Source organism: Mauremys mutica, chromosome 1 (assembly GCF_020497125.1).
Source record: "Mauremys mutica isolate MM-2020 ecotype Southern chromosome 1, ASM2049712v1, whole genome shotgun sequence".
In the NCBI taxonomy this organism is placed as follows: Eukaryota; Metazoa; Chordata; order Testudines; family Geoemydidae; genus Mauremys; species Mauremys mutica.
Window position 1 is genome coordinate 181671487 of NC_059072.1, and position 72089 is coordinate 181743575.

Consider the following 72089-nt stretch of genomic DNA (forward strand, 5'->3'; position numbering starts at 1 on the left):
TATGGGACAAAAGAGAATTTGCCTTTTATGCAATGTCACTGCATTGTGAACTTGGATTTAATTAATTATCCAGTTATTTGAGATCTTTTTTGACTCCTTTCTAAATAATAGCTCCATTGCTTCTATTAGTTTTGTGAGTTATTCTTCATCAGATATGTTAAGTTGTATCCCTTCTATATTTAACCTAAAGGTACTTAGATTTCAAAGTGTTTCAAAGCAGAGTAGATCAAAGCACACTAGGGAACTTTTAGTACACAAAGCAGGGTTCAAATGGACAGTTAGTTTGTGGCACACTAGTATGCTGTAGATTTACACCTCAGCTTATTGTGCACTAACTGCTCATCTAGACAAGTCCCTCGGTTATGAGGGAACATCAGACAAGGTGTTTTGCTAGAAGAAGGGAGAGTTTCTCAATGTATCGTGATCAGTACAACTGGAGTCAGAGGGGCCGTGTTCCCTGGAGGGATTGTTATTGATGGGACACCAGGGAACATGGAGAGTTAGGTTGGAAGAGAGAAGCACACAAGATTTAATTAAGTTCCACTTGTTCAACTTAACCTGCATTCTGCGTTACTCTTTGCTAATGAAACACTGACCCCTGGAAATAGGTGCTAAGCAGGGCTGGCCTGTGCCCATGGCATAGTACATAGCTCTTTGACTGAACTCAATTTCTCCCTCAGGCCAAGAAAAGCAGAAGGAGGAGGAATATTTCAGATGATCAGGCTATAGGTGTAGAGGAACCAGCACATGAAGCTTTATGTCTGCTGGAAGGGAGAAAACATTCATGGTCAGTTGAGCAGAAGGAAGAGAGCACAGCCAAGTGGAGAGAGTGTCATCATTTGGTAAAGGAAAGGGAAGTTAGGGCTATACTTGAGAGGAGGAGAAGGACTAGATCCCCCATCCCTCATCTTATGACCATCAAAATGGGTATATTTCAGCCTGAGAGCTGTATTTGTTAAACCTCATTGAATTTAGACTAGGAAATAACCCACATTTATATGGAACTGAAATTTCATTGCAATGCCTTAGGTATTTCCCGGTTTGGTGTAATCTGCCATTTAATTTATGCTTAATTTGCCTTCTTGAGATGTCCAGTGAATATTCTGGATAATACTGGATTCAATTCCAGCCTCTGTGGGATTTCACCATGAAGATTCTCCCTTCCATTCAGCATTAAAGCATTAAAAAAAGACTTGTGTGAATGTTTAACTTTAAGCACCCAAATAATCACAATGACTTCACTACTTCCTTGGTTTCCTATCTGTAAATCAAAGATTTCAATATCCACTATAAAATAGGCACTATGAGGATAGTGCTTCTCTAATCTCTGAGTTTCCTGAGTTGGGCTTCGATTTTCTTGCTTCAGGCCTTCTTAGTTGAGTGATGCAGTGCATTTTTATTTGCTTTCAGTATATATCTTTTCCTAGAGAGTAAACATGAGACATGGGCTGATGGAATGTTTTCCTCTTTCCTTTTCCATTTTGGAAGTGCTACTGCTGTTAAATGTTGAAGAGCTGGTTACATCTGTCTACCTGAATTATCAGGTGCTAACTGTTTGCAGTGTTGTAGCTGTGTTGACCTCAGGATATTGAGAGACAAGGTGGGTGAGGCAATCTCTTTTATTGGACCACTTTCTGTTGGTGAAAGAGACAAACTTTCGAGCTACACAGAGGTCTTTTTCCTCAAGAGCTTGCCTCTTTTACCAATAGAAGTTGTTCTAATAAAAGAGATTACTTCACCCATCTCATCTCTCAGATGTTAACTGGTAAGAAAAGAAATGTAATAGTTGACCTAATGGTTGGAAACTAATAGTTATGACTTCTTTGTCCCTCATGATTAAATTCAGCTTCCTGTCTGCTGTGGCTTTGTTTTCATAGGCTTTACTTTCAGAGAGAATTTTTCTCTTCTAACTGGTCCGTCACCACTGACATTCTCAAGTGTAATCTCTGCCTTCTATGATGGATTGTGTGACAGGTTATGTAGCTAGTTTGGCTTGTACCTGATGGATCAGTGCGGGGCACGAGGAAGAAATCTGCCAGATTTTTGTCCTGGCACAAATAGCTCTATAAATAGAATATCAGATGAAAATAATTGTATCAAATTCTTTTAGTTTTTTAGGACTTGTGTAGGAAATGACTTTATCTCTGTTTTTGCTTCTTATGAAAATCAAACATCATGCCAGTCTCCCTTCAGACAAACTGCTTCGGGACATGTTAGCAATAATTAATCAAATATAAGTTCTGCATGAACCCTTTGTGATTTCTCAAGATGATCACAAAAATTTCTTGGAACCATATGTCATCAAAACTGAACTGCTTTGTGACATTTTCCTTCCAGGAGAATTTCAAAATTTCTTTGATTTTTGTTTCGATTGAGAATGAAATTTTGAAATCCTTCATGAAATGGAACTTTCATCCTCAGCACATCTCTAGTAAATAATACTTTTTCTGAGTTCTTTCCTTAATCCTCATTCATGCCTTCACACATGGCTCAGTGTTACTTTCCATCTTCACAACTGGGTAGAAGACATGTCTTTTATAATACTTTCACATGCATCATTGACAGGCACATGAGGAAACCATGTTTGTTTTTCTCCTTATCAATCTCTGACAAACTTTCTTTGAAGAGGAGGAGAATGTTAAAGGGTAAGTAGGCTTCTGTAGTGTTAAATTATATCCCTATTTTTCTCAGGATGACAACCCACACTGAGATTGCCCTGGCTCTTCATGAAAATTTCCTATATATTTCTAGTTAATTCAATACAAAGTGCCTGAAGAAACTCTGCCATGCCAGAAAAATCACCACCCCACTTTTTAGCTGCTAGTGTTTTATACTGCAGAAAGCCTTTCAGGTTAAATTTTAGTTTTGGACTACTAACTACATCAATAGCATTTAAGTTTTTCTTTCCATCAAAAACATTTTATTTTTCTTTGTAATTATTGCTCTGCTTCTAAATGCATGATTCAGAGTCTTAATTGCTATGCAGGAGAAAGGCAGCCTCTGTGGCTGCTGGCCAAGGGAAGCTCTGAAGTCCTCCTTGACTGTGAATCCATAAAGCCTATTGTGAATGGGTACTTCCCTCTAAGTAGTGGCTATGCAGTATGGGGACTATGTGCCTTTCCCACGAAGTTGTCCTTCCCAGATATAAAGTCATACTTCTCAGTGCACCCCCTAGTGTTCTATTTTGGCTCTTGAAGTGTCTGCTTTTCTGTCCGACTACTAACCAAACAGTCAGAAAATATTCCCATTCTCCCAAGCTGACTGCTTCATTCTAGAACTTGGTCAGGGGAAATAAAATGTGACCCATAAAGTGACAAATATAATATCCCTCATCCTGAACAGAAAAAGGGGAGGAAAAAAAACAGGAGACAATAGGTACCCTCTCTGCCCAGCACTATCCAGTGTGACTGGGGCAGAAGGCCCTCCTACCAAAATGATGGGATAAAAAGACAATCTCTCCCCAAAGTAGGTAGTTTGTTTTTTACATGACCTATACATTGGTTGGGATTTGTCTTTATTTTCACTCTTGGGAGCCATGTGGGGGTGTTAAATAAAATAAAATATATGGAGATATACCTATCTCATAGAGCTGGAGGGAGCCCTGAAAGGTCATTGAGTCCAGCCTGCTACCTTCCCTAGCAGGACCAAGTACTGATTTTGCCTTAGATCCCTAAGTGGCCCCCTCAAAGATTGAACTCATAACTCTGGGTTTAAGAGGAAATGCTCAAATCACTGAGCTATCCCTCCCCCCTGAGCTAAAGTATTAGGGGTCAGAGCTAGGATATTAGAGATTCCCGCACCCTTCATGGGGGTGGGAGGTTGAAGGAACACAAGGAGGAGAAGAAACTGTGAAGTTCAGGTTTTTCAACTCTCTTTTTATTGTGAGTTCTCTTCCCCCTGAGCGACTCCCCAACATGCCTGGTTTAGTTGTTTGACCTTATACAGCAGACCCAGCATTTCTCTCAAATCAGTTATCTCAATTTTTGAGCAATTACCCTCAGCGTCCTGCAGCTTATGTGACTGGGAAGAGATGGATACCTTTGGCATACTGAGGCTTTGTGAATTGAACTCTCTTTTCATACCAAATTGTGCTTTATTGAGACACTACTAAGCAACCTGCTAGCTCTCCAAATAAAACTGTCCTCTTAATAAACTCAAATTGAGAACTTATAGAAAAAACAAAATTAGAACTGGCACAAAGATTGAGAAATCCAAACCAAAGTGCTTTCTTCTCTTTATGTGAGGGGAAATTAACTTTTGGGGGGAAATTCCTTATTAACAATTAGAACACAGGGCATATGGTAAAACTCATTGCTAATGATTGTGCAAACTCAAAAAGGTCAAAGAACGTACAGAAATCTCATTAGTGAAAACACACATAAATATGGTTCCTTTTATGACTTGATGACAGCTATAAGGAATCGTAGACCTAAAGAGATAGGAAGCTGAATTATTTTTTTTCTTTTTTAAGAAAAAAAAAGAGATATCAGCCCCATAGGTTAGAAAGTGGCTGTTTATGATTTTGTGATAATCATAGGACTGGAAGGGACTTCAAGAGGTCATCAAATTCAGTCCTCTGCACTCATGGCAGGACTAAATATTATCTAGACTATCCCTGACAGATGTTTGTCTAACCTGCTCTTAAAAAATCTCCAATGATTGAGATTCCACAATAGTCACATTATTATAGCATTGGGGGTGGATAATAGACGATAACTATTATTCTTCCCATTATGTTAATGGGACAAATAATGGTAATGCACTATATTATGTGCCAAATTTGGATAATATACCCAAAAGACTATGCAGTGTTTTGGAGCACTGAGAAAAGAGACCAATTTGAGCTGGCTCATTGCACTGAAACCCATTTGTTCCTGCTGCTTTCTGCAGGTGAAATTTGTTTGCATTTTGTGCTTGCTCTGAGTTGAGTATCTACATGCACACTTGTGGAATTCTGAACTTTTTCTGTTTATCTGATGTTCTCATGTTCATTTGGTCACATATGTTCAAAATTTATGATTTTAGTATCAACAGTAGTTCGCATACAGATTTAAAGCATGATTTTTCACGGATCAGAGGGATAGCTCAGTGGTTTGAGCATTGGCCTGCTAAACCCCTGGTGGTGAGTTCAATCCTTGAGGGGGCAATTTGGGGATTGGCCCTGCTTTGAGCAGTGGGTTGGACTAGATAACCTCCTCAGGTCCTTTCCAACCCTGCTATTCAAGGCTAGCTGAAGTTGATGACATGTGTGGGAGCTCAGTCCCTCAGAAAATAGGTCCTAATGCCCCTCAAATCTTCATTGATTTAATTGTACTTGAATGAAAATAAGGTGTTAACATTATCTTGAGAGAAGATACAAATACCTGCTCCACCCAAAGCTGTGCTCCAGCCCTAGAACCCAGCCAGAACCCTGGCCCCAGGCCCATCCCCAGTTGGTAATAGCTGGGAGTTCACAGCCATGAACAATTTGAGGACCACTGAAATAAGGTATGTATATATTCCTACATTATGCTGTAGTGTAGATTTGGGCTAGTTGAAATGTATTGACTGAAAGAATTAAAAAAAAATCTCCCTTTGATTAAAGCCAGGGAATTTTGTGAAACGTAAAAAATGTCATGTTTTCTGTGAAAAATGTGGCTTCTATATTAGAATTTTTCATTGAAAAATGTGATCAAAATTGCAAATAACTGCTAAATCATTTTCATACTTTTATAAAATGGGGAAAAATATTTAAAAACCCCTAAAACACTTTAAAAAGAAAAGAAAAGACAAATGGTCCCTTTTGAACAGTTTTAAATTAGAACAACTTGTAAATCTAACTTTTTTTTCATGAAAATAGGGTTTCACTTTTCAACGAGCTTTAGTCTACACAGCTTGTGTTGGAACAATATTACTGTCATACTGTCTGGAGTGGCTCATGAGCGTAAGTGCCAACCTCAGGGCAGACTATCTAGGAGCAGTGCACAGACCACCAAATTGTTTGCGTGTTCTATAATCAGAGTTCACCAACCAAATAACTCTGAACTCCAAAGGGGTTTAATAGTCTTACCATGGAGTCACAGAGTCTCCTTGGACATTCCAGTCTATACTGCCTCCCAGGCAAGCTGGACTTTGTGATGGATAGTCACTTTACCTCAAAGATCACAAAATATTGAAGTTATTGATAGCAGCCTTCACCTACCTGAAAGGGGGTTCCAAAGAGGATGGAGCTATGCTGTTATCAGTCATGGCAGATGACAGAACAAGGATCAATGGTCTCAAGTTGCAATGGGGGAGGTCTAGGTTGGATATTAGGAAAAACTATTTCACTAGGAGGGTGGTGAAGCACTGGAATGGGTTACGTAGGCAGGTGGTGGAATCTCCATCCTTAGAGATTTAGTTGGGGTTGGTTCTGCTTTGAGCAGGAAGTTGGACTAGATGGCTCCCTGAGGTCTCTTCCAACCCTAATCTTCTATGATTCTATGTTACTCCCAATCCCAAAAGACCAGTCACTTACCCAGGTCAATTTGCCCCTTAGATCTCTCACCAAAGAGAACATTTGTAGCCAATACTGTAACTAACCAAAGGCTTATTTACCAGGAAAAAGAAATGAGTTATTTACAAGTTTAAAGCAGGTAACATGCACAAATGAATTGATCTTAAATTGCAAATGATAATAGAAACTTCTATAATAAGCAAACTTTATATGTCTTTTAAGGGTAACCCATGATAAACAGTTGGGGGCTTCTTGCTGATACCTAGAAATCTTTGCCCCCTCAGAGTTCAAGAAACATAGATCCTTCTCCTTAACAGGCATTTTTATTCCCTTCCTCCTTGCATTCAAGCTGTGATGGGAAAAGGGCTTGGGTGCATATTCTCTTCAGGGCTTGGGGGGAAGCAATCAATTTGTTTCACAATGGTCCCATTTGGATTCAATAGTCTTTCCTAATGGGCAGGAAATAACACCTTCTGTAGGAGCCCAGCATTTTGCATTAGGTGAAGTTCCCTCCTCCCCCCATTTGTTGAGTTACATAGCTTCAGAACAAAAATTTTACAGTTATAAAGCAAACCCTTAAGTATTATATTATAGCATGGGATATAAAGGTTATAAGTGAGATTAATACATGCAACAACTTACAAGCATTTAATGAAGTCTAAACACTATAAACATTGATATAAGCCTGATATCTATCTTAACAATACACAGGTGAGCGAGACTGGTTTCCAGCTATTCATTTGTCTGTGTTCAGTGAGGCTTAGGGGCCTTGGCATGAGCTGTCACCTGGTCTGCCACCGTCAAAATTACTATTTCAAAACTGTATGATTTGTTCAATTCATGACTAAATGAGTCCATGTGAGTTGCTTTAGGCACTTATCTTCTCAGCGGCCATCTTTCTGAAGCAGTGTGTGTTTGAATATCTGCAGCCCATGATGTAGTGACATGAAATGTTTCTTTAGCATGCCAAGATAATGCCAGAGCTAAATAATTGCATCTATATTGTATGTACACAACTTTTCAGAAAGAGCTTTTTATATTCATGTGAATTTAGAATAATGAGCCTGATGGATTTTGTTGCTTTCAGAATAGATTGTAGCAAAATCAAAATTCTCCAGTTGTGTCCACTTTTCTTAAGAAACTCAGTTCAGTGTAGGCACCCTACTCTCGTTCTTTGAAAAACTCAGCTGGAAAAGCAGTCTTATTATGTTTTCACCTCCCTAGACAAGTTTTACAAGACCAGATAAAAATAATCTGAATCATTTCAGTTTATGACATAAGTGGGTGCAACTACTATTGAATTTGGCCCAATGCAAGTGCCGTACAGATTATAAGGACATCAGAAATGAAGACTGCCTGACTGGTACACAAGGAATACAGAGTACTGTTCTATACCAGGCTGTTTACTGTGCAGTGATCGGGCAGCCTATTATACTGTTTTTATAGATATAGGGATGCCATTTCAGGACATTCATCACATGGCATTGAACAAACATTGAACAAACAGCCAGAAAAGCAGAGTCATATCTGACATAGGAATCTCAAGACAACAGAAACCTTTCCAACCAAGGAAAATACATTTTCAAAACAATATCGATTTTTCTGTCATTCTTCCACAACAGCTCCTTGAATGCCCAACTATGGTGCTATGCTTGGGCCTTAAAATTCTACTTGTCCCGCAGGAAAGGAGTGTGCCTCCTTTTTAAAAAATAATTCCGTATTCATTGGAAATGATGCATCGATGCCAATGATGCTGAGTGCCATACACAGAAAGACAGTTATCCAGTCCTCTGCATGGCATTGTAAGCTTCTGTAATTGTACAATAGGGGAAGCCTATAGAGAGAGATTGCTCCTCCTCATATCACACTAAACCATTTAATCAGACTCAACTGTAATGACCAAAAGTCCTTCGGGGGGAGGGGGGGAGGGTGTGGTTTGGTTTTTGTGGGTAGTGATCATGTCCCTTATCCAGATTTCAGTAACAAGACTAACCAAAATGGCTGCCAGAAGGAGATTGCAAAGTCAATTATCAATGCAATTGGATTTTGAAGAAAGGAAAACTTTATTTATGTAGAGAGCTCTCCCTCCCTAATGATGATGAAACTCATGCACTACCCTGAGAATTAGCCTATTAAGAGGTCTGTTTCTACTCCTACAGAATTCAATGCAAGTTTTATACCCGCAACCTCAATTGACTTAAGCAGGAACAGAGAAAGTCTCTTTGTCTGCACTATCTATGCATAGTCCATCTGAAAATTCATATTTGATACCACTCTCACTCATAAAGTACATTCCAAAGTAATTGTAAATATTTGTCAACTGACATTCTGTAAAGTAGCATCTCTTAAATGATGAGAGTAGAACAGACCTTTTTACTGTTTAGCAATTAATGTGAGACCTGTGATTTGCAGCCTTAGCAAAATCTTCCTCTGACCTGCCCTCTTTCAACCCCTCTGTCCCACACACTCTCAGAACGTTTTGCTTAAGTGCTCCCAAATCTGAAGAGTCTCTTGGTTTTTTTCTCTATGTATTCCCACATATTCCATTATCCCAATGGGAGTTACACAGCTGTATAGAAAAGAGAATATAAAACAAAGTAATATGGACACAGATTAATTTGGTTATTTTAAAGAGGGGACATGTTTTAACTTTCAAATATGTTTATGAAATGTGTATGGGGAACTTCCTGGTGTTCCTGGCACGTTCATCCATGTAGCTGCAATTTTTCTGCTTACTGTTCTACATGAAGTTTCTCTTAGGGTATGTCTACTACAGTTAGACACCCACAGCTGACATGTGCCAGCTGACTTGGGCTCAGGCTAAGGGTCAGTGTATATGTTTGGGCTTGAGCTGCAGTTTGAGCTCTGGGACCCTCCCCCATTGCAGGGTCATATAGCCTGGACTCCAGCCCATGCTCAAACGTCTACACAGAATCAAACAATCGCTGAGCCCCAGTCCCTTAGCCTGAGTCAGCGGGCATGGGCCAGATGCAGATATTTAATTGCAGTCTAGATATACCAATAGTTGTAGAAAAAGGTGTTCGTATTTTTTTTAATGTCAGTTTCGCTAAAGTGTATATGAAGAAAACTCCTGATGTTCACCAAAGGTGTAAACAAATAGGATTGTTCTAATAACTTTGTACAGGTATTTGCAGGACATCGTATAATTTACAACTTATGTTTGATCACAGTCCTTATAATTAGAAACATTCTATCTGTTTAACATTGCTAGTGTTTTGGAGCAAAAGATTTTCTGTATCAATTAATCTAGTAATATCCCTCAGCAAGCTAGAAATGTTGAAGAAGATGGAAATTGGCTGATGAATGTATTGGTCACTTCAGAGGCATGTTCAAATCTATCTTTTTGCTGTCCTAATGAATATGGAAGCCTGCCCAGTGTGTGATTGGATTTTAATGACTACAAGGTCAGGGACTTTGCAAGGTATGAATCTGCTTGCAAGGTCACTAGTAGCAAACAGTGCATGGATCTGAAAATAAACAAGGAGCTGTCAGGAATATTAGCTTTTTGTAGAGAAACTCATGGGATGAAAAGGTTAACAGGTGATTGCATTGTAACTTGTTTTGAAACTCAAAATGAGCTCTAAAGTTACACGTATTATCCTCATTATACATTGCATCAGAAAGAGTGGTAATTTAAAATGCAGGCAATGTTTGATTATAATAGTACCCTAGCTTATCAAAGCTTGCATTTACCACCATATAAATGGGTCCACTGAATCAACATATGCTCCAAACAGGCCCTTCTTTGCAGAAACAGGTGAAATTACCTAGCCTAAACTGCTTGTATCTGCCTTCAACAGATAACCCAACCTAGTAATTACTCACAAAAATTCAGGTCATGTGCTCGGCAGTGCTAACCTAAATTAATTTGCTGTTCAATAGAGATTGTTCAGTTTGTAGGAGAAATAATAGGAAATGAGTTTGCAAATATTAAACTTTATAAATGGCTGTCAGAAGGTATTTGATTTACTATAGAACAGTACACAAACTGCTTATACATGAGGAAAACAAAAGAAGGAGAATTTGCAAAGAAGAGAAGATGAGGGAGATAGTAAGAACTGAGAAATGTCTGTTAATGGTAACATATCCTTACCCAGACTTTTGTTAGGCTTTGGGCCCAGGGCAGGTTCCAACAATGTTATCAAACTTGGAGTTGCAGGGAGGCTGATGAGCTCTTGGGACCTTGCCCGATCAGGGACAAGCTGAAATGCCAGTGGAGCATTTACTGCAGAGCTGTGTGTTGTAAGAGTGGCTACTTGTTGACTGAGAGCTCTGCAAGGAAAACATGAGCTCCTTGATGATTTAGGATGTGACTCTACTAGGGCTGAAGAGCCAGGGGAAATATCACAGGTTCTTCCGGTCTTTTGATTAAATCCTGGCCCTATTGAAGTCAGTGGGAGTTTTGCTGTTTTGTCCACTGAGGCCAGAATTTAACCTCTTCTGTTTAACAGGAAACCTACATCTATTCTTCCCCTTGCTCCAGAAAGGCATTTGTTTCTGGACACATTCCTCACTGCTGCCCCAGGAAGGCACAAATATTAAGGAGAAAGTCACATTCTTCATCTTGGCCTTGCCACAGTGGAACCAATTGAATAATTGCTTGAGGGGCTTCAGCTTTACATGAATTATCCATGGTTGGGCTATATGAAAGGGAGAGAGAGACCTGTTCTAGTCATAGACAGATAGGGCAAGATATAGGAAAGTAGACAGTACTGGACTTGATATAATTCCCAATAGCAGTAAATGGACAAAATTAGCTAACCTCAACCCAATGTCTGTTTAATCATCAGTTGGATATTGCACTTAAAGCAATATCAGTTTCTTTGATATGTATGAAATATATGTTGTATACTCTTGTGGCAGGGCCGGGGTAAAACCCCTTTAATCCCCTGCCAAAATGCTGGCTACAGCCTGCACTCTGGCCGGTAGGCCAGGGGTAGAGATGCAGGCACTCAGCAGGGAGCCCAGCTGCAAGCCCTAAGGAGGGCTGGCTCAGACGAACCTGCTGGGCTAAGTAGTGACAGCTGGGCTGAGGCAGGAGAAGGCTGTAAAAGCCTTGGGCAAACCTCAGTGGGGAGGCTAGCCTGGGAGGAGACAGTTGGGCAGTATCTCTGTCTCCTTGCCAAGAAGGAAGCCTCAAGGGCCATGAGACCCTGGGGAGGGTCAGTGGGGCACGAACTGTTGCGGGATCTGGGCACTGCACAAGCACTGTAAATAAAGACACTGGGGTGATTCAACAAAAGATGGAGTGAACACTCTTTATTAAACCAGCCTAAACACAGGGTGCAGCCACAAAAGTGGGAGAGCCTGCGCTTACCCTGTGACAACTCTCCAAAACTAACATGCTCACTTAATCTTTGACTACTGGATGATATAAAATAATCCTTCCACTATTATCGGAAAGGATTAGAGGTGAAATCTTGGTCCCGCTAAAGTTAATGGCAAAAATACACTGACTTCAAGTAAGACAGGATTTCACCCTGGGTCTGTATAGATGCATTATTTTATACATTATATTCCTACTTGAGACATTTTGGTTGCTGCTGTTGCATTGATTCCTCTCTTCTTGTTCTGTCAAATGGTGGGTGTATTGCCATTAGATAGCTCAAATACTGAGTTCCTGCTCTATACTAATTAGTCGTTAGAAAAAGAGATGGGATCAAATGTACTTTTATTTGCAAGAATCTTTTTTTTTTTCCTGGTGATCAGTGCTTGAAAGCTAAAGAATTGTAGCTTAAATTTTGTCTTCATTAGGAACACTAAAACATATTGTCTCTGGTGGTTCTTCCTTTTCAGCTTCTTATTTACAGTATTTTGAAGAGAAGTTGTGAGTTGGACATAATGGCCTGCTGAAGCCATAAAAGGCAATAAAGTCTGCTAATAGCACAAATGTTAGCTTGGGTAATGCTACTTCTAATGCTGTCATCATTGTGGCTGACTGCTTAGGCTTAGCATTTTGTATTGACAAATATTTAATATCAAATATCTGCATAATCTGTAACACCTGAGTGATCTGAACTGAATAAATGACCTACAATTTTGTTACCAGATGCTACAGAGCACCTGAAGGCATGGCTATATGACAGTGTCAAAAGGCTTTTCTATGGAATAATTCTGATGGGATAATCTGTGTTTGGTAAAGTCATTGTTCTAAGTGGTTGGTTTCAAACAATGCCACATGTCAGTGTCAGTCTACATATGAGCTCTTCTGACTTTCCATTTTGCTGTTACTGTGGGTTTGTGAGGTTCCTGAGTATAAGCAAATTTGACAGCATCTACTGTCCTGACTCACAGGTTCTACTTTTGATCCTCCTATTCACCTACACAGACACAGGAAATCCAGTAAATCTGATCTCCATCTTCCTTTCTGTTTTCTTCTGTCCCCCCCTGCCTACTTCCCCAGTACTAAATTCCTTCACACCTTCCTCAATATACCCATCACTATGGCTTTCACTTGCACTTTTTCTAAATAGAAATGGGTCTAAACTGCAAATGTTTATTGAACTCACCACAGACTGCCTATGAACTCTGGTTGAGATAAAATAGCTCCCAGACCTGAACCACTCTTTATTCTTGTTTTGTAAAGCAAAAACCTGGTAGAGATTTGGGACCGTCAAAACATTGCATCCTTGGCCAATCTTCAATTTTAACTAGTCTGGTGTTAGATTTATACCAGTGTTAGTGGATAAACCATGATTCTTAGTATTTCCATAATTCTTTGGTTCATACGCAAAGGATGATTGGGTTTTATACACCAAGTGTTTTGTATCTATAATTGTTGCTTTTTTATCCAATTTGGCTACTATCTTCATGTCTGGCCATTTTGGATATAGAACTGGAATAGTCTTCCCATCAGGAGTTAATACTGGGCTATATCCAATAGCTGCTATTGGTATTGATCTGTAACTCAGAGAAGCAAGGAATATATCTGCCTGCTATAGAATTTTCTTGGATGACTGGACTTTTTAATCTATGATTCTAGGAACACTGAACTTAGGGTGAGTTTTAATGTGTGATGGAATATATATAATATTTTTACCCTGACCCTGCTGACCTGTGGAGAACATGTCAGATGTCCCAAAAGGGATCACTTGTGATTAATGAGGGATGCTTATTATTGAAAATGTCTTCCATGAGCGATGAGATAATGATCTGTTGAAAATGTTTTTAGCTCATTAGAAATTACTTGTTGACACAGATGTTTTCTATAATAAGGACTTGATAACAGATATATTTAGCTTATTGATATAAGTCAGCAGTGTGCCCTTGTTGCCAAGAAGGCTAACGGCATATTGGGCTGCATTAGTAGGAGCATTGCCAGCAGATCAAGGGAAGTGATTATTCCCCTCTATTCAGCACTGGTGAGGCCACATCTGAACTATTACATCCAGTTTTGCACCCCCGTCCCACTACAGAAAGGATGTGGACAAATTGCAGAGAGTCCAGCGGAGGGCAATGGAAATGATCAGGGGGCTGGGGGACATGACTTACGAGGAGAGGCTGAGGAAAGTGGGTTTGTTTAGTCTGCAGAAGAGAAGAGTGAGGGGGGATTTCATAGCAGCCTTCCACTACCTGAAGGGAGGTTCCAAAGAGGATGGAGCTCGGCTGTTCTCAGTAGTGGCAGATAATAGAACAAGGAGCGATGGTCTCAAGTTCCAGTGGGGGACATCTAGGTTGGATATTAGGAAACACTATTGCACTTGAAGGGTGGTGAAGCGCTGGTAATGGGTTATGTAGGCAGGTGGTGGAATCTCCATCCTTAGAGGTTTTTAAGGCCCGGCTTGACAAGCCCTGACTGGATGATTTAATTGGTGTTGCTCCTGCTTTGAGTTGGGCTAGATGACCTCCTGAAGTCTCTTCGAACCCTAATCTTCTATAAGATGCAAAGTCTCTAGGTAGGCTGTACATATTAAACCATTCTGTATTGTGCTGTGTATTAATCTTGACTAATAATCTTTGATTAATAAATTCCATGTTCTATTTGACCTCTTATTAAGAAGAGAACAACCAAACCCCAACACTAGTACATCCATTCTCATAGGTAAGTGAGTTTGAGAGGAATGTTAGTATCAGAAACAATGAGTAGTGGAATCATAACTCTACAAAACAATTTAAAGTTGTCTGGGTTTTTCTTTCTCTCTTTTAGAGAAATATAGTCCAAGTGACATGCAACCCAGGTTTTTATTCTGTTCTTTTACACCTTGATTGCTATCGTAAAAAGAAAATGGGTGTTCTAAATTTGTCCTACCGCTTCTTTACTGAAGTGGTCATCATTTATCACTGGCTCTTAAATGGTAGCTAACTTTACTGTGGAATATATATGTATTAATAAATATCTGTAGTGTCTAGAACAACAGCAATCCTAATTACAACATGTCTTCACTTCTAGATGGTATCTGCTTTTTTTCCCTCCAAATTGCACATAATTACCATTGGTATGTATCAGTGGGAAATGGATGTATCCTTGGAAATGAGGCAAGATCCTGACTTCAGTGGAACTCAGTCCTGATTCAATTGCAGGATTTGGCATTAGTTAGAACTGTAGGCAAGAGAGATGGTTTGGAAAACAACAACAACAAAACACTGGCTGCTTTCTATAACTTTTCTTTCTGTGTTAATAGAGACTTTACTCTGAAAACATATTGTTTCATTTTCTAGAAACATGACAAGTAATTGTTTTGAAAAGCATAATCAATAAGGAGAATAAAATAAAGATAGCAGATGCCAGAGACCATTTTACAATGGATAATTAGCAAGGGGGATAAGAAAATCCTGCTTACTTGATTAAATATTTTTAGGAATGGCAAGGAATTAAGTCTTGTTCCTCACAAATTCCACAGAGTGAAGATAGGAGACCACCAGGTTCCTCCATCAGTGATGGCCCATTAAATATCTATTCTCCTGTGAAGCATAGAGTATGACAGGAGACACTGGAGGAGCAGTCAGGTTGGGTTGGAACACTCATTCCTTCAGTGACTCAGGATGACTTTGGAACCTACTGGAAACCAGACAGATTCTTTAAACCTACTGAATTGTGAAAACACAAGGTGTGGTAGGATAATCGTTGAAACAATCCTGGGATAGAGCTGTGGGGATGCATGAGGCAGTAAATAAAGCAACTTGTGTTGCTAATAAACTATGTAACTAGAAAGGTTAACAAACAAAATGAAACATCTGTAAGATGAGCAGGAGATTGGAAGAACTGGATCATAAATGGTGGACCATAGTGGCTAAGGAACTTGGGCATAGGTTTATAGGTAGAGTGTGGTGGGAAAATGGCTTGGATAAACAATAATAATGTTGCCTCTTTGCATCACAGGTTAGCCAATATTCAGGGCCTTACATGTTGTTGGTTTTTTTTTTGTTTGTTTTTTTTCCTTTTCAGTTAGGAGAAATTCTTTGGTGCTATCCTGGTTATTTACAAAGGAAGTACATGAAGTCTTATTTTCTTCAACATAGTAGACACAACAACAGGCAGCTGCTTTACCCACAGTTTCCAAGTCTACCTCTCCAGTCAGTTCTGTGCCCCAAGGAGCAGTGTCTCTGTTCCCCCTCAGTCTCCAGTGTCTGCTGACATGCTCCCCACTTTACTCCTTGGAAAACACACAGAGCGTATTAAAAAAAATCCCTGCCTCCTGAAATGCAAAACCACTCTGCCCATACAGTTTACCATCTGATCAGGCCTTGCCTTGCAGCCTAAACGCTTGGGCTGTGGCTTTCAGTGTTTCCAGCTATCCCACCACACAAAGGGCTTAATTGCTCCTTTCATTTAGCCTGAAAGAAGTGTACTAAGCATACCCATCAGATTTCCCCAGGTCTGTGATGTCTACAGATCAAAGACCCATTTGATGACCGCATTTAACAACTTGCAGCACAACAATAATAAAGCAATGAACACCTATATGTGCCTTGTTCAGGTCTTGTCTTTCTGTTACTGTGTATTTATCTGTTTAGATTTTGAGCTCCTCAGGATAGGTACTGTGTTGTTCTATGTGTTTTGTATTGATCCTAGCACAAGGAATCAATTTTTAATGGTGTTTTTTGGCAACTTCTGGAATATCAATTTTAAATACTAATGAGAGAATAGTCAATCCTGGGAGCCAAATATCTTGAAAGAAAAGGCATGCTTTCAGTACTGGGGAAGAATGGTTTTCTAAGTATATAACCAGAAAAATCCCCACCCCACCCCCAAGACTTCCACTGGAAATAGACAACCGTCCTGGGGGACATTATGTTTGCCTTTCTACTCTGGTTTTCCAGCCAATGTTTCTGTCTTTAATAAGGCAAAGGGGAAAAATAGTACAGCTTTTTCAAAGGGGTGTGAGGGTACTGTGCTCACTTCCCATAACTCTTTCTTCCATCCACTGTATAAGAAATGAAGAGGTTTTAGCATCACCCTGGGTAACATTGATGTGTTTTTGAGGTAAGTATTAAGCCCCCTTCCATTTCTCTCTGAACAGGGAATAAAAATATTGCTTTTTGACTTTTTCTAAGTAGCAAGACAATGTAACATTATTTTTGAATTAAGAAACACAGATCTTTCAGATAAACAGTAATATTGTATAAAGAAATTGGTTGAGGTTTAGTGACCACGGTACAGGATGAGGACACAGGAGAACTGGGATCTAACTTGGGTCCTGCCAAACATTCCTACGTAGTGTTAGGTTAGTCACTTATACCAGAATCTTCAAAGGTGGCCACTTATTTTATGTTTCTCATTTTAAGGGTTTAGAACTTGCTATACCTGAGGCGTGCTATTTAGAAATGCTGACCACTCTCAAGTTCAGTTGAAAGCAATGTGAACTGCAGATGCTTATCTGGTCTGAAAATTCAGGCATCTGGCATCTCACCTTAGCACCCAAAATTAGTGGATGCTCTTGTAAATGTTGTCCTTAATCTCTCTCTACCTCAGTTCCCCATCTGGAAAATGAGGTTAACAATATTTCCTTACTTGTGAAGATAAATTAATTGTTTGCAAGGCAATCAGATAGTACAGTGAATACATTAGAAAACCCATAGGGAGAAAAAAATATTCTGTACTTAGTGCAAGGTTTGGGTGATGTGCACTGCAGTACATAAGGAATGGGGCCACACGCTGAATGAGGAAATTAAATGTATGAAACAGCTGCCTTGTTTCTTGAGCATCATCCATCTTTTCAATGAACAAGGCATGGGAACTGTAATAAATATAGGAGCATGTAAATAAATACATGCAAGGGGTTAGGAATAAATTGCATGGGCAACCTAAATTCTGGCATTTCTTAATTTCTCAGTGTTTGACTTTGCAAATTAATAGTTTTTTAAATGAAATACTGGGCAAATACATTTGTGAGCATAATTTCAAAATCCAATTATTGATTTGAATCAGACATATTCATATCTCTTTTTGTTAATTTTCTGTTAGCATATGAATGATCTGTTTCTGCATTAACATTTATAGACCAGCTATGACACACACAAAATCCATATTCACAGACAAGCAAGGGTATTCATTATTTACTACTTGTCACTCATTATTCACTATGTGTTCCTAATTATTGCCTTAGTCAAAAGTTTTATTTATCCAATCAGAGTACAGAAATAAAAACATGTGACATCAACATTTTCAAACTTTATATTTAAGGCACTTATATAGCCCTCATTATTATTATATGAGAACCTCACAATCTTTAACATATGTCTCCTCACAACACCTCTGTGAAAAAGGGAAGTGCTGTTATCTTCATTTTATAGATGGAGAAGCTGAGGCACAGACAAAGTAACTTGCCCAAAGTCACACAGAAAGTTGTGGTAGTTTAGGGAACTGAACCAGTGTCTCCTGAGTCTGAGGCGATGCCCCTAGACATTGGACCAGTCATGGTGCTTAAAGTAAATGATATCATTTGTAGAGGTGCTCAGCACCCATAATTATTAAAATCAATGGAAGCTGTAGGGACTCTGCACCTCATAAAATCAGGACATATATTTGAGAGTTGAACTGTAGGCACCCATATTTGAAGGCTAGGTAACCAGATGATTTGCATTCCATTTACAGTGATCTAGGGGCTACAATTTGTTCAGACAAAAGTTTTGATGAACACTAAGAATAATAAATATGTTTGCAAAAATGTTTAGTGGGTAGAGTAAATTCCCTAAATAGGTTTTTCTTAAGGACTATTTTGCTTGGTTCTAATATACCTGTTCTTTGAATATAGTGGGTGGTGTAACTGCTTCTGTCCAAATTCAAGTGAACTTTTCAGCACATAACTGAACTTGCAATTAGATTTATTAAGCCTGTATTAATCAGTGTGAAATTGAGTTTCGTGTTTTCGATCTCCCTGATGTTTGTCCTTTATCTTGTTTGTGTTAGGCTTCATTGCGTCTGTATTGTGTGGTTTGAAAATGATGTGGGTGTTAATGAATCCAAATGTTGTGAACCTGTTCCAGAAGAAAAAGTAAGATCTACTCCCAGGTGTGACAACTTTGGGAAAAAAATAAGAGTAGATTTTACCCTGTGCTATGAGAATGAGAAGGGGTAGAGAGGAAAGAGTTTCTCTCCCTTTCCCCACTTCCTTATCCCACATATCATACATATTTAACGCTCAGAAAACACAAAGCAAAGAGGTTGGCTCCTATAACCACATATGTTCAACAGTGTCTGTCAGGCATCTTAGTGAGGCCTCCCGCACAGTGCCTCTCCACTCAGTATATACTGCACTGTAGGGACATCACTGTTGGTCCTTGATCCTTGGGGGACTGCAGGACTTGCTGCTTCCACCTGGAGAAAGTGGAAGCAAAGAGCTTGATTCTCCCTGGTGTAGTGACTTAAGCTCATGTGAACTTAATGGAAAGGGATTCCACCCACAACATGAGGCAAAAAGACACCAGTGAGGTGAATTTCTACATATCTGAACCTTTTTGTAGACAGTGTTACCTTGCTTTGGAGACTGAGCTGCAAACTGGGCATGGCTGGGACAAAGGAATGCAGTTTTGTAAACCTTCACAGCACTGCTTTGCAAGCTCTTCATCTAATTAGATTGTCATGAGCAACCTGTGTAGATTATAATAGTCACAGCTGTCTCAATCAATGGAGCTGCAACAACTTACACCCACAAAGGATCTGACCCTATACATTTATTTCCCTAATCTTATCAGTGTTTATTCTTATAACTCCTATTCTAAGCAATACATATACCATAAAAACTTCCTTAATACTGCTTTTTAGAAAGGAAAATAGTTTAAAATATATTCTAGATATATGTATTTTTCTATCTGAAAATAGATCTATCTATTCTGCATTATTGAATACATGCAGAGTATATTTTAAACCTAGGATCTTGACATCCTCTCCATGAAAATGAATGAATTTCTATTAAATCTTCCTTGGTATTTTATTATCAGCAATGAGATATGAAAGTTCATTTTAATATTCAGGTATACTATTGCAACTGAAACTTCATATAGCCCTCTGTGTTACTCCTAGCTAAAGTGTTTTCTTTGTGAATTCTTTTCCTATTTCATTACAGAAATAGAGTTCTAAATAAACCTAGTGTCACAAATGAAACATTTCATTTTTAATCATTTGAAAATAAATTTCCAAATCTTTCTGAGGGTTTTCCTGTAGTGTTTACCAGCTGGAAGACTACTAAAGGAAACAACATATTTTTTTTAAGTATTTTCCTGGTCATTTTTTTTAAAATGGCCTGTGACCATTTTTTCAATATTATGTGTCTGCACATCTGGACACATTAGGCTCAGAGTCCAGTTCTGAGCATCAAAACTGGGATTTTTGCGTACAGAAATATCTATAAATATGCAAATGCCATATGTGAGCAAATATGAATTTTAGTCACTCAGGGTTGTACCCTAAAACTAGTAGGCTCAAATTTTGAGGCAGTTTTTGAAAATTTAGTCCTTTAAGTTACAATTAAATTTTTCACCTTTTCTGAATGTATTTTTTTTTTTTTAAATTATAGCACTTAATATTAACTTAAAAATTGGTATGAAACTAATTGAAAAAATGAGTGGGTTGGTTACTGACAACATAGGCTGACCACATCACAAAAAATACCAGTTGGTGTTCTTTCTTACAGCCATGTTGGTTTTAGAGATTGTGTTCTATAAATAATGAGAGACATCTAATTAATTCTATATCAAACTTTGTGGAAATCTGTTACTTCTGTAGCAGAAATACAGCAGAGTTATTCTGTAGAAAGTCTTTTTATCTAAAACTCACCATACAGGCCAAGAAATGCCATCTGGATATGTTATTGCTTGTCTGGTGGTACCCACTAGCTTTCAATATGCTGTGAACCAAGTCTTCTGTGATAGGATGTTTCTGGAAAATAAAAAGAAAGGTAGTGATCAACTTCATCCATCAGCTGGTATTTGGTTCCCAAGTTTGACTCGGTGTGGATAAGGGTGACCACTTGAGTCCTGTGCTGGGTGGAGCAAATGGAATCCATTATCAGTTCTTCAAATAATTAGATTTAATGCCCATTCTAATTTCCATCTCATGAAAATATATGAGCTTCCTAGAAATAACCCAGGAGAACCTTGGAATCACCAGGAGGATCTTGAAAACAGGATCCAAGGATTTTTATCCTTGGTCTGGTAGAGAGTGTTGAATTCAAGAGACATAAAAGAAATATTTTAAAAGTGAATCGTAGATGCTTTAGATCTAAATTTTAGTAACAAATCAATCAGGATGGACAGAGTTTCAGGACTATAAGAATAGAACCTCCTTGATAAGGATGACACATTGATAAAATCACACCTAAAAGAAGCAGCTTATGTGTACAGAAAGGAAGAGGTGAGACATTCTGTCTAAAACTAAAAGATTGTCTTTTAGTGTGATGGGGTGTGGAAGGGGTAAAGATTTTGCCTTCCTGAGAGTGGAGCAGTGGAAATGAGTCCTCCAAACAGCATTGAGCGGCTGTGTAGGGTGCAGCCAATCAGAAAAGAGCTACAAGGAGCAACCAATCTGGGCCCAGTAGGTCCATATAAGAGGAGCTGCAGGGTAGAACAGGGTGAGTTGCTGCCAGGAGCTCAAGGAGTGAGGACCTTGTAGGCTGCAGGAAGGGTAGCACCTTGGACAGAGCAGTTGTTGCCTGGGGGAGCAAGAGTCCTGGCTGGCTCATGGGACTTGCTAGCTCAGTGCCATGAGGTAAGGCAAAGAAGGTGTTGGGTCCATCAGGAAGTGATCCAGGGAGTCAAAGCAGTTTAGAGTTTAGTTAAAGAGATGCAGTAGGAGGCTGCTATCTACAGGATCCCTGTGTCAGGACTCAGAGCAGTGAGCTGACCTGGGTCCCCCCGGTCCCCAAATCACTGGGAAGTGGTTTGACTACTGAGCAATGGTACCCAACCCCAGAAGGGAGAAAAACAGAGGGTGACCTGGCCAGAAGACCGAATCATGAAGAGGATGCTGAGGTTCCTGGAGAGACATGGGTCGGCAGGCAGAGATGACTACTAGAGAGGCACCACTGGAAGAGGGCACACCGACTGGCAGAGCTAATCCCCAGGACAGTCAGCAGGAGGTGTCACTCTGGTGAGTGAACCCTGTCACGGGCTGATTAAAAATTTTCTGTTGACCCTTTTTTTTTTCCAATGGGAAATTGGGTTTTTGATTACCCTTTTTTGTGGGTGGGTGGGTAGGTGAAAAATGTCTGCTTCCACAGAAAATGGCATTTCCTTAAACTTTTAATTTGAAAACCTTCTCCCCAAAATTTTCCAAGGGGGCAGAACATTTTGGAGCATTTTCTGGGTAGCTCTTCCTATTTTGTATGCCTCACAGATCTCTCTGAAATGAAATTTCACTGATTGTTGGAAGCTGAATATTTTTTTCCATCTAAACTGAGGCCATTTCTCCAAATAAAACCTCTTTCCAAGAGGAAAATCACAGAATGGCTGAGACAAAATTAGACGTCAGTGATGTAAGCTTACATACTGATATCTGAAGGTCCTGCGTGTAGTTGTTACAGGATTAGTAGGTTGAATCTTCATACTTTCATAAATTCAGTCAGTTACAGAAAAAGCTTCAGTGTCATAACTGCATAATACTTCTCTCATATTTTCCTTCTGGTCCACTGAAGAATTCATGTAATCTCAAGAACTCTATTGTCACATCTTTCTTGTGTGTTCCTTACTTCTGTTCTGATTGCATAAAATCAGAGACATTCCTAAACAGTGGAGAGCTCTGACTCTCACTCCTCTCAGAGCTTCACTCAGGACCTTAGTAAAACACTGTCTGGGAGAGCTCAACAAGCTTGAAGTTAAAAAGTACTGGCTAACCCTTCCAAATAATGATGGGTTATGTAATATATGTACACTGCAACACAACCCTGCATCTACAGTGTAATTGTGCTAGCCCAGGCTTTGGACTTTGACCAGATTCTGGGCACTGTGCCCAGCATGGAGCCAACTAGGTTTCATGATGACCAGTCAGCCAAGATGGTGTTCTGTTGGCCCCTGAATCCAGCCTGAGGACTGATGGTAGCCAGCAGCAGGTTCCCAGTGAGGAGCATGAAGTGACTCTTTTAATGAAACGAGTCCCAGAGCAGGCTGTGTATCAGGATCAACAGCAAATTTTTGGTCTCTATTTGGAAGAGCTCTTTGATTTCCCACTGACCCCCCACCCCCAGGAACAGCCTACTGCCATGCCTGCAGCAAACCCCTTGGAGACAGAAGCCTCCCCAGAGTGTGTGACTCACATTTACAGTCTATTATTATTGTAATGGGAGCAATTTCTGCTTTAAGAAGCAATGCAAAAATAAATCCCAGCTACCAGTGCTTGGCCACTAATGGCAGATTGTATCACAGTGCCTTGGTGTCCTTTCTCCCCTCCCCCCTCCCACCATATGGAGTTAAAAATGGTGACTTGGAATTTTGTAACTCATTAACATCTGTAAAGGTTATTTTAACTAAGACAAAGATGTTTGCTAGGGTCATTCTTGTTTTCCTTTCAGTAATGAGAAATTTGCCACTGTGTAATCCCCTTGGATCTATGGAGCTACCTGTAAACAGTGAACTAAGTGTGGGTGTTTGGGAAACAGTTAGTCCATTTCAGTTAGAGGTTATCCAGGCCATCTGTGTGTTACAAAATCATTTCTCCAAAGTAGGAGAGGGGTTTTTCCCCAGAACTGTGCTGGATGGAGAAAGGTACAGATTTCAGTGTGTTTGGGTGAAGTAATAACAGGGTGAAAGCTGTCTGTGAGCTAATGCACTATTCTGTTAATTCCCTTATAGATTCGGACCCAATTCTGACTGCCAATAATTGCAAATGTTTCCTGAAGCAGCTAGTCAGTCACATTGCGGGAAAGGGCATGTTTTCCAGGTCCCCCGGTATAGCTGAACTAGTCCACTCCACTCACTAATGTGCTGTTTGGTCACTATATGTTTGAATACTTCAGCTGTATATGCTGCAGGTTTCCCTTCAGCAGCTTGGACTAAATCTCCCTCTGCCAGTATGGCACCACGCGAACAATTACGTCTTCCAAAATATGAAAGGCCTGAAATGACAGAGAAAAGCCTTTTTGCAGAAATGGCACTATATACACCTGCCCCCACTCCCATGGCAATTAGTTATAAATTTTTTATGAAACAAAAAAATATAATTTAAACTTGCCATTGTCTCTGTGCTTCCTTAGCTGTGATTAACAAGGCTGAGTCCAGAGACAGTATGAGGACTGAAGCATCCCCTTCACAGTATGAGCTGTTTAACTTCAGAAATGTTACATTTGATGTCCTTGAGATTCCACCAAAATTAATTAATTCTGTGCTACTCCACTCAGCTAATTTAGACAATATCCTTCTGTTTCCTGTCCTGTTTCAAGATCCTCAACCTGTACTACCCACGGTTCTTCGGGAACCCTTTCCTTGGCCCAATGTACCTTCACAGGCTCTTCCAAAAAGAAGCATTTCAGTGATAAAGTTATGGTAAATGTTCATGAGAGGGCAGACCAGCAGGTTCAGTAACAGAAGTAGATAGACAAAAGACTGGAACAATAGGCAGGAGGAAAGGCTGAGGCTCTTCACCCAGTTGGAGGACAGGGTTTCATCAAGGGAGCAGGTACTTGCAAAGCAGTTCCTTGGACAGGAACCATGGCTAAGGGAGTAGGACAGAGTTCAAAAGAAAATTGTTTCAGCAACTCCAGTCCATAATAGCTGCAAGAGTGGCATCTCCTGCTGCCTCCTCAACACCACAGCATGATCGCCCTGCAATGTGCCCTCAGTCCAGCAGTAGCTTGGACAACCCCATGTTTCGGCAGCCCATACATTCAAGACTCATGAGTGGCTGTGCAGGGCAACTAAACCCCATGCCACCTTCCTTCTTCATCCCCTCTCTGGAGGAAACATCCATTTCCCTCTCCTTCCACCAAGTGAGAGGAAAATGTGTAACGAAGGAAAAGGAGAATGTGAAGCCAAAGGATATGTAGTGGTAGGAGGACTGTCAGGCATTAACTATTTCCTTGTTTGTGTGGTTTTATAGTGGTATCTGGCCTGCCCAACATTGTGAGAGTGCTTTACTATTTTAAAAAGAACAGATGCATCCGAAAAAGTGGGCTGTAGCGCACGAAAGCTTATGCTCAAATAAATGTGTTAGTCTCTAAGGTGCCACAAGTACTCCTGTTCTTTCTGCGGATACAGACTAACAGGGCTGCTAGTCTGAAACCTGTCATTACTATTTTAAGACACGTTTACAAATAAAGCATGTTATATCTTCAGGAAAGCTTATTGTTATCACTGTGTCACATCATACAATCATTATTTGAGGTAATATAGCTAAAAACACAATCAAGAGCAATTAAGTATTAGTAATCAAATGGTATTCCTCTCTTTTGCTAGGTACAGTGAACCCATAAATTCCATCTCTACACCCATTCTTTTCCCTCATCCAAATTCATTATTCATCAAGTCATTCAGGCTTCTAGTGCAACCAAGCTCCCACCGTCACATGCCGCCCCTCCCCTTAACCCTTTTTCCCCTCGCAAGCACATTTCTACAGGTACTATCTCCCCCTCTGTCATTGGGCCATGCAAGTCCATAATGTGAGAACACAAAGCATCGAAAGGATGACTTCTACTGACCAAGTGGAGCTATCACTGTGAGAGCAGGTTATACTCTTTGGCTTAGGGTACCGATCTAGCATCCCCTCACTGTCACATTCAGGGGGAAATGGATCACTGATGGCTTCATAGAGGTTGAGCAGAGCAAGCCACAATAATGCAGACAGCATTGATGACACTGGCATCCAAATGGCTCTGTAGATATCTCCAATGTGATTTCAATTCACACAATCACACATTCAACAACTATTTTATACCTGCTGAGACTGTAATTAAACCTTCTTTTGCCAGGGCCTCTGAAATCAGGGTACGGTTTCATAAGCCAAGGCAAAAGGGGTAATGTGGGGCCCCCCAGAATAATAGTGGGGACAGTAACACTATTTATGTCAATGTCATTTGGTAAGAAGAGTGTCCCAACCTGTCCATGGAAGTAGACTCCTGAGTGGTGAAAACTCTGGAATCATGAACTTTTCCTTTACAACCCACATTAACATTCATAAAGCTTCCTCTCTGATCCACTAGTGCCTACATAACAATAGAGTAGTATCCTTTGTAGTTTATGTACTTGTGTGCTCCTTGAGGAGGGCAAACTATGGGCACATGAGTTCCATCAACAGCCCTGCCACAGTCAGGGAACCCTGCTCTCTCAAAGCCAGTAATTACCTCAGGAATATCTCTAATGCCTGCCATTTTGGGATAAACCATATGCCTGATTGTCTGTTACCTCTACCACCACTTTAACCAGTCGACTTTCCAACTGCAACCAGATTGGCAATGAACCTGTAGCAGTCTAGGGTAGCGAGCTTCCAGATGGTTGTAGCAGCACATTTCTGGACTGGCAAGTGTGAGATCAGTTGTGCCTATTTATGCTGGAAGGTCAGGGCAAGCTGCTCTCAAAGCTCCAGAAATGTGGCTTTCATTTGAAAGTTCTGGATTCACTACTGATCATCCGAGGTCTGCATAACAGTGTGGTCCCATCAGTCTGTGATTGTAGCCCTGTGCCAGAATCAGTAATCTATGTAAGGGACCTCAGTGGCTATGCCATTTACACTGAGCAGCATCTGCCAGTGAGAGTCTGCGATGACAAGGCGGTACTTCTCTTCCTGCAGGAAATCCGTCAGATAAAGAAAAAGTTGCTGAAATATCCACCAGTGCTTTGTGGATGCTCTGCCCATTTCCTGACACAGTAGTGAAAGCAGCAGCAAGAGAAGTTTGTCAAAAGGTGCCACCTCCATGTTGCTGGCTCTGGTAGCTGGGAGTGCACAGACCAAAAAGAGTAGTCAGCGCGCTGTGTTGGTGGGCTGTTCAAACTTCGTGTAACATACAGGGTGGACAGTAAAGTTTTCCCACAGTGCACCACTGTATTAAGGCTGGAGCAGCCACATTGGGGGAGCACTAAGGACTCTGGGCTATGATTACTTTAACTTGGATGTATGTGCTGCAGTGTAGACACCAGAGCTCCAGGTTTGAACATGGGTTAGAAAAGTCTTAATGTAGGGGTTAAAAACCTATGTAGATGCTCAAGCCTAGGCTTTCCTAACATTGGTCAGCTGACTTGATTTCCACTAACCCTGGGCTTAATTAGAGTGTAGATGTACCCAGAGAGACTTAAGACATGCCTAGGCCACACTGTAAGGATGGAGGTAAGGAAGGCCTAGCAGATCTCAATTTAAAACGAAATGCTGAGCATGTTTGGAAAGGGATGTGTCAGGAGTCCTTAATGCAAGAGCCCTTATTCCTTGGACAAGAAAAAAAGGAAGAGAAAGGAGGTGGCTGAATGAAAGCATTTCTGTGTAGAAAAGTTAAGGAAACAGCAGGTAGAGTTCATCTTTCAGGTAACAGCTGTAGGATTCCAACAAACTACTGTGTAGGTGCTGGAGAAGGTGGAGTTGAAATATGAGGGAATCAATAATAATAAATGCTGCCAGTATTTTCATATAGTTGTGGGTAAATGTTCTGTGTTGGTACATTTCATTAGTGAGCATGTCAACTTATATTATTTTGTCTTTGCTGCTTTAATAAATAGGTTTGTTTAAAACCAATGTCTATGGTGGGAAGAAGGAATGCATCTCTGCTCCTGACAAAGAGAGTGAGTGGTTTTCTTGTTGATAGGCAGCTGCAGATAGGGAACTGAAGCAGCAAAATATTAACTTACAAAAATTGAAACAAACAAATATGTTTTCTGATAAAGAAGGAAGAGTCAATTTTCACATGTTCCAGGATTCTTTACAGCTGTGAGTTTGTTCCTTAGGCTTCTTAAATTCTCAGCTTCTTTGTACTAGTGAATGGTACACTCCCATTGATTAAAATGTGTATGTAATTGAATTTGACTATAAAGTGCATATTTCTATAACTAATGTTTTCACTGAGTCAGACAGGGCTATAGTGAGGGATTTTCATTCCTAACATACCTGTAGTAATTATCCATGTTCTACTGATAGTTATTTAGTGTTTAATTAAAATGTAGAGAGGGGATATAAAGCTGGTAAGGATAAAATAGCACGTCAACCCCAAAAGTTGCAATAAAGTTTAAGCATAAAAATGCCAACTATAGGTTTCTGTGTATTTATTGCCAGCATCTGGTAGCAAGCCTGGGGAAAATGGAGTGGTAGGTGTTTCTGAAGTAATATCCTCCCTTACTACAAGTTGGATGGTCAATACTTGAATTATTAACTCAACAAATCAACCAGAATAAGGTATATTTACAGCCTGATAGTCTGTGACATTAAGTATACCATATTTGTTAAGATTCACTGTGGGTGGGGAGAGAGCTGAGGATGTGGGAGTAGTGCAGGCAGCTAGAAAGGACAGGCATCAATTCAGATATATGTCTAATAAATTAACACAGATATCTTTGCAAAAGAGCCTGTAGATGTGCTATATTCAAAGGCACACTATTAGATTTGAAGAAGCTTATATTCATTAATCTCTGTGAATGTCTTACACTTGTCTGACATGGTTCCAAATGCTTACTCTGATGTAACATATTAAGTGAGGATAATAATCTATTTGAATTTATGAGGTGTGCTCTCATTGCAATGTGTGACTCTGCACACACAACTCTGAATGCTAACAAGTTAAACATGTAAATTCCTGTGCACTGTGATGAATGAATGGCAACTTTTTTCTTAACAAATAATTATAGATGGGGTTCACCTTGGATCAATTAAATCATAGTAGGTGACATTTTTTCAAAATTCCTGAAAATGGTTTTGCAGTTTTTCCTGCAGAATTGATTCATTTTCATTGGGCAGGGGGAGGGAGGCACAGGGGAAGATCTGGGTCCAAAACCCTCTCAAATGGAAAACCATTTTATATTACTGATTCATAATTCTGATTCAATTTCACACTTAAATACTGTGGGTATAATTTTCCACTCTAGCTGGGCCAGGCTTGGTGTATGAACTGAAGTGGTACGGGAAGGGTGATTTTAAGCCAACTTTATACCTCTGGTATTCTGGCCCAAGCTGCCAAAGAAGTTAGAGAAACAACGTGGTAATGTATTTTATTGGACCAACTTTGCAAGTAAGAGAGACAAGCTTTCGAACTTGCACAGAACTCTTTGTAAGTTGAAAACTTGTCTCTCTCACCAGCAACATTGATCCAATAAAAGATATTACCTCACCCACATTGTTTCTCTCATATCCTGGGATCTACATAGCTACACCAACACTGCATACAAAAATAAGTTAGAGCAAGTTGAATTCTTCTTTAAATTATTCTTAATTGCAATCGACACCTTGGGCCATTCCATATCCAAAAATCATTGGATTGCAGTGAGCTCTGGTCATGTCCCTCCATTCCCTGACACAGCTCATAGTCTGGGAGCTGTGATGTCTGTGTATGGCCATTCCATCAGCTCTGTGCTATCCCGAGAAACTTTATATGCTGGAGATGGTTCCTGGTGCTTTCCATTAGGTATCTAGGCTCTTTACTTCCAGATTATCATAAAGCAGATGGACAGTGATGGAGAATTTGACCAGTACCTTTAGTTCAAATCTTAAAATAATTTTGTGGGACTTCGTAATGTGCGTACTGATTTGATTTCATAAGTATTTAATTTTAGTATAGTATCCTATTTAATATGGCTAAATAAAGCACTACATAATGTAGTGGCATTTCAGAAGAGCCAGAGCTGGAACTAGGTGCCCAATCTCTTCCACGTCCTCTGCACTTTGATTGTTTAACTGAAATAAGTCATAAGAGTCAATTCCTGGTTTTTCAGAACCAAAACTTGACTCGCAATCTGAAGCATAAATAACCAAAACCCAGCCTCTACTCAGCCCATCTCCTGTAGCATTACAATGCCTACACTAAATAAATAATTGCACAGAATAATTGCATACAGTTACTGATGGTGCTTTTATAGGGATCTCTCAGTGGAGCATCATATAATATCATCTTCTGGTATCTCCACTTTTTTCCCCTTTGAATAAAATATAGTTACCATAGGATTTTGTCAGATTTCACTCTAAATTCTGTGAGATTCACAAATAATTGCTGTGTGCTCCCAATATGTTGATCTTAATGCAACATTTTAAAGAAGGAGGCACAGAAAATAAAATTAAAAGTCCAGTGTCTATTCTCAAAGAAAATCGCAATTTTTTAATACAAAAGGCTTGGTTGTCATGTTTTCCTTGCAGAATATTAGAAGCGACTGTTTGAAAAGGAGAGAATTTACAGTAGAATGAATGAAAAAAAGGTTGAAGGCATCTGTTCAATTTGCGTTTATATTCTCCCACGTTTGATAATGTTAAAAACAAAGATGATATTTTCCCCCTGGTTTGCCGTCAAACAGAAAGAACTACCATTGCTTTTTAATTCCCTGTTTGTTTCTTTGTAATCAAGAGGCAATGTTTAAATCAACAGATCCAATGTCCCCCTCTACAAAGCCAACGTTTTGCTGAGGAGTGATTTGTGAAAATGGCCTTAGGCATTGCTTCTTTTTCTCATGCTTAAGGAGCAAAGAAAATCTCTTACCCTGTCAGTGCTACTGGAGTCATGACTGTTTGGCAGCTATTTAATTTAAAACTGCCTTAGTTTAGTGCCTTTTTTGTCCAAGCAACTGTGGTTATACTGTAACATACATATGTCCATGCTGGCTATTCTCTCTTCATTTTCAATTTTAAACATAAATGATATTCTGCGTTGTCAAACTTTTTTTCAACCTCGAGCCAAGTAGCCCTTCTCCAAAGCACCCAACAACTCAGCACCGACCCTAGCCACTCCCTCCACTCCTGCCCGCCAACTTCCAATTTGATGACTTTTTTCAGGGACCTGACTTCTGATTTTTTGGAAAGCATGAGGTTGGCAATAGTGTACATAGAAGCGGTTCTCCAGCTGTGTCCACATATCTAAATAGCTTAATTGCCATCTACATGTTACAAAGTGTGACAAAATAGTATAGCTGGGAAAAGGTTAAGAGTTCCTGCCTATCACATGGTTGGATGGGGTTTACAAGGAAGAGGAAGGTGGGCTTCATGGAACCCAGCCCGAAGGGAAAAATGGCAAGAATACTCCAGAAGACTGCGAGATGGCCCAGGTTCTTTTCTTCTCTTCTTTTTTTGTCACAGAACATTTTGGGATGCAGCCCCTGAAATCTGACAAGAAAAGGATAGGACTGAAGGGACAATTAGCTGGTGGACAGTAGCTCATCTCAGTGGACATTGGAGATAGTCGTCACCCCAGGGAGACTCATGGTCTAGTTGGGGAAAACAGAAGGTCCACAAGGGGGGCACTGCTTCAGCCACACTACTACAATTATACTATCTTAGGTCAGCTCAACTTTTTGTCCACTCCTATCAGTATCTCAAGTGAAACAGAGCAACTGTATTTCCAATTAAACTGGCCAGTATGTTCTGGCCTCTTTGCACCGGTCCAGAGTGAGATAAAGCAGCCAGATCACACCAGTGAATCTGGTGATGAATATTAACATTTAAAAAATTAATATTGATACTTAACTTTAAAATTATTAGACATATGTGCTAACATTCTCCGTTTCTTGTTTAATATTAATTTACAAAAAATTATTTAAAAACCCTAAAACTCAGACTAAATCTTTAAGAACTCTTTAAGATAGAGTGCAGAGTACATATCAGTAATTTAGGGTAATATACATTACTGGACTGTTGTAATTATCCCAATCATTCAAGAAATTCAGAGTTAAAATTGAACTTAAGGGAAATACACACATGTTAAGGAATGGAAATAGAAAGTTAGGGCATCTAAGCAATTTTAACTCAGCTCTGTAGTGACACCGTGAATGAGGAAAATGTGAATGTGTTTTTTGAATTTGGTTTAATGTAATCTGGGATCATAAATTCTTAAAAAAAAATTACTTAATTGAAATCCTATCAGTATTGCATGGTGTCAAAGGGGAAGAGAGGATGGTGTGGGAAAAGAATAGCAGAAAAAGAGATTAAAAAATAAAAAGTGTCAGCTATTACCTCTCTTACAATTCCCTCCAACCCATTTTTTTTCCCCCAGCTAGTAAGCCTTAATATTGATTGATTGAACAGCTAATGGAGTATCTCATTTAGCTTAGTTGTCAGAGGCCCGTGGTTTTTGAAACAGAAGGTACTAAGTTATGGCACATTCACCATTTAAGAGATTAAACTGATGCATGCAAGGCTCAACTACTCCCATAAATTTCTATAGCTATGATTGTTTTCTTAATTAAACTGATACTAATTGTCTATTTCCTCAGTTGGAAGTCCACTCCACTCAGTCTTCAATTTGTAAAAATCATACTTTATATTTTTCCTACACACTTTCCCTTTTAATTTAACCTGGGTCCTCTAGTTGTGCTGTTTCAGAGTATCAGACACTTGGGACTTAAAATAGACCATCAAACATATTTGGTAATAGCTCTTGAATCAGATATAGGAAACTACTAAAAACAGGAAACTCAAACATCAAGACTTTTGAATATGAGGATGTTCAGATTTAAATTTCTTAACTCTACTTTTTTGTCCAGTTCATGATCAGATCCTAAATTATATCCATTCTCCAGTTTCATGTCAGATGCAAATGAAATGACATGAAAACAGCTGCTGTTGTGAGTGTTCCTCCATTCATGATGGCAGGAAATCTCACAAGGCTGGTTGATCTCACAGAGATTTCCTACACTGAGCTTATGAAGATTTGACATTGAGTCTGAACCCAAACCCTGATTTCACTTTCAATTCAAAGTTTGGATCTAGTTGTACCATGGTATTTTCTTCCATTTTAAATTAAAATATATAAATACAATAAAAAGATATAGTTAAGGAAAGAGGCCCAAACTGTAGCAATATTCCTGGAACTTGGATGGAGGACCACAGGTTGCAGGAGGGAAGAGTTGGGAGGAGGCAACTGGGACTTGGTCTGTATGCCCTTGGCTGCAGTACAGTGGCGTATCTGTAAATAGTTCTTACTAAAAAGCCTGTTTGGTTTTAGAAGCATGGAGTCCTCTCATATTGTAACCAATATGTGATACATGAAACACAAGCTACATCCTGCACCCTAAATCTGGCCTGACTGATGCAGAGTAAAATAATGACTGAGTGTTCTTGAACTTCTGTCATATGCTCTTTATGCAAGCTCACATCCCTCCTTTACTGCTACTGCATAGTGGAGTGGAAATATATGTATTGTATATAGCTAGGGACCTCCTATTTGGGTGGACATGGGAGGTGCCATATTGTTACATAAGAGGATGGTTTTTATAATAAAGCAAGATACTGTCTTACATGACAATGTGTTTGTAACGGGTCGGGACTCACCCCTGTGGCGCCTCCTGCTGGTGACTCTGGGAATTAGCTCTTTCCAGTGGAGCGCCTTCTGCAGGCTGGTGATGTCCCGTCCGTCGTTCTGTCCTCTGTTGTTATCTCTGGACCCGCGTTGCTGCGTGCTCGGTGGCGTCCTCTTTGAGGCCACTGCCCTCCGGCAGTGCCCCTTAGTCCATCTGCACCCCCTTCCGGGGGGGTCGGTGCTCAGCAGTCCCACACCTCAGTCACTATGTTCAACCGCCCTTTGAGTCCAATCCCTTTTGTCAGGGATCTGGCATAGCAAGATGGCCGCTCCCTACGGCCAATGGCTGGGTGCACTGCAAGGAGTGAAGGGGGGGGACCCAGGCCCGCCCTCTACTCTGGGTCCCGGCCCAGGGACCCTCTGGCGTCAGCCTCGCTGTCCTTCTCTCCCCTTCTGCTGTCTGCTCCCCTGGGCCGCTTCCCCTACGGCCCCTTGCACCCGCTAGGCCCTTCCCTTCAGGGCCTGCAGCCTGGCAGGCTATGGGTTCAAGCTCCCTAGCCTCCCTGAGCCTGGCCAGCACTGCGCTGTCCACGGTGCTAGTCTCCTCCCTTGGAGACTGATCTTCCCCTGTTGAAGGCCTGGGACAGACTGACTGCTCCAGCTCTGGGCAGGCTTTATATACCTTTGAGCCTGGCCCTGATTGGCTGTCTCTAGTTGGCTAACAATAAGCCCCTTGCTGATTGGCTCACAATAAGCCCTGTCTGCGCAGGCACCCTCGCCTGCTGCAGCCCATTCTCACAGGGAGCGGGGCAATCCGCCCCACTACAGTGTTGTTATGCAACTTGAAGAGGAAAAACATACTTTCAAATATATCTGTGACCTGGTAATGAATTGGGTAGAAAAAGCTGACTCAGTTTTCCAGCTGATAATTGGCAAGCTTAGATCCCATAAGCCTATTTATAGTCTATATATCATTGAACAGCTCGCAGGACTGCCTAACAGTTCTTTATTCAAATTCTAATTCATGTACATAATGTAGCACTCTTTGGTAGTGCTAGAGGCAAGTATTATGCCTAGGTCACTACCCTAGGAACCAAGCAGATAACCTTCAAAGGGAGTTCCTTTTACAACAGGTGACCCCTCTCCACATCCTCTGTCTAATTAATTGAAAGCTGGCAACATACTTTCAAAGCTGATGTTCGCTGGAAATGGCCATTAGGCACACAAATCAGAGATATGATGATCAGAGTGTCAAGGTAGGTCAACCACTTGCACTAGAGCTGAAATGCCTTTCCTTCAAATGCACTCTACATGTAGCGGAATTCCCGAGTGGTTCCTTGTCCTCTACAAACCCAGCTCATTAACGTGAGATTCCATGACTTTTGTACCTCATTATAGATGCCACAATCTCCTAGAAATGGTGCTTTTTTTTTTTTTTAAGTTTCTTGAATTAGTATCTTTTGCCCTTTCTTGTCCCTATAGCAAAATCCCCATTGGACTATTATCAGTAAGAATGAAACAGGCTCATCTCTATCAGTCTTATAGAAAGAGAAGGCTGTGACAGCTTCTATTTCAAGTTTCATAAGCATTTTGAGTTACAACAGTTGTATCCCCTGGTTTGTATGTATAGGATAATCTCACTTAATACTTGTCAGACTATCTTAACCTTGCTGTAATATTTCAGATGCAGATTAACGATATTAGAAGGAGAATTATAGCTCACTACCGTGCACAGGTTTTAAGGTTCTCATAAAGATACAGGCTATGAAGCTGAGAAATATTTTATTCTCTCAAGTAGACAAGTCAGACAAGTTTTAATCTTCATATTACATCAATTGATAACATTAATACTTTCTAAATATTAGCCCCTCTGCTGAACTAGTTTAATATTAGAAAGATTTTTGTTTCATCCCCCCATTCCTCTTGGGTAAAACTTAGTCTACATATATATTTTAAGGATTGTGGATGAAATTTAATTATATAGCCCCCTTTTCCTGATCATTACTCTTCATCAAGTGTATTAATTCAGGATATGGTTTAACTAGTATTTACTGTTTCACTTTGCCTCTCTTCATCAGATGTACTGGAAAATGGCCTTACTTTTCTTACTGGTGTTCTTTATATAATCTATAGCTATCCTGACAAAATTTAACAGACTGTTGATCCCTGCTCTTGAATATGCAAAACCCTGTACAATGTAAAGAAGTTGTTTTGTCTGGGTTACAGCTGTGTCCTTTGTTTGATTGTTAACCCTTTCTTCCCCTCCATCTCCTCCCCAACACCATTAGATCTCCTTGTTTATATAAATTTGGCTTCCTGTTATTTATTTTTTTTAATTGGGTGCATTACTGCAGTGTTTTTAATACAGTCCACTGGAATCAAGCTATTAATCCTTGTCGCTGTTTGGGGCTGATCCAGAGTCCACTAAGGTCAATGGACAGACTCCCACTGAGTTCAAGAGGATTTGTATCAGACCCACTGTCAGAAATAGTAGGAAGTGCTGCTGAGGCAGCATAACCAGCCCTTGGGGGTGTACTTTGAGGCACTCAAAGTAAGCCCTCTTATTGGTTGAAAAGTGGTGTTCACAAAAGGAGTCATGTCCATTCTTCCCACAACCTAGGCCCCCAGTTACACAGGAGTTAAAGGGCCTGTTCCAATGTCCATTGAAGTAAGTGGAAGTCTTTCCATGGACACCAATGGGCATTGAATCAGGCCTAAAGTAAGGGTGTATGAGGAGATAGAGGTCCTAAAGCTTCAGACAATGCAGAAAAGAGCTAAGGAGGAAGATGATTTATAGCTTTTACCTGAATTTTAAAAACAAACGAACAAAATTTTGAGCAGATATCAAACATGCAACATTTCACTGAAAAGGTAAAAGTTTCAGAAGGTTTATGAATGCCTGAATAGCGAGGGTTAAAATGGAAACTATTATGCAGCTTTAGTGCTAGCAAACACCTCCATCAGCTATCGATATTCCCTGGGCTTATCTTTAAAAACAGAGTTAGTAAAAGGTAAGCGTGTATGAAAATGCCCAACAGTTCCAGACACCTCAAGATATCACCTGAATAATCATGTCTCTAAGAAACCATAGGCTAGTTGGATAACTTATTTGAAATGACTGTCTAAATTGTTTTATTTCATGGTCAGGAAGTGCTATTGCTTTAGCTGTGGAAATGAAGAGCACACTATGCGGGCAGGCACTGTCTTTGCATCCATTTGTCTCTCTTCCCACTTCCAACAAAGCGACTTGCATGCTTTATGGGTGGATTACCACCAGTGTTGAACATGGCAGTGGCAGTGTGCTTGTATTTTTTAGGAAACAAGCCCTTTTGCCTATGCTGTGAGTGTCAAAGACATTTTGCATCATGTAATTTACCTACACTGGGAAAAGATGCAGAGGAGGAAGAGAAGGTGGATGACAGATGCCAGCACTCTTAGAAAAGCATCCTTCAAGCAAGTGGATCAAGCAAAGCTGCCAGCACATAATTATCCCTTTCATGAGTTCCACTGATTTTAGGGTGTGAGAGCAATTTAGCTGGTTAAGTCTTGATTTTGATTTGCTATAAGCAGCAATATTGCTGCTTGATTTTGCTACTGCAGTGAAGCAGATATCAGTCAAATTCAAAACCGTTACTATGCTTGCTTCCCTAAAGTGCTGCTGCTCCTTCCTACTATATAGCCTCAGCTTGTGCCTCTTGGCCACTCAGGTTTTCTACTTTTATGGCATCTAAACTTGGCGTTTTCCCTTGTATACAGAATTTCAACACCGACATATCCTGGTGTTCACTATCCTTTTGTTAAATAATACTTGTGCAGCAGATGGTGGGAATGACTAAGCATGCATTTGCTCCAACAATAAAAGAAACAGTCAAAAAGGCTTACCAGCTGTTTTTTCTTCATCACCATTACATTGCATTAATTGCGGGTTAAGGAGGGCAATGACTGAACTTTTCAGGCATTTCTGAGGGTTCTTTGGAATATGGCTGACCCATTACGTTTTTTTATTGCTCAGCGTTTTGCTAATATACTGTTTGAGAGAATTTTTCAGCAGTAGCTTTGCCTTTAAGATTTTTTCCCTCTCAGTTTTGACCTTTCTGTCATTTGCTCCTCTTTTAAACTAAGTCCTTAGTTCCACTTTCTTTTTTTGACTGTGAACTGTCATCAGCTTCCTGTGCAGATAAGTGGATGATATTTTTTTTTTAAATATTTGACTGAACCTGAATGGGAACTGGCACCATAAAGCTCAGGGCCTCCATGTATAACAGGTGCAAGTTCTTGAGCAAGAATTATCCCAGCTGCAGAGTTGGTAGTTTCCCCTTCTATATTCTCCACCATCACTAAATAAACTGGGAAAACATCTCTTGGTGCTATTTAATTAGAATGACAGATGTTTGCACTGAGGTTTGCAGACAGCACTCGTACTGTAGTGTTCTTTCTTAGATCATAGCCCAGTGACAATTGACAGAGCAACAGCATCTGCAAAAGTGAGAGATAATGTGTTTCTCTACATCAGGTATTTCTGGGAGAACATGTAAGCCTTGCTGCTTGATCTGATGGTCTCCAAGTCCAAACTGTGTTGGAGGAAATGCACAAGTGAGTTACAGAGCTGAGAGTCTCTCACAGAAAACAACCTACTAACATGGACCTCTTGTTTAAACAAGGTTCTCTGTTAAATCCAGTGCTGTAGCTGGGCAGGTCAGAATTCAAAACCTGCTACTGCTATGACCATAAGTGGTACAACCTGTACTGGTCAATGCCAAGTGCTGGGCAGCAGTTAATTAACCCAGAAACCTCAGGAAATGCCAATGGCTTTGAGCTGATGAGCGCCTGAGGTGGGTATTGGAACTCTTGATGGAGGAAATGCCATCAAAAGGCAGATGAGCAAACTCACTCAGTGTTTTGGCCAACAACATCCACAAAGGACAGATTGGGTCCTTCAGCTGTGGCTGACAACCAATCTAGGAGTGGAGCACCGAAAGGCAGGCAGATGGAAGATCCACCCCACCCCCCCACCCCGGAAACTCCTGCAGCGTAGCTGGTTCCAAATGTATCGACTCTCATCCTTCCTTTGGTCCAAACCAGTGAAGTCAAGAGGGGGACACTGACACTTGGGCAAAGCAGCACCTCCGTATCAACTGCCCAGGCTATTGCAGCCACATCAAATGGAGAGGACACTCCATCCTTATTGGCAACATGGACACAAAACAGAAGAGAAGAGAGATTCCCTGGCCTTAAAAAAGAAACTATTATTTTTCTGTTTAGTATAATATAGACTGATTATTGATGTCCATATTTATATGGGCCCATTCATGTGAAATCAGTGGAAATCAGGAGCCTAAATTTTGAGAATCTGGACTGTGATGCTATCCAGCTAGAGTCTTTGAAACGGGTAATGCTAAAAGTTCCCCACATATGAGTTGGCTTTATGATGTTCTTTATGTATGTTTTTTGTTTTGTTTGTTTTCCCAAAAGATGTCTGACCAATGTAGTATTCCAGAAAATGCAAACTATAAAGATGATTCTAAAATTGGCGGAAAATAAAACTTAGGCTTCTAGTTAACTAGTTCTTGCTATACTGGCATTAGTCCTTTCCTTCTGTTTTCTGTATGAGCACTGAGGACTTGAAAAATGAATAGCTTGGTTCCTTTGAGGATAATTCCTCCAATATTGCTATATATTGCTGGTACGACTTTCATTAAGTTTCTGCAAGTCCACTCTCACTAGGATCATAGGCCTGGATTCACAAAAGGAGTTAGGCACCTAGAAAATCATGGGGGCACACCATACTTCATAAAGCCTGAGTTAGGTGTTGAGGCTTCCTACACAATGAAGGGGGAGAAAGAGTTGCCTTGGAATGTGATTCACAAAAAACCCAGCATTTTAGGCAGAGTTTTCCCTGTGCTAGCCAAAGGAGATGCTGATCAGAGGGCTGTGTGCTAAGCCCCATCCCTTTCACAGAGATAGAGTCTGGGCTGCAGGGAAGCACCTATCTCTCCTAGGGATTCACAGCCAGGAACCCCTCTTTAGAATTAGGTGCTTAAGCCGTTTTTGCAAGAAGCCAGGGTTTGCAGGGGTGGGGAGGAGCCCAGTGGCTGGAGTACCCCTTGGGATATGGGAGACACCTGCTTCAAGTCCTCCCTCTGAGCGTGAGAAGAGCATTGAACACGGCTCCACCACCTCTCAGGTGGGTACTGTAACCATGGGAATATGGGGCATCCTGATGCGGTGCTCACTCGGTCTTTCCTGTTGAAGCTGTTGCACTCTGGAAAAGTAACTGAGGTCATTGGAGCAGGGAGGACTGTATCCTGGGTCTCCCACGCCCTGGGTGAGTGCTTTAACCACCAAGCTACAGAGTCATTCTCATGCGTGTTTTTCATTATCTCTCTGTATAAGTCTTTAATTATTTACCCACAATGGAACAGCTCCAACAGGAGAGACTGATTGGCCCTAGGGACCCCACCCAGGAACCACAATTGCTCACTTTGAACTGTAGCTAATACCTAAGGTATTTGCAAGTTTCCCTTTCCTGCCAGCTTTACTAAAATACCTTTTTATTTAGCCATGTGTCTGAGTGGTTATTTGGGCCCACCAGGACTAGCACCTGTGAGACATAGCTGTTGAAACCCTTTTAGTGCTTGCCTCAGAGTCGTGGTACACCTGGCATACCACTGGGGGTTTGATGCACTTTGACACTGAATAGCCCCATTCATTACACTATCATAGAGAAATTATTCTAATTTGAGAAAGAACTAACTATTGAGCAACCTCCGTAATAGGGGGAGCAACGTAGATTTGGATGACAAGGTGTGTGGAACTAATTTTCAGCTGTTGGATAGCACTATATTTTATATCATGAGTAGACTGAAGCACCCGTTGTCTGAAGGAGTAACAGCATTTTATCTCTTCTAAATACTCTATAGATGTGGAAGCCAGGTAATTTATCTGCTATTGTCTCCTCAAGTTTCCCCTTTATTTCAGTAGGAAATTGATACTAAGGGAAAAAAACAGCACCTTTCTGAGGGACAAGAAAACAGGGTATTTCTTTACAAGATTAAACAATGCAGGCCAATGTCACACAATAACCAGCAGTATGGTAAGGAACCACACTCCCTCCCCTACTCTCAGCTATAAATGCACACAGTAGGCAGAAGTTTGTTTCCCCCTTAAATGATGTATGTGATCATGTAATGAAAGATCTTGTTATATAATACATACACACCAGGGTACAGACATAAAGCTACTGTGGGAACCATAATTCTAAATGCCCTGACTTTTGTAACATGTTACAACCCAAACTTCAGTCCCTTACATCAGTATGTCATTAAAAATAAAAATCAGATGTTATCTGGATTCTCATTTAAGATATTTTTTCATTGTATTTTAAATATAGAAACTCTATAGTCTTTATGACCCTGTAGGGTCTGAAGGTCAGTAGCTGTATATTGCATAGATCGAAAGATTCTACAACTTTTAACAGACTTCTATATTTTAAATATTGATAATAGCTTTGAGAATGATAGTGGCCCAGATCATGACCAGTGGTAGAGGAGCACTGATTGTACCATGGGAGGCGGGGGGAGAGGGGAGAGTGTGTGAAGAAAGGTGGCTTTGAGGTATATTTGTACTCACCCAGTACTGAGTTTGCTTGCACACTGGGCCAATACCTGGCATTCCCAGGTGCCATTCAAGCAACCAGGGATCATTGGGGTGTAAGGGAGACCGAGCCACTCCCATAGGCTAGCAACAAAGATTTGGGAAAGACAGCAGAGTGAAGCAAGCTTATACCACCAAAATTGTATAAAGCTTCCCTATTGCATGGGAGAACTGGGTCCAGAATCTTTCAAACCACATTATAAGTGGCACTGTACAAGCAGCAGTAAATATAAGGTCCCAATTCTGCTCCATTAAAAATGGGGGAAAAGTCCTACTGATTTCAGTGGGAGTGGGATGGGACTTAAATTTTCAGTCTGATAGTGTTTTAGTTCAGCATATTTGTGAGAGAGATCCCCAGTAAGAAAGTGGACTATTTTCAGTATTTTCAGTTCTTTATACACACCCGAGTATATTCTTACTAGGCAGCTTCTTTTTCATGCTACATTTTCTAATGTAGTAGCCCTAACTATTATAGCAGAGTGTCTGAAAATGATAGGCTTCTGACTGAATTTTTCAATCAAACTTCCTTTTTGGATGTTAAGTAATGTTTAATAATGTTGGAATAGACTTAGCCCCCACCCCCGGATTTCTGTATATATTTTGCTCTTTGCTCATGTATGTCAGTGTTTAAAAGTCTGTGCATAGCTGATAAATGATGTCCAGAAGCCAAACCCCAAAACAGAGCCCCCTGGCTCTTGTCTCTGCTTTGGTTCACAAACTGCTCAGAGACCCTTGTGCTGGTCAAACACCTTGTGTAATTTATTTACAATGTGGGTTCCCAACATCTCCACACTATATACTGCTCATCCTGTTCACTGAAAATTGAAGCAGAGAATTAACTTGCTTTCCACAAGTTATGAACTGAAGTAATTCAACACAACTTGGGAAAAAAATGTGCTTAATCATGTAGTAAATAAGTCTTTGATAATAATAACAATAATTAATAGTTAATAGATAATGGGCTAAACTGTGTTTCCCTCCATCCTCGGGATCCATGCACAGAGGGGGAGCATCTCTCACCTTTCCACACAGAAAAGCGGGTTCAGCCACCTCTCTGTGGCACTGTCCTCTGCACGGGCCTGGATGAGGCCTGAAGTTTCTCTGTCTAGCACAGGGTCCACCCTTCAGGGTCCTCTAGAAATGGCAATAGCCTCTGATTGTGTTATGTTTCCCATGGAACCAAACCCCAAATTTCCCCCGGGCAGCCAGAACCAGGTGCGGCCCAGGAAACACAGCTTTAATGGGGCTGCACTTTGAGCTGTGCGAAGATCTGGTGGGTTTTTTATTTATTTTGTTTTATTTTATTTTTGATTCTCTGGCTGTATCAAAAATTTGAAAAAAATCATTTCATTTTTGGTTGATCCAAAAATGAAAAATTTCAAATCGTTCTGTGACCTGAAAAGTTGAAAGAAAAATTGTTCTGGATTGAACAAGAACTTTTGTTTCATATGAGGGGCTTTTTAATTTTGTTTTTTAAATAAAATGGAAGGCAATTAAAAAAAAGTTATTTTCAACTGGAAAATCAAAATGTTGTATTAAAAAACATCAAAACAATTTTGTTGACTTTTTGGAATTTTTTAGATTGTGTGGGGCGGGAGAGGTCTGTTTCTAGCAAAAAAAAGAGGTGAATTTGACATGAACTTGTAAAATGTTTGTCAACTCAGATCTGCATTTTCTTTCAGTAGAGAAAAAAAAAAGACAGCAGATCTCGCTGCGCAGAACTGTAGCCATGCTGCTGGGGACCTATGAGGTGGGGAGCACCAGCATCAAGACCTAAATTAGAATGGCCTCAGCTTTTATCGGGTCCATAGAATGGCTAGATTTGAGCATGGGCCCTACATCCTTTATCGCAGCAATGGGGATGAATCCCAATGACAGATCGGATGACGTCTGGTGAGCTCTGAGAAGGAATTGTTGTGGAGGTTTCTTTCTCCAAAACCCTTTCCTGTGAGATTTTGTGAGGGAGGCGATGATTGGTGCCAAGCATAGTACTTTGCACTTGCAGTGTGTTTTATATGAAGATCTTAAAGTGCTTTGCACCACAGTAAATATTAACCTAAAAATATCTCAACTTCAGACCTATATTCCAACCAATGTACACTCCAACTTTCCAAGTCTATGAGTTTTCCAGGTACTGGACCCTTCTGTTTGGGGAAATCCTACCTTCTGAGGAAAGGCAGACAATCAGTAGGGCCCCTATGTGCTAAGTGACCATTTGCTCCCTTAGCACAGGGAACAATTAATGCTCACCCCTTCCCCCAAAGCACAGGGCTAGAATGCTGCAGGAGGCCTCAGCCCTCCTTGTTCACTTGGCCCTGTTCTGGAGCAGCTCAGCTTGTCTGGGGGTTCTTGGCCTTCTTGCCAGGTCTGGGAGTAGCTGAAGATACTGGCACTGTTAACCTTTTCACAGGCCTGGGCCTTGGGGGTGCAGGTGAAATCTTCTTTGTGCTGCCTCTGCTTCTCAGCTTCTAAAAGGTGAAAGTACAGGGGGATTTAATAAAATGATAGAGTGTCGGGGGGAAATAAATGCTGATTTGATGAAAGGTTTAGTGAGAGAGGGTCTTCTCTGTTTCCCTTGCTTTCCCCACCCCGTCTCTTTAATTAAATGTATGAAGATCTGTGATCAACTGGTTTTTGCAGTCTGGATGTTAGCAGTTTGATATCCTGAGGCCTCCCAGTCTCTGTATTTATGTACTGTACATATTGTAAAAAGATCTTAGCTCTTTTGAGGACCTCAATAGCAACACTTTATTGGTACAGAAAATAGAGAAGTAGTGGTAGGACAAGACCAATGTATTGTTAAGACACATGAGTCTGTGCAATCTTTATTTTGAAATCCCAGTTCAGTGAATAAAACTAGTTTGAATTATTTTCTTTGTCTCCAGGAACAGGCTTGGTACATGTGCTTTGTAAAGGCTGCATAAATAGCAAAGCAACTTTTGCATTTACAGATGCCTTTACATTTACAAATGCCTTTATCTTCAGAGGCATACTTGACAGACTAGGCCCACTTACAGTTTGAAAAGACAGACACTTGTTTGAATTGCTGAGTACAGAACATTTGAAACAATCAATGACAACTTACAAGGGTTTGTGTAGAATGCTCCCTATTGTAAAGATTGCTGTAGAGCACAGTGTGAAACTCAAGTGGTCATATGATGGGAGAATGGCTGCATTCATTTCTTAGGAACTAAAGCAGTTATTAGCAACATCAGTTGCTCTTGGTCATAATATAATTTATCTACCTACATTTGTCTGAGCTTTTGTTGTTCCATTCAATAATAAAATGCTACTTTTTGTCAGTTGCCATGCAGTTATCATTATTGTCTCTATTCTGGTCTCTCTCTCTGCTGGTATTTTGACCTCCAGCCAAGTGCTTATGGGAACATCAGGCCTACTTCTCTGTGTGTATGTGAGTTTGTGTGTATTAATTATAAAAGAAAGATTTCTGAGCACTAATACTGCCTGAGCCACTTGGTATTACACTGGATTGCTGGTGCTGCTCAAGCCATGGTTGTCCTCTTGCTATTAAACTGTTAGTAAACTAGTTACTAGAAGAAAACAAAACCAGAAGATACTGGTTGCTGAGTGTTTTGTAATCCTCTATTCTTTTCCCACCATCCTTTAAATATATATCTAACTAGACCATCATAAAGGTGAGAGGTGAAGTATACGTCAGCCATTGACAAGAGGAATATTTCTGGAGTGTAACATGTAGGATGTGTGTGTTTATATGTACTTGTTGTGTTGTGTGTGTATAATATAACTGTATGTGCATATACAGATAAAAAGATTAATATTTTAAAACTACAGTGTAAATTTGTTCATTCTACTTCCAGCTAATCAAATTCTGTTATATTGCTTATCAGCAATGAGTTGCTTCCTTTGCCATTTGAATGAGATTTTGAATATCTCCAGAACATGTTTCTAGCTATCCTAAGCTACCACTGAAATGGAGTCAATTCTCTTCTAAAACAACTATTTCCGGCTGTTCAGCAATACTACATACCACTGTAGGAGAGGAGGTAAAGCAGCAGCATATCTTATACATCTGAAACACAGATGGTCCAATATATTGTAGGCTGATATTTTACAGAAGGCAAAGTCTTTTTTTTTTTTGGTACAACTAAAGCTTATTTTTTGTCTTTATTGTGTTCATTTTGTATATATAATGGATGTTACTATTTTACACTGTGGTAGGGCACGGGGCTAGGGGATGTGGTGCACAATACCAAGTAATGGGATTAGGTGCCATTACTAATGACTCTCTTTGTGTGGTGTCTTCTTTGTTTCATTTTGTATGGATATAATCTCTCAATACACAGATAATTAGGACAAAAGAGAAATCTTAATAGCCAAATGCTGATTTATTTTGCTCAGTTATGCAAGCATGCATACAAAATGTACAATTATGTTTCAGTAAAATGTATTTTCCCGCCACATTATTTGATTTATAGATAGTTGGGTTTATTTTTTTGTTCCTCTAATTACTCTGGGAATCGACCTAAATGGTGGTGGGAGAGGAGCACCATATAAAGTATGTCTATTGTGATGAATTTCCACCAGAGATCTTGGAAATTCTTTCACGGAAGCTGGCTAAGTCTGCAGTAAATGATGAGCTTTTATACCAGGTGGATGTTGAATTGATTTAAAGGCGCTCAGCTGCTGCATCATCTTTATTTTCACACATCAAAGCTAGGCACATTGCAAGCAATTAATCATGTACTTGTTTATTGTTTTGGATTAAATGCATTTTACACACTTTTTGTTGCTGAATTTAATTTAATTACAAATCATCCCTATGTGAATCTGTCATTACTTTAGTACGTTCACAGAAAGGAAAGCAGGAGAGAGAAATAAATGAGGTTTTCTTTTGTGATATTGGTTATTTTTTAATCAAAGGGAACATAAGACACATTACTTACCATTGCTATTTTTAACATGAATCAACTGAAAAAAACTATTTACCAGCATGTCTGGCAATGTGAAAAAAGCTCCTAAATTCTAGATGCCAGTCCCTAGAGCACACCTAACTAATTATCAGGGTCCACAGTTCAGTGGCTGGAATTCATCCCTGTGTAGTGGGTCAGTGCAAGGATGGATCACTGAAGCCCCAACCAAATAATGTGTGAGATATAAATGGTGCCTACACTTTGTGCTAGTCTTCTGTGCAGAAGTGAATTTCCCCCTTTTGTGCATATTCTGTCCATTACTGCAACCAAGGGAAATCTGTGGTGCATAGACAGCCTCTCTTCCATGTCAGCAACAAAATAAAGCTCTTTCTGGCTAGGGTCAATAGGTGATATGCTAAGTTTGTAGCCACTGGAAGTTGCTGTATGCATCTCTTCCACTGCGCCAGCTTTTTACACGAATAAGAAGAATTGGAAAATTATTTTGAGGTTACATGTGTGGTGATTTTTAGTCACTGACTGACATGTTATCTTTTCAAGATCTGGAATAATGTACTTGTTCTGCTGTTTTACATGTGCAAAATAGAAAGTCATAAACACATACAGTAGATAAAGGAAACCAGCATGAGTGTAACTTTTTATCAATGTAAGAGTAAAATAAAGTTTCTATCAGAAGTCTGAAACCTGCCTCTCACATGCTTTATGGAGCAACCAAACATGAAACTACTCGATCATTATATCTTAGGAAAAAATTGAGAATTTGAGGTGTGGGAGGTATTGAACACTTGAATTTTCACAGGCATGGAAAATTTCTCAGTTCAGTTATGTCTGTAATTGGTATAAAATTAGGAACCTTGCAGTCTTCTCTTTTGCCTGGCAAAGAATTAATACATCAGACTGATAAAGTATATGGAAGGCAAGTTCAAGACTGATGCAATGTGACATCCAAGTATCACAGTGCTACCCGGTCTCTGTATGCTGGCGCGCCATAAGGCACTGAGATAAAGTTGTCCAGGTGTCTTGGGTGGAAAGTGTTGCCTGAACTTTGCATTTCCTGGTTGTCTTAAATTTATGGTTCTTTTGTTGTTGTTGTTTTTGTTGTAAGGGATTTTGGTGAGGACTTAACTGAGTATTCCTTGAGATTTTTTTCCAGAGTTCATATTCCAGAAGGTAAGGGGAAGAGAATGCAAGGTTGTGTACTAGCAACTTTAACACATTTTTGTAGGGTTTCCCACTATAGAGCTTTACTCATCTAATAATTAAGTAATTGCAGTACAATAAAAAACCCTAAACTTTTAGCTCTGACTGCATTATTGGATTCTCCTCCTCATGTCATAGCAGGGCAACCATGGTGTCCAAAGGTCACCTGAGTAGTCTTCTTTGTATCTATCCCAAACCAGTTATTTTTTCTGTATTGTAAAGTCCCATGCACATTTATGTGTCTATGTATTACTTTTCTTGAAAAGTGGAACATAATTTTTCATATAATGTATATATATTTTAGCATGTTGAAACTGAATGAAATTATCATGCCAATATCTCTCATGGTCAAGAGCAAATAGTTGTGGTTCAGTGAGCCAGAGTAGGCAAAATAAATACCCCATTACCGTCCACATGTATTCAGTGAGGCAACGTGAATTTTCCTGTGGGGGCCCAGAGCTTATCTCACTGCCTTGAATCGTTCCCTGAGCTCTCCCTCTGCTACTCCCCCAAATCCAATCCTTGAGCTTTCTCATGGTCCCTCTGCACCCAGGTGTATGCTTTCTCCTCAGTGCGACACCCACTCCCCTCCTGTTGCCCCACACTCAGGCCTGCCACTCTTTGCTCCATATTGCTCCACACCCAGCTCCGATTTCTTCCTCCTGCACTCAGTTCTGTGGTCTCCCCACCCTGCACTCAGCCCCAAGCTGTTACTCACAGTGCACTGTCTCGTGCAAGTTCCAATCTCAGTCATGGCACTAGAAAACCATAGAAACTGGTCTAACGAAACTGAACACAAGCAGATAAATCTTTATAGTGCATAGAACTGGGTAATATCCCTTTAAATATTTTGAGAGCCCTCCAGTGGCCTTCATTGTCTTCTGTGTTTCAGAAGCCACCAGAACCCTGCCAGAGCAGCTATATATATATATAGCTAGGCCTTGCATGTTGTATATAGTTAGTAACAGTTATTTGGATCCTGCCATGTCTGTGTGATTCCTTCATATTATGTTTGTTGTGTAAAGAACAAAAAAGCATGACAAATGGAAATCCTAATCCTGGAATATAGTGAGGTTTAATAAAAGTGAAAAGGAAACTGTAGCCTGCAATACTAGGACTGACAGTTAACTGCTTATTTAGGGGAAAAAACCCCCCAAAAAACAAAAATATAAAAGGTTAAAAATGTCTTGATGACTTTTTTTTCTATGCTTACAAGTTTAGTAGATAAAGATAATAGTGTTGACATAATATACTTAGCCTCTTGTAAGGCATTTGACTTGGTACCACATGATATTTGGATTAAAAAACTGGAATGCTATAAAATTAACATGGCACATTCAATGGATTAAAAATGGCTAATTAATAGATCTCATTCTAAATGGAGAATCATCATCAAGTGGGTGTATTTACAGTGCAGTCCCACAGGTATAGGTTCTTGGTCCTATACTTGTTAGCATTTTATCCATGACCATTATGGAATAGTATACAAAGTGTTCTAAGAAACTTGACTTCCTCACCCCCACTTCGTATCCGAGTGCTTCTCTGGTGCTACAGAAGGTCTCAAAGGCAGCAGATCAAGTGCTGTGCTGTTGCATGGAGTAGGAGGGGATTCTGGGAACATAGCAGAACTCCTACACTTTTTGCCCCAATGTTAAACAAATTAGGATGGACTTCTTTAGAGTATTAAAACCAAAGTTCACATTGGGGCTTCAAAGTTTGGGCTGACATTTTTATAATGTTGTTTGTATATAAATGTACAGCAATTATGGTGAAACAAAGTTCATTCCATATTTCTGCCAAGTTGTATAGTCTTCTCTTCTTCAATGCTTTTCCAGATAGTCAACCATAGTGATTGTTCACCATTTGGTCCATTCCTGTGACAGCCTGAGAGTCCAACATCGCCACAGACTTGATAAACCCATGCAATAGGGGGTCTGTCTCTGGGCTGCCTCTCGCCCTCGGTTGGTGAAATTTTATCCCAGATGTTACAAGCCATCTGGAGAACAGCGTTCACTGGAACTCCGTGAGGCATCCTTGCGACATGTCCAAAAAGTGTAAGGACAATGGCCCAGGTAGTCTGTAGAGCCGACCATAAACATCTGCATTACAGATTAAGTATCAGAGGGGTAGCCGTGTTAGTCTGGATCTGTAAAAGCAACAAAGAATCCTGTGGCACCTTATAGACTAACAGACGTTTTGCAGCATGAGCTTTCGTGGGTGACTTGCATCTGAAGAAGTGGGTATTCACCCACGAAAGCTCATGCTGCAAAACGTCTGTTAGTCTATAAGGTGCCACAGGATTCTTTGTTGCTATTACAGATTAAGTCATTCCACTTTATGCCCAGTATACAACATAGACATTTTGTGTGGAAAGCCTCCAGCTTTGTCCTGTCTGAGCAGCGTAGTGTCCATGTTTCACGGCCGTACAACAGTATGGGAAGGATACAGCTCGAATCAATCCTGAACTGTTGGAAGTTGTATAGTAACCTATATTAATTAGACTTTAACTGGAAACATAAAAATCCACTTAGCTGAGATAAAAAGTTTTATCAATAATTGATTTGTAAATATTCCTGACATTGTAAGTGTCTTTATAGAATTCTTCTGTCTAACCAAATAATGGATCATCTGACTGTCATTACGTATATTATCAATATATTGATTCCTAATGTTTGGATTGCTAATGCATTACTTAAGATCATGAAGATTAAGAATTTACTTTGTAGTCCATTGTTTCCAGTCAATGAAATAATGTTCACAGGTATGCCCATAATAAAGTCTATGTAAATACTATAACATATAAATTCTATGTTCATAATGTGTTAACATGTAACATCAGTGAAGACTGGAAGTAAATGACAAACCAAACACTTGTAAAGAATGTGTTGAAAAATGAAAAAATCTAATTATGAGCCAAACTTTGATGATGGTTCACAGCTAAATACAATGAAAAGTAAAATAGCATAGGCACAGAGCAAGCACTAAAAATCTGAAAATTAAGAATCAGTGCTCTGCAGATGAAAGATTGATACAATATAACCGACTTGTGATTTTGACTAGATAAATTATATTGAAGGAAGACTGGGATATTCCTAAATCAATTAATAAAATGTATCTTTTATGATAAATACCTTATGTTTTCAATTAGAATACAATAAATATTTATGATGATGATAATGGGATCCTGATTTTCTTTCCATTATAACTGCCATAATTGTAGCATATATATTGGACTACATCTCTACAGCCACATCCTCTGGCCCAACTGAGCTGTGCTCGCCACGGGACCGAGGTAAGTGTCCTTTATACCAGCTTTGTAGTTCCCAATCCTGCGGTCAACCAGACGCTGATTTGGCCCATTGTACGATTTACAATTGTCTTGGAGTTTTCTTAAGTTGTGCCTGTCTGCCCATGGTCTCGGGAGGGGGTGGGGGGGTGTCATTCTCATAGTACAGAAAATATCTGGACAAGGGAAAGCTTTTAGTGGCAGAATTTTACAATAAGTAAATACCTTGGTTATACAGTGAATCAAGTGGATCTGTCGTGCTCTACCTTTACGTGACCTTCTAAATGGCTGCCACTCAAGAATGAGAAATGGCTAATAAAGAACTCAGTAGAGTGTTGTGTTTGTTTTTTTTCTGTCTGTCTCCCATTCATCCATATCTTAAAGAATAGACTCTCTTAATAGAAAAAAATGTTCAACTCAAAAAGCAAGGAGGTTATTTCCTGTAGAGAGTTCTGCAGTATTCTTAGCATTATGTCAAGAAATCAAAGAAAGCACGATAATACAGCAAGCATTATGTGAGCCAAAACTGAGAATTTTCAACTCAAACATATTGACATATGGCTTCAAGAACTGGAGATCTATTAAAATGTTAGACAGAAAACTAGATGCCTATGAAAATAAGTGCCTATGAAAGATTCTGGGCATTGGATGGAGAGACTTTATCACCACCAAAGAGAGTTGAGAAATCACCAATGAGCAGCTTGTCTCCACTAGAATTAGAAGGAAGTGTTGGATTATTTGAGGCATGTACTCTGCATGCCAACACAGACTCCCACAGAAAACTATCTGGTGTGAGGAAATAAAGGTGTCCAAATAAACCCTTAAGAAGAACCCTTAGCAGGGGAGGGTAGAACAGTCTATCACAACACTATAGAGCAGGTTTTGAAAATCTCACCTTTGAAAATGTAAGTGGTTTAGGGATTTTTGTATCATTTCTAGAAATTCAAAGGTGCTATCAAAAATCATTTTAGTGCCATAAATTGATAATTGCCAGATGCCGAAATATTATATCTGGACATATGGCCTTTCAGAGCTTTTTACCCAAGAAGAATGTTCACATATACTCTCCTTTATTCAGATGTGGGTGTTTAGGGTTTTACTGGCTTTTTGGGCCTAGTCTCAGAGGTGCTGTGGGTAATAAGTCAGTAAGCTTAGCAGTAGTGGTTAAACATTTATTGTACAGTGAAGCTCTAAAGATTAAATAAATCCTGCTATTTTGGCCATAAAGATTATGTTTAGCTTGTCATTCAAAGGCCTGATAGTCTGATAGCTAAATTTTCAAAAAGCTGCATGCAATTTTAGGTGCGACACTGTCATTAATACTAAGGAGAAACATGTGCAGAATTCCTTGCATTGCAAATGTTCTCCTAAGATTGATATAAAAGTGCTGTTTGATAATCCAGTTGAAGCAGGATGTTCAGTCTTAAAAGGCTAATTTCATACTTTCTCTTTAGCCTAGACAATATTTCATTCACACACACATTTAATATTCTTGTTGCCTAAATCGTATATTAATGTTTTTGGTCTCCATAGCTGAAAGACGTAATTCTAATAATGAGGAGAAGTAACCAGAATGCTTGATGAAGAAGCTGAGCTACAGAACAACAGTCAGACTGTTTCATTAACTGAGATTTAACAACTGGTCTGTAAAGCTACCACAGTTTTGCCATGTCCTCACAAAAGAAATGTACTGTTTTTATTACATCATGCTATAGTTTCAAAAGGGTCAGATCAACCAAAATGTTGTGAAAGTATAATGTACAGCAGGAGCAGAAAGCAATCTAAGAGGAAACCACAAAAAAACGTGATGGCTCTAGAATTATTTCACACAGTGTTTCATTTTTTCCCCTTTCAGCAAGAACTCAAGCACACCTACTAAATCACACAAAAACAGTCAGAATCAGCACTTACCCCTAGGTAAGTGATACAATCTCCTAACTAAATTCTCTATTTAGTTTCTTTCATCTCCAGTATTTCACCTTAAAAGGAAAACTAAATTGAAAATCTCTGTGTTCATTCCATAATTTTAAAAGATATTTGTGGATGACTTAAAGGATAGCTGCTGCCTATTCAAAGTGAAAACAGAGATGGGTTAACTTGTTCATGGTTGAAGAGGTTCCCCAAAACACGATATACTATATCTGTTGTTTGTAACAGTTTCTTTCTACATGTGGAATTTATTTGTACAATATTGATTCTAATTGCATTGCTTAATTTTTTTTGTATTCTATGAGAAATATTGAACAAGAATAAGTTATTTTTTTTTTAAAAGTTTAAATGGAAATCATATCCTGAAGATCTTTAGGAAGTGGTGTCCTTCTTGTTCATATGTCCAACAATTAGAAATGTAGGACTTGTGTTTCCTCTAAGCCACCCCTTAATTTTTTACTTCCATTTATTTACATAGTCCCTTCATAGTGACTATACTGCAATGTCACAGTTATAGAGATTATGGCCAGAAGGGATCACCAGATACTTCTAACCAGTAACATGTCTTACATATTCAACAGTCTGGCTTTTAACTAGAATGGTGCTATATTCTGCTCAAATCTAATAGACACATGGCTACTATGAAATTCAGAAATATTCACGTTTTTAACCTGCTGAAATATTGGCTGTATAATTGATGCACTATAACATACAGTCAATTTGGTTGCCAATCCAGCCATCCTACATGTTGTGTTCCAAGCATTGTTGAATTTAAGAATATAAGAATTGTCATACTGGGTTACACCAATGGTCCACCTAACCCAGTATCCTGTCTTCTGACAGTGGCCGGTGCCAGATGATTAAGGGGGAATAAACAGAACAGGGCGATTATTGAGGGGTTCATCCCCTGTCATCCAATCCCAAAGTCTCGCAGTCAGAGGCTTAGGGACACTGGTGTTGCATTCCTGACCATCTTGGCTAATAGCTATTGATGGACCTATCCTCCATGAACTTGTCTAATTCTTTTTTGAACCTCGTTATATATTGGGCCATGACAACATCTCCTGGCAACAAATTCCACAGGTTGTGCATTGTGTGAAGTACTTCCTTGTGGCTGTTTTAAATCTGCTGCCTATTAATTTCATTGCCACACCCCTGGTTCTTGTGTTATATGAAGGGGTAAGTAACACTTTTGTATTCTTTCTCCACACTATTCATTATTGTATAGAACTTTTATCATATCCCCCTTTAGTGGTCTCTTTTCTAAAATGAACAGTCCCAGCCTTTTTAATCTCTGATCATGTGGAAGTTGTTTCATCCCCCCAAGCATTTTGTTGCCCTTTTCTATAACTTTTCCAATTTTTTTGTGATGGGGTGACCAGAACTGCATGCCGTCTTCAAGTTGACATTGTACCATGTATTTATATAGTGGCATTATGATATTTTCTGTCTTAATATCTGTCCCTGTCCTGATGGTTCCTAACATTGTTTTTACTGCTACTGTACATTAAGCAGATGTTTTCAGAGAACTATCCACAATGACTCCAAGATCTCTTTCTTGAGTGGTAACGGCTAAATTAGACCCCATCATTTTGTATGTATACATGGGATTATATTTCTCAATGTACATTATTCTGCATTTATAAACACTGAATGTCATCTGCCATTCTGTTGCTCAGTCACCCAATTTTGTGAGATCCCTTTGCAGCTCCTCGCAGTCATCTTTGGACTTAACTATTTTGAGTACTTTTGTATTACTTTACTTTTATAAACTTTGCCACCTCATTGGTAATCCCTTTTTCCAACTAATTTATGAATATGCTGAACAGAACTGAATCCACCCAGATCCTGGGGGGAACCCCACTATTTACTTCTCTCCACTGTGAAAACTGACCATTTTAATTTTAAATTTAGTTTTATATTTATAGACTCTCTAATCTCCCTGAGCATTTCACAAAAAAAATCACCATCCTGGTCAGGTGGTCAGTAGTATATTCTTGCTGCTATACCTTTATTATTCAAGCATGGAATTTCTATCCATAGAGATTCTATGGTACAGTTTGATTCATTTAAAATGTTGACTATATTTGACATTATCCTTTCTTTCACTTATAGTGCCTCTCTCCCACCAGCATGACCTACTCCATCATTCCTATATATTTTGTACCCTGGTGTTACCGTGTCCTATTAATTATTATTGTTCCATCAAGTTTCTGTGCTGCTTATTATATCAGGATCCTCATTTAATATTAGGCATGTAAGTTCACCTACCATAGTATTTAGACTGCTTGCATTTGTATACAAGCACTTATAAAATGTGACAATATTTATGTCCCTGCCAGCAGGTATATGGGATCTTGGGGAGCAATTACCACACGGGTGGGGTGCAAAATAAACTTTATTAAGAAAATACAAAAACAGGGAAAATTCAATAGTGAGGGGTATGGGGTTGTTAAGGTAGACAATTGGGGAGGGGTTTCTTTTTGGTGAACAGTAAGGGAGTTTCAATAGTGGGGTACAACACAGTAGGATGCAATACAGTGGGTAATCAGTTAACACTGAGGTATAAATGTAACAGGTAGCTAGCGATTTCTATGTTAAAAGGTGTGTCACAGCAGCATATAACCAACTAACAGTTATGGATAAAATGTGTTAAATAACAAACAATTCCAGGTAAAAATGTGTCACAGTGGTGTAAATGTAGAATGTGAGGGGTACCAGAAAGGAAGAAAGTAACCAATGGGGTTTTATGCTAGAGATTTAAACTTAGTGAGACAGAGCAAACAGGTTGCAAGCTTAAGCAGCAGAGAGAGTGTAACAAGGTAGAAAGACACAGAGAAGCTGGGGGGGGTGTGTGTTTGCAGTGGGAAGACAGACAATTACAATTATAAAGAACACAGCAAAATCTTATTTATGAGCTAACTTAACCAAGACTACACAAATTAAAACACAATGCAACAATTCTCTAAGCCTAACTTACAAAAGTATAATGCTAAACTTAACTTAATGGGTGCACCTTATGCTAAGGATAGTTCCAGAGGGCTGAGTGGTGTGTGTCCAGGACACAGCTCCAAAGAAGGGGGGGGGGGTGACTGCAGCAGTGGATACAGCTGAAAACAGTCCAAGGCAAAGCCCACAGGAGCAGAACTTAGCAGCAGCACAAACTTATTTTTAGTGGCAGAGTGCCACAGAGTTTAAGAGAGAGGTTTTAGGACACAGACCAAGGTTTAGCTTGAGTCTGTGTGCTGGGGAGACAGAGCCAGCAGCCAGGATAAGGGGGGGGGTGGTAAGAGAGGCTTTAGGACACAGACCAAGGTTTAGCTTGAGTCTGTGTGCTGGGGAGACAGAGCCAGCAGCTAAAATAATAAAATAAAAGTATAGAAAGTTTCACAGAGGGATTCTTACCATCCCCCAAGGCAGCAACAGAGGCAGAAGCAGCAAGAACATCAGAAGGCTTGGTACAGTCTTGATAATCAGGAGATCTCTCAGGCAGCAATTCGTTCTTCGTGGGGGGGGTTCAAAAACGGGGGTACGCTCAAAAATAAAACGAGAGCGGAGAAAGGACCCCCAGAACCCCTGGTTGATCAGACCAGGCAGCAATGCAAGAACCTTTCTGAAGTCTGTTCAAAATGTCTGTTTTTAAAGGCAAACCCTGGCAGCTTCCCGCCAGTAACTCTGATTGGTTCCCCTTCTCACAGGGAGGAGAGCAAGCAGGGAAAAACTGCAGGTAGCCACAGAGGTATGTTAGGACTAGTCCTGAGCCCAGAGGTATGACTCATGCCCAGGATCTTAAAAACACAATAGTCTTGCAGCTCTGGATAGAGCCTACCCTACACCCAGCCCAGGTTTTAACAAGGTGATAACAGGACTAACCCTTTGAACAGGGCAGTGGTCCCACTTAGCATAAGTGGCCATTCCTTTGAGAAGGGCAATGGCTTTTGTTAAACAACTTAAGGGGCCCTCCCTTTGAGAAGGGCAGAGGCCCTGGTAACAACTTAACAGCCAGGGAAGGGCGGCCACAGAGGAGAACAAGAACAAAATGGAGTAAGGGGACAGCTTTAAGAAACAAAATGGAGCTGTAACAGACATGCCCCCCTGGCCGACCTGAACGGGCTGTGAGGGGGATATCCCATGCAAAGACCAAAAAAAAAAGGTAAAAGAGAAAAGAAAAAAAAATAGGTGTTTTACAAGTCGTCGTCTTCGTAGTATGGAGGTGGTGGTTTGCTGCTGTCCAAGGGGATGGAGGAATACCTCACCTGCAAAGGCAGGGCTGACACAACCTTACGAATTAGCTGCTTGACCACTGCCATCCCCAACAAAAAGGCTACAAGAATAAAAGCAACAGTAATAAGCCACTGCTCAATGGACTGGGCCCAGGATCCCACTGCTTACGCTCCTTACGAATCTGCATGGCGAAGGAGGACAGTTGGTCAGCCACGGCTGAGATGTTGTTCCACCCAGGCTGAAGGTGCAGGCAACATTGTCCCTTAAAGCGAGGATCAGGGTCCTCTAAGGCAACACAAAAGTCCTTCTGTAGGTTGGTCTGGATCAGAAGACGGTTCTGCTCGGCGTAGCTGGCTAGGATAGTGAGGGCGTCACTGGTGGTGTGGCACGTAAACAGAGGCCGATGAACCCAGTCTGTGTCATTGCAGGGTGAAGCTGGATGCTGTGGAGTCAGGTTCGTGAGGGGGAGGAACTCCCAGAGGGAGGGGGACCCTCCCTCTGAGGCCTGTGGTCTTGTACAGGCAACGCAATCGTGCGATGGGGGGACATCTGACAGGTTCCCGATGAGGACCTCCTGTAGGGCGTAGGCTCTCAACCAGGCAACCAGGGGGTTTTCTCGAGGCGGGGCGGCAATCATGGCGACTGATTCCCCCCACTGGGACACCGTCTGGTCTATAGCTCTACTCTTGAACGGTGGCCCTCCATTGGTCTGGATCTCTTCGGGTGCCCCCCAGGCAGCAATTACCTGGAGAAGGGCTACAGAAACAGCTGGTGCAGTAGATCGCCTGAGGGGAGAACACATTAGATACTGTTTTGCCCCCGGGAGGGAGCCAATGAGGTCCATCTGCCAGGTTTTACCCGGGCTAAAGTGCTCAGGGCTATAAGCACCATGAGCATAGACAGGCTTGTTAGTGACTCGTGCCTGTTGGCAGCTCAGATACCCTTGGACAGCTTGGGTGCACTGCTGCCTAGACACACTCGATGTTCGTCTCCCTCGGTCAGTCAACAGCTGATGTAGGGCACGGGCAGGCAGGTGCCCCCACTCTTTATGGAGCCAGGTGATGAAGGGATCACTGCAAGAGATAATGTTAACCTGGGATGTGTTACATTTATGTTCTCGGAGTTGTAGATCCAGGCTGGAATGAAGAGGGTTACTGTCAGACCTGTGTGAAGGACAATGGGTAACAAACCATGGCAGCTTGGACTGTGCTGCCAGTTGTGCCCATATTTCTTCATGAGCGGTGGGCCGTCCTTCTCCCACCAGGATGGACGCGCAGTATCTTGAGTTCACTCCCAGGACCACACATGTTTTCGGGCGGGCTGCCACAATGTGAGAGGCTGCCAACAGGACGCCTTCTGCTTCGGTCTTCTGAGCTGAGCTGGAAAAATCTAAGGGTTTAACTTTGAGGGTGTTACAGGTAGCACATAGCATTCCTGCTCGGGGAGAAGGCGATGTGCCCCCATCAGATACAATCCAAGGGGCATAGGCACTTAGTTGGCCAATAGCCCCCGGCTCAGTGGGAGCTGTGGTGGAGGAGGACTTGAGGGCCCAATGTCCAAATACCTCTTGGGCCTGGTAAACAAGTCGCTCCCAAGTAGCAGGGGCTCCCTGGAACTGGGGGGCCGGGGTGAAGGTGAGGTATGGGAGAAGCTCCACATGAGGCCCCTTTAGGGGGCCTGTGGCAGATTTACCCCATGGGAGAGCACACTGGACAGCAAGCATGGCAATGCCCACAGACCCAGCTGTGGGTATGGGTCTGTATTTCCAGGGTGTGGGGTTGAGCAGTTCAGGCTCGTGGGGGGCACTGGCACCTGATAGGGTGACTGGTAGTGCATCGAGCATGGCTTTGGCCAGTTTAAAACGCCGTAGTTCCTGAACCCCAAGGAGGGGCGTGGGTCCCACTAGGGCCCGAAATGTTACTGGTGTGTGGTTTATGTGTGCATGTACCTTTACCTCTGAGCAGGGCTCTGTGCTATTGAGGCCTTGCACATAAATGGTGTGTCCTGTGGGAGTGTGAGGGACGTGAGGGGGTACAATGGACACCTGTGCCCCCGTGTCCAGTAAAAAGGGGATGACAAGACCCTTGTCAAAAACTAGCGGATAATAGGGACGGGGGTCCCCTGGCCGGGTGCTGGCCGCCGCCAAGCACCCGGCCGTTATTCGTTTTTTGGCTGGGAAGGTTTTGGGCGCTCTTCCCATCCCAGAGCTATGGCCAAGGCTCTTTGCTGCTCACTATTGAGCTTACGTACAACCTCCTTAGTGAGGCCCTTGTACAATAAGAACCCAAAGATTTTGCGTTCTGTATATGAATGCTGTGAGTACTGGGACCTGGGTTGTGGACTGGCGTGTGGTGGGGGTGGACTGGCGTGCGGTGGGGGTGGACTGATGGGTAGAGCTTGGGCTGAGGGCCATCTTATTTTCTCGAGGGCTTCATAGAGTCGCCCAATGGGGCGCCTAGCATACCCCCTTAGCCACAGAACTGCCCCAGTGTCAGGGGTGGTACTGCTATCCATGGCTAAGTCAATGGCAGCTTCGGCTATGGGTATCTCAGTGGGGTCAATAACATGCCTAAAGGCATTGACCTGGTTAATCTGGGCCTGAGTAAGTCCAAGAGGGTGTTGGGTAGGGGACCACAGCATGATGGACCCCCCTGCGATGGCACATCTCAGGGAAGGGATGTCCTTGACGCTTCCTCTGGGGACTTGGATCCCTTGAAGGGAGTGCTGTAAATGGAGGAAGGCCAGGGCTGGGGCAGCTAGGGGCCATGCAGTGTTAGATATCACCAGGCTCCCTGAGAGACCCCTGGACCAGCTACTGGTCCTGGTTAATACTATGCCCTCTTCCCTATCCACTAGCTCCTGTCCATTTTCCAGAGCCAGGCGGCCTAGCCACAGTAGTGGCGGCTCATTGGCCCCCCTAGCGGTGTCTGAGATGAACTCCTTCATCTCTGCTTTGGAGCGGGGTCGGAGTTCTGTCACCTGTGTGGTGTTGCCCTGGTCATCAATCTTTATACGACTGATGGATACTGGCAGGGCTTCACCAGAGGTGACAGTGGGTGCAGGTTCATGGGCTTGGGCCTCTAGAGGGGCTGAAGGTAGGGCTGGGTATAGTGGGGTTTTCTTGAGGGGAGATGAGGCCTCTGGGCGGATATATGGGGGTGGTTTTTCAGGGGATTTATTGGGACTGGGCAGGCTAGGGATCAGTGGTGGTCCCTCCTGGCTAGGCTGGCTAGTGGCCTCCTTGGCCGAGGTCATTAGGGCCCCATGGAAAACAGTTAGTTTATCAAGGGCCTGAGCCAGGATCTCATAGGTAACTGTGGCTACCTTTTGGGGCTTATATATGTCATGCCACAGTTTCTTGGGCTTTCGAATTTCATCCAGCTTCTGCACCAGTTCTGTTAATATCTGGTGGGTGGGGGACCCCTGCAAAATTCGAGGTTCAGGGGTGAGCTTAGATGGGGCCCCCCCGCAGGCTTTCATGACCCTTCCCACCTCTCTCCAGAGGCGGGTGGGGTCTGAATCTGCGGCTGGCTCTCCTGCCTTAGTGCAGACTGGCCTGAGGCTGGAATCAGCAGGGCTGGCCCTGAATGTGGGGTGGCAGGTTAGGAGGCACCCCACATCAGTGAGCCCCAGGTGGGTGGTATACACCCTGGAGCTCTGGCCATTGCCAATAGTACAGACCCATTCTAGGGCCTCAGGCTGCTGTTTACTTTGCAGCAAGTGGTATTGTAGGTGGTTGGTCTGGTCTTCCTCTGTCCCAGAGGTCTTGGCCTCTTTCCAGGGACAGGGATGGCAGTAATTGTTACCCCAAGATCCTGTTCGTGACGCCATGTCCCTGCCAGCAGGTATATGGGATCTTGGGGAGCAATTACCACACGGGTGGGGTGCAAAATAAACTTTATTAAGAAAATACAAAAACAGGGAAAATTCAATAGTGAGGGGTATGGGGTTGTTAAGGTAGACAATTGGGGAGGGGTTTCTTTTTGGTGAACAGTAAGGGAGTTTCAATAGTGGGGTACAACACAGTAGGATGCAATACAGTGGGTAATCAGTTAACACTGAGGTATAAATGTAACAGGTAGCTAGCGATTTCTATGTTAAAAGGTGTGTCACAGCAGCATATAACCAACTAACAGTTATGGATAAAATGTGTTAAATAACAAACAATTCCAGGTAAAAATGTGTCACAGTGGTGTAAATGTAGAATGTGAGGGGTACCAGAAAGGAAGAAAGTAACCAATGGGGTTTTATGCTAGAGATTTAAACTTAGTGAGACAGAGCAAACAGGTTGCAAGCTTAAGCAGCAGAGAGAGTGTAACAAGGTAGAAAGACACAGAGAAGCTGGGGGGGGGGGTGTTTGCAGTGGGAAGACAGACAATTACAATTATAAAGAACACAGCAAAATCTTATTTATGAGCTAACTTAACCAAGACTACACAAATTAAAACACAATGCAACAATTCTCTAAGCCTAACTTACAAAAGTATAATGCTAAACTTAACTTAATGGGTGCACCTTATGCTAAGGATAGTTCCAGAGGGCTGAGTGGTGTGTGTCCAGGACACAGCTCCAAAGAAGGGGGGGGGGGTGACTGCAGCAGTGGATACAGCTGAAAACAGTCCAAGGCAAAGCCCACAGGAGCAGAACTTAGCAGCAGCACAAACTTATTTTTAGTGGCAGAGTGCCACAGAGTTTAAGAGAGAGGTTTTAGGACACAGACCAAGGTTTAGCTTGAGTCTGTGTGCTGGGGAGACAGAGCCAGCAGCCAGGATAAGGGGGGTGGTGGTGGTAAGAGAGGCTTTAGGACACAGACCAAGGTTTAGCTTGAGTCTGTGTGCTGGGGAGACAGAGCCAGCAGCTAAAATAATAAAATAAAAGTATAGAAAGTTTCACAGAGGGATTCTTACCATCCCCCAAGGCAGCAACAGAGGCAGAAGCAGCAAGAACATCAGAAGGCTTGGTACAGTCTTGATAATCAGGAGATCTCTCAGGCAGCAATTCGTTCTTCGTGGGGGGGGTTCAAAAACGGGGGTACGCTCAAAAATAAAACGAGAGCGGAGAAAGGACCCCCAGAACCCCTGGTTGATCAGACCAGGCAGCAATGCAAGAACCTTTCTGAAGTCTGTTCAAAATGTCTGTTTTTAAAGGCAAACCCTGGCAGCTTCCCGCCAGTAACTCTGATTGGTTCCCCTTCTCACAGGGAGGAGAGCAAGCAGGGAAAAACTGCAGGTAGCCACAGAGGCATGTTAGGACTAGTCCTGAGCCCAGAGGTATGACTCATGCCCAGGATCTTAAAAACACAATAGTCTTGCAGCTCTGGATAGAGCCTACCCTACACCCAGCCCAGGTTTTAACAAGGTGATAACAGGACTAACCCTTTGAACAGGGCAGTGGTCCCACTTAGCATAAGTGGCCATTCCTTTGAGAAGGGCAATGGCTTTTGTTAAACAACTTAAGGGGCCCTCCCTTTGAGAAGGGCAGAGGCCCTGGTAACAACTTAACAGCCAGGGAAGGGCGGCCACAGAGGAGAACAAGAACAAAATGGAGTAAGGGGACAGCTTTAAGAAACAAAATGGAGCTGTAACAGACAATTTAGTTATCTGCATTCACATGATGTAATTGAATGAGACTATGTTTCATTTGATGGTTTCTCTTCAGTTCCTGCTTTATCAACTTTATCAACTTCTATCCTTTAGAGAATAGAGAATCCCCTTTAATAAATCGTCCCCTAGGAGATGTCTCTGTCTGAATCATGTTCTCCTCTGTATCTGTCAGCTTTCCCCCATCCCTTAATATTTAAAAGTTTAAAATTTCCTCGACAACCTCTTTAAATTTAGCTGCCAGCAATCTAATTCCTTTTTGGTTTGGTCCTTCATGTACAGTGTCCTTCTTTCCCAAAAGGTTCCCCAGTTTCTAATAAAACGAAATCTCTTCTCCAAACACCATCATCTCTTCCATACATTAAACCCTGTAGTTTGGCCTGTCTAACTGGCTCTAGGCATAGAACTGGAAGCGTTTCAGAGGATGCTACTATGGAGATTCTGGACTCGAATCTCTTAACCAGCAGCCCAAATTTGGCTTCCATGACCTCTCTCCTACCTTTGCTTATGTCATCTACCAAGACCACAGGCTCTTCCACAGTACTGTTCATAAATTTATTTAGATGTATTGAGAGGTACACAACTTTTGCATCTCCCGGTCATCACAAACACATCTATATTTCTAATAATTGAATCCCTCATTACCATGACCTGTCTCCTCCTAATAACTGAGGTCCACTCCCAGAATGTTTATTCAGTGGATCAGGCTCTGATGTTCCCTTTCTAACATCCCTTGCAAAACTCCCCTATACGCTAGCTTGTTTGGTCACCTAGGAGCTGGCTTTTTAAACCCCTGTTCTCCCTGAGTTAGACTTGCCCTCTAGTGAAGGGATTGTAAAGAGATTAGGGATCAAAAGATTGTCTTCAGAGCTGAAGTCAATGGCAAAATGACCTGATTTTGATAGTCCAGGATTTAACCTAGAGCATCCAATTCTTTCTAAAGGAGTGTGACATAAATATAAAATTGACCATACAACAGATGCACTTGGGGGGTGCTGTTAATTACATGGTTTACATTTTAGTTATATTAAAAGTACCTTCCATGAAAACAAATAAGTTTATTGAGAAAGAAATTAAGCTGTCTTCCCAAATGTAATGCTACGTGTTGGAACTGTAAATCTAATTTTCTTGTTCAGACTTGACTTTTGATAAGTTTCTAAATTAGATGGCAGAACAATTTCATTTTAAATGATTCCATAATCAAGGTTGTTATCTTGACAATGTGAAGCCAGGTAAATTAATGGTGATAGGATTTTTAAATAAATAAAGTTTGCTTTGAAGCTGTATGATTGGTCTAAGGAGTCATTAGGGGCTGACTTTGTAGCTTGCTCTGTTTGCTGCATAAACTCTGCTAAAAATTATATTTATTTTTTTCTACAGCAAATGTATTTTTGGAAGAAACAATTTATGTAATGATTACAGCTATTGCTACACTATTCATTATTTATGTTTATTTTTACCAGAGTGCACTGCTGTTCTCTTGATCATGTAGCATGCTGTTACCTATATAAACTGCAGGCACTAATAGCTCCAGAAACTACTGTGGGTGTTGATTATAAGTACATAGCACAGTGTGTTGAGTTTGGTCATATTCATTGATACTGCACTAATTGATTGCAACAATGTAGTTAGCACAATCCTACTCACATACTGGTCCTAGGTCTCTTGTTACACTTCACCCAATCTAACCTGTTAATAAGGCAGAAAATACATTAAGATCTCACTTGAGCCATGGTACAGTAACTCCAATTTCAGCAGAGCAATTGTCTAATTCTTATCTCAGCTGTGCCTGCTGGCTAAAGTTCAGCTCTTTGGGTTGGACTGTGAATAGTGCCTGGACAAGCATTCTCAGAACAACATCAAACTATGTTTCTTAGCATGACAAACATCTCTATCTAAACAATTTTTGATAGCTGACTGTCAACTCTGTGTGTTAAATAGCTTTGTTCTTATGGCATCTTACGATATACCTCTGGCTTTGAAAAACAGAGTTTAAATACAGAAAGGGTGATACAGTCTGATTTACAGGAATAAAAAAGTCTTATTTTCTTAGGTACTCGTTGTTAAAAATATAAATTTTAGTTGACTTACTGCTTGTAAGAGATGTTGGATTGCTAGTTTTAGAAACTGAAGTCATCTCTTTATGTGTAAGACAACTGCAGCACAAATAGCTGTTGTGTAATTTTTCCTGCTTCATCACACCAACATATTTCAACTGTAATCTGGGAGGGGCCTCTCTAGGGAGTAACATCATAGGTCAGTGTTCAGACCAATTCAGTCACTAGTCTGTGTGAGAATGCCAGTGTATCTCAGTGGCAATCATAATTTCTATGATCTGGACACATGTCCACTAAGAACTGAAGAGAGACAACCTAGGCCACTATAGAAGCATTACATGGTTGTGACTTTTGGCATCATTGTCTAATAATTTTGGATGCACCACTAGGTTCCAAAATAGTTTGGTACAGTCAGCAAGATACTGAAAGAAAATATAGTTACTAGATTACACTAGCTGAAATGAAAATATAATTAGTTTGTATAATACATATGCAAGAAAGGAGATGATAGTAAAAAGTGGAAGTGTAACAATGGCTTTGATGAGTTCCTTGGGAAAAAAACAGATATGAATGACATCTACATGCACACACGTGTGCACAAAAGAAAACCCACAACTTTCAATGAAACTTAGGAGTCTAGGGTCCTATATCACTTTTGAAAATGAGTCCTTAGACTTCTTATTCACTTAGGTAGTTTTAACAATTTTACCTCAGAGCTGAAAAGCAAATCATGAGATATTAGCTGAAACCTTTTCTCTTCCCATTGGCAAAAGAAACCTTCATAACGGAAGCGTTTAAGACAGCATCTATAGGGCAGTATTCTCAGGAATTTAGATTTTCTTTCAAGACAAAATCCATCGAGATTCATCTAGTATGCTTCAGAGGAAGTATCATTGTGAAATCAAGAAATGATTCTTGTTGCCAAGGAGAAGAGCTGCTGCTTAGGCACAAACTTGGGGGGGGGAACAACATATGCACGATGTGCCCAATGTTAAACAGTAAAGGCAGAAATAGAACTCAGGTGTTTTGACTCTCAGTACACACTGCCCTTCCACCATCTCCAACTCCTCCCAATAACTCCATCAATGGGAATATGTGTTATTTATAAAAGCTAGTCAAAAATTTTCAAAAAATTGACATTTTAATTTTCACCATTTTTTGATCAGCCCTATGAGTTATCTATACAATTTCATTCTGTCTAAGCATTTCTTGGCACTGTCTAAGCAGTAAAGGCACTGTAGCTCAAGGGGAGTTGCTGGTTGCTCTGTGCTTCTGAAAATCAGCCCAATTTTATTTAGGTACCTACATTTATTTAGGAGAATAACTTTAGTTTGGCACCCAAGGTTGGAAATTTTGGTGACAGTTCCTTTATTTTATTTATTTATTTTGCATAAAATTAAACATAATTGTGTGTGGCACCGTATCTCTGCTTGTGGCTCCAATGCCTCTTTTCTCCCCTGTGTTTAAATACAGTTTATTTTCCCTGTGATAGGGCAGGTACCCCTCCCCCTCCAGTCAAGAATCGGTTGAAGAATTCCTGTGGTAACAATCAGGCCCAACCCACTTCACCTATTTGGCTTCTCAGCCCTAGGGACAGACGTTTTAAAGGGAGGAACTCAGCCCCAGGTGGGGGTAGCACTGAAACAAGCAGAGATAGTGCTCCTAGACCAGGGTACTAGATTATCTGCTGAGGAACAGCTTGAGAGTATGGCCAGGCCTGAATGATCTGAGAAAAGAAAGATAGACTGGTTTGTTTCTTTTGTTGAAATCTCCAGGACTAAGCTTGTAGTTGCGGGCTGAGACTATCTGAGGAGCCTGAAATACTGATTCCCCCACTTTGTATGAGGGAGGAGGCCTTGGAACTATTTTCCTTATTGTTTGGACTGTCTTTCACAAACCTGTATGGAAGAAGGTGAACTTACTATGAGATAGAGCTGGAGAACAATACCCCATATCCCAGTGCTGGACTACAGGATGTTCCCTGGACATTGGCATATGGGTAATCACTGCACAGCTGAGCAAAATGCTTAGTAAGGCATGTGCACAAAACCCATCAGTTCCATCCTGCATTTTACACAGAACCACTGCATTTTTGCTGTTTAGGGGGAATCGGCACCCATGGAGGAGTTGGTTTGGGAGGCATGATATAATGGCTGTGATTGGTGGCAACTCTGGCTCTGGCAGATGAAGCACTGGGTGTGGCAGATAGTGGATGAGTGGGACTATTAGTGGTGGCAGCTGTTGTCCTAAAAAGTGGTAATAAAATGGGGATAGCACTTTCAGACCTCTAGGTGAAAGGCACTGATGATTTACTTGTGTTATTAAATAAGGAGGGTCAACATTGTTCTCTAGTCTCTCAATCCTCCTGTGCCCATTTTCACATACTCACATCGCACGCCAAGTGCACAGGCAACCTGCACATACTCACGTGATCTGCTAAGCATGTGCATATACATACGGCCATTGCAAACTAATTTGATGAAGCAAACTGTTGTCAATGTTTGCAGACTGCTGCATGACCAGCCAGTGACTTTAAACTCTTTTGAGGTCCTTTTGAGATACTGTATGTCTTAAAAATATTTCTAACAGGTATGGCAGTTGTTTCCTCTCTGATTGCTGGATACAAAATGGCCCAAAGCATGCTCAGAGAACAAGCTGCTCTCTGGCACATCCATATGACATTCATCCAGCTTCCTGCATCCTGATTTGATAGAGCTTTGACACCTCTCTGAATTCAATTGCAAACCAGGGAGTTTGGCTTGCAGCATTTTACAGAGCTACCTAGAAGCCTTTAAATTCAGTGTTGCACCTACCCCTCAACCCAGCTATACAATATATATGTATAAATGCACAGTCTGTGTGTGTATACTGTAATTGCTTATGTACATGGTGGACTACTGTTGGGTGCACAGGGCAGAAAAAGCCATTGAAGGGCTTTGTAGAAGGGAAAAATGGCTACATCCAGATTGCCTCATCTTTTTGTTACCACCATTATCTCCTCTACATAAAGTATTTATGACCCATTAGCCATGTGTTTCCAAGGGGGCAGAGTAGTGGCGGGGATGGAGCTCCACTCAGCAGAACATGCTGGTACCAACCTGTGCTCCCCAAACAATGGAAGAATCGTAGTGAAAGTTGCAGATAGGGAATGCTGCCTTTAACTCCCACTGTGCACTCTTTAATTCTCTGAGAGGTCTCGCAGTACAGCCATGTGGCAACACAGCTGTGGTAGCCAGGGACACAGGAGAGCTGATAGGAAGAACCAGTCCATGTGGTTGGTTTGCAATTCACTAAGTTGGGGAACCTTGATATTTACTGTTACTTTTTGTTGGATCATAAGAGACGTGAAAGGGCCAACAAATGTAGAGTTTTTGTATTAGTTCCCTTCTATGTGTGGTTTTATATAGGAAAGGAAGGTATGGAACAGTTTAATGCAAGGTTTGCGAAGCACTTTGAAAACATCTGAAGAAGAGCTCTGTATAAGCTTGAAAATTTGTCTCTTTTACGAACAGACGTTGGTTCAGTGAAAGATATTACCTCACCCATTTTGTCTCTCTAATATCCTGGGACAAACACCAATACAACCACAGTGTAAGGAGTCAATGAGATGACTGAAAGGGTGCCCCTTCTCTTGCTCTTCCTCTCACACACAAACATCTGGGTTCTGTGTTATATCTGTTTTACTGCTGTTTAACTCCAATGCTCACACCTTAATTATGTGACTTTTTTTGCTTAGAGCCCTAAATGATTTGGATTTCAGCCATATCATGAAATACCATGACAGTGGCACACACCAGAAGCATTTGAACTATATAAGACGGTGATATACGATAGAGATATAAGATTGAATGCCGTCTGGAACTTGGGCCTGCAGCATCCTAATTTCTTGACTTTCAGGACATATTGTAAGCTGTGGCGATTACTGCAAGCATTTCTAGCAGGGGTGACATTAAGACTTTGTGGAGCTAGATTGTGGGAATTGGTTGCCCTTTTTGTTAAGATCCTTACTAACTAGAGGGCAATTGCATTTAACGTTACACTGTGGTTTACATAGCATAGTGATTTGCTTCCAAAGAGTTATTTTAACTATAATATGTATAGCTTGTATGAGAGCACAGGTGCAAGGTGCATACTTTAAAAAAAAAAAAGAATCAAATTCAGTAAATATATAATGTTTGATTCCAAATGGCAGTGTAGCATCCTCGCTACAACAAATTCAGAGAATTGAGAACAAAAATGTGCTTTAGGTGAGCTAAATGCAGAACAATATTTTGGTGTAAAAAATCTTGTTTTAAGAGTCATGTTAGGCTTCTTACCTATAAGACATGACATATATTTACAGTGACTCCTGGGGCCAGCTCTTCAGCTGATATATATTGGGGAAGCTACACTGATTTCAATTAGTGTGCTGATTTACATCAGCTGAGGAACTGCCCCCGAGAGGAATTCTACATGGTATAATCCTGCAGAGTGCAGCTGCCTCACCTTTCTCATCAATAGATTATTCTACATAAATTGCAGCCTGGACCAGGGGGAGGTTTTAAAGGAAGAAAATAAACTTAAATCTAACACATTTTAAGAATTCCTCTTCCCTCTATCCTCACACACACAGGAAAACCTTGAGTGGATTAGAGTTGGATAAATTAAGGGAACACCTATTCTTTGATACATGAGTTCCCAAACAAAAATATCAAATTCTAGTAAAAACACCCTAAAATAAAATGATAATTTTAAAAGCAAACTATTTTATTTAAAGATTAATGTTGCATTACCTCAATTTCCCAAAATGTGTGCAATCTGTTATTTGGATGCAAAACTTCTAGTTGGGTGTCCCTATCTTGGTTCATCATAACACATCAAAGATTACTAAATGAGTAAATGATTTCATTTACATCAGTAGGAAAACAGGCAAGGAGTTGGAAAAACTTGAGGAAAAGTATGCCACAGAGTTCTCACGGTTTTTGACCTAGTATTCTAATATGGATTCCTTTCTGAAAACATGAAAATAAACAAAGGAGCAGAGATTAATTAGCAAAATAGCAAAATGTAACTTACTTTGTAGGGTTTTCACACTCCTTAAATGATTAAAGTGTGGGAAATTGTGTTCCTGTGCTCTATGAAAAGTAACAGGTGTCCACCAAGCTGCAGTGAAGCAAAATTACATGCTCTTTAGTATATTGTTTATGCGATGATCAAAAGCCAGAAGGCAAGTAAAAAGAACACCGAAATGTACTATTAATAAATGGTTTAAAATAATTTGTATTTGTTTATTTAATCTCAATTTTTGGAGCTTGACTCGGAACTTTTGAATATTTCGTGTTAACAGTACTAAGTTTGCTCACTTTCTTCAGTTACCACTTACCAGTTACCACTGATGTTTCCATGTCACGCTCCTAGTAAGAGACAAAGAATGCCATATCTGCACCTTCTCTGATCTTTGAGACCAGAAGCCAACAGGGTAGAGCAGCACTCTGTTGCCATCTTACCATACCAGTCATAGCAGGTGCATCATGAAATAGCGCAAGTTCTCTCCACAAAAGCCAAACAGAAATCCAAAGCCTGAAATAGTCTTACCTAGGGTGATCAGATGTCCTGATTTTATAGGGACAGTCCTGATATTCAGGGCTTTTTCTCATATAGGCAACTATTACCCTCCACCCCCATCCAATTTTTCACACTTCCTATCTGGTCACCCTCTATCTATATATAGGGTGTTTAATCATTAATTTCTATCTAGTAAAAAGACTGGAGATGGAAGAATGCAATCAAATGAGATTATTGGGCCAGATTCTTTCCTGAACCCAAATCTATTCAACAAAGGTGTAGGGGTGTGTGTGTGTGTGAGAGAGAGAGAGAGAGATGGTTATAGCTCCATTATTTTCTAGCTGCTGCAGCCCTGACATAAATAAACTGATGACAACTAGCTGTGGTTCCTATGTGGGATAACTGTGAACTGGCCATAGCAGAGCCCCTTTCTCCCACTCCCTGTCATCTCTCCTATGCCATGCTGGGAAGGTATAACTAGTGTTGAAGCTGACTTTGCCAGGTTTGCATCAGTTGAGAATTCCTCTCAGCAAGTGTGGCCAGGTTCTGGCTTCTTTGTGCCACCACACATGAGCCCAGGGCAAAAAATATTGTCTTTCTTCTAATATATCTTTCACAGTGCCTCCTTCTGTTATATTTTTATATATTCAGTTCATGCACTATACTGAAGTAGATATAGCACGCTATGTCCAAGCTGATTGGTTTTTTTTTTTTAAGTATACTCTGTTTCTTTGTGGATGGGTTGACTTTGGTTTGTTCAATGCTTGTTGCCAACACAGTAAATCAATGCTACATGACACCTTTCCTCGGGAATATAACCCAGCTCTCTTTTTGTATAAGATTCTGAAAGGAAGCTTATAGTGAATGTCTCCCATGCAACCAGATTCATTCATTGTATTGATTTCCAAAAGTCTAAAATAGGACAGCAGTGCTTCAAGTTATTGAACACGTAAGAATAATCTGCTTGGGTTTTTTTTTTTAGTTGTCATAAAAAATTGATGTTTTACAGACCCAGCTGTTGTTTAAACTATGAATGATTTATTGAGGTAAAGGTTAAGGTATTATTTTCTGTTCTGATCTTTTTGGCCTTTTATCTGCATCTGTAGTGTGGGATCCAATAATATTTTGCTGCACACAGAATGGATTTCATACTTGGTAATTCAGATGGGAGCAAAATGGCATATTCACCCAAGAAAACCTGCACTTGAAAGGGAACTTCAACAAGCTCAGAAAGGCCAGGAATTTTAGAATTAAGGACCCAATGTGTACTCCCCAGGTGTAGGATGGCTCACACTACCAATCTCCTGCTGTGGAAACTAGACTGTTTTAAATATTGTTTTATTATTTATTATTTATTTATTTGTTTATTTTATTCATTTATTATTTTTGAATTGTGTTATGTGTTTGTAAGATGGATGTGCTAACCAGTAACTTTTCTGTAGAGGAGATCTGAGGTAAATTTGCTCATGTCCCAACTAACAAAATTAGCCAATTTATATAGATGTCATCCTTATGCTCTCCTGTGATTTACTTACTTTTCCTATCCTGTAGTCTTTACTTAAACACTTGAATTTTAGCAAAATTAGGGAGGATGGTCTTACGGCTAATGCATGGGACTACAAGTAAGAAGATGTGGGTTCTATTCCTGGCTTTACTGTAGATTTCCTATGTTACCTTAGGCAAGGTGGGTGAGGTAATATCTTTTGTTGGATCAACTTCTGTTGGTGAAAGAGACAAACTTTCGAGCATACACAGATCTGAAGAAGAGCTCTTCATCAGCACAAAAACTTGTCTCTCTAATATTCTGGATCAACACAGCTAAAACAACTCCCCAAATTACCTTGGGCAAGTCATTTACCTCCTCTATGCTTCAATTATCCCATCTATAACATCAGGATAATAAGACCTTCCTCACAAGGTTGCTCTGAGGCTTACGTCTTTAGTAAGCCTTATTCTCCATCACACCAGTGTAACTCATTGATTTCAGCCAAGATATTCCTGATTTACACCAGCATGAGAGAATTAGGCCCTGTAACTGCAAATACTCAACCTTCAAATACAAGGCTTGGTAGAAATACAAAGTATTACTACTAGTAGGAATAATAATAAATTATGTTTGCTTATGGAAACCCAGAAGAGGCAGCTAACATCCTAAATGTTTGGACTCTGGAAGCAGCCATACTAGCAGTTTTATTTAGTTTTGGGGGGGCTAATAATATCTGATCTGTCTTTTCTTCTAGATGGTTAGCCTAGTTGGGGAGCATTGCATATAGATCTTCTGGTGATGATATGACAATGATTGTGGTGAGCTGGCTTGCGAGAACATGTATCTGTGCTCCCTACTGGAATGTGGTATACCTACCTGTGTGTAAGAATTCCCTCTCATTGCTGAGTTTGATGGAGCTGTTCTTTTAGC

General features: G+C 40.7%; 1 long non-coding RNA gene across 1 annotated transcript; it reads right to left on the minus strand.

The window, feature by feature from the left end:
• Positions 1-16006: 16006 nt before the first annotated feature.
• On the minus strand, positions 16007-33361 carry LOC123375468. The gene is made up of 3 exons (XR_006581464.1): positions 33303-33361; positions 20712-20813; positions 16007-16089 (listed from the first exon to the last, which is right to left on the minus strand). It is a non-coding gene; the product is annotated as an uncharacterized LOC123375468 (long non-coding RNA).
• Positions 33362-72089: the final 38728 nt, after the last annotated feature.